A 58,624-nucleotide genomic window follows, 5' to 3' on the forward strand; every position below is an offset into this window, starting at 1 on the left:
TATATTTGATCTATAACTTTATAAAATAGATTAAAGTAACAAATCCTCTTAGTTCGAAATGCAGATACAGTTTCTTCCTGTAGAGGGGAGTAGCGTACTTTGGTGGTGTTCTCCCCTTCAAGTCTCCAAACAAAAACAGAAGAGCGGCAGTACTCCGAGGGGATGTCGGGAAATGTAGTTTAATCTTCACCTCTCTCTCATTTTCTTCTATTCTGAAGCATTATTTGCCGGCCTACAGTTACCGACATGACTTGCGCCTCTGTACTGGTGGAAACTTAGTTGCTGAATGACTGAAGTGAATTTTGTCATCTCCCGGACGCCGTGTATGTTTTAATCGAGGGTAACACTTTATTCTGTATCTGTAGGTAATGCCGTGGCTGTGTGGTAGCAGTGATCTTCCTTGGTGATACTGGCATCGAGGCTGACAGCAGGGACTTTACCCTCTGCTGCACCTCGCTAGTTTAGAGTTCACCTCGGTTAGCTCTGTTTTCGTAACGTGTTTCACTGAGTTCCTGTTGCCTAACCTGTGCCCTGTGCTGTTGAAATGCTAATAATCTGAGTTTTATAGCAGAAGTAGATAGTGTTACAAAAAAATAAATATTTAATGAGGAAAACGTCACATCCTGGGGAGCTCATTGCACCAGTGTTGCACCATCAGAAACCGTCATCTTTTTTTTTTAACGTTGATTCTCTACACTCACGCTTCTGTCTGTAGTAACAACTTCCGCTTTACTCAGTGTGTTACAGTTGGCCACACCATCATCATCTCTGACATCCCTGACCGTGACAGGAGGTCTAACTGTGCCAGGTAACACAGGTTAGTGAAAAGAGCAGAAGCAGCTGTTAGACTGATTTTAATGGCCTAACAAAGGCTTTTTAAATGTGAGGCTTTTGCTGCTTTTCTTGTCTTGTTTATTTGAAATCCTTTGAGTTTTCACAGTTTTGTATTGAAAGACTGATGAGGATTTGTGACTGCTGATTAACTGATGTTGTTCAAACAGAATGTCCAAATAATTTAGTTTAAAAGAGTTTTAAATGGATGTTTGTATGTTTTCATAGTCTCTTAAAACCATGCACTTGGAAGCTTTAATAGTTTTTAGATCAAATTCCAACTTTCTAATCGATCTCTTATGTAAGGGACACAGACTGTTTCGATCCTGTGCATATGCTTTATCTCACTCTCAGTGGCTCTGTGGTGACAGCTGGTGTCTTTTGTTCACAGCACAGCCATGAAGGGACTTTGGGGCGGAGCGGCTGCGTTAGGGTCGGTGTCCGTGGCGTTTGGCTCGATGCTGTGGTCACAGCAGAAGACTAAACCGGAAAAGGCTGCTACGGGTTCCAACCTTGCTGACACGAACGCTGATTCCCCTTACGAGCTAAAGCTGGTCCAGATCTTGTTCCGGCACGGCGCCCGAACGCCCCTAAAGTCAATACCTGATATTATGGAGGTAAAACTGTCTTCCGTTAAGAGCATGTTTTGTAGAAAATGATGTTTCACACATGAAAAAAACTGCAAATTCTTTTTTTCAACAAAGGCCCAGTGGGTGCCAACGCTTTTGGAGCCACCGCCGCACACCAGCATCGACTATGTAGTGACAGATCTTCAGGGTGGCCCCAGGCCCCCGGCTCCTATAGAAGACAGCTATCGGAAAAACATACTTAGTGTGAGTCATTGTCTTTTTTGTTTTTTTAAATAGGTGTGATGTGGCTGCTGGCTGTCATCTGGCTTAGTTGACTTTGACTCTCACTATGAAAATGATGGAATAAACCTAATAATGCTGCTTTGCTTTTAGTGGTATGACAAAGTTAATGTCTGAACACATTTCTTCTGGGCTTTCCATAGACCTTATGTGTGTAGCACACTTGTTACTCTCCTCAATTCATGTAGTTTTTCTCCATCTAGTGGCTTAAAGGTGCCACTACAGACATCACTGGCCTGAGCTCACTCACTCGCCGCTGAACTGTACGTAGAGCTTCCTATTGACATATCGTGTCCGGTCACAGTGTCCGTGGAGCTGTTACTTTCCTGTGCTGAGAGCTGCTTTGCTAAAGAGGTTTAACTTCACTGGATTTAGCTTAGAAAACTAAATCCCCCAATATGGACTCCGGCCATTCTTGTACCACATCCAGCCCGGATTCCTGCATGTGATCACAGGTGTGTGTCTGCCCGGCCACATCTGTGGGTATATAACCTGATCCTGTTTGTTGTGTTTGGCAGGGTGGCACATTCCCTGGTCAGCTGACCACACTGGGCATGCAGCAGCTGTATGAGTTGGGCAAAAGACTAAGGGGGAGATACATTGAAGAAAGCGATTTCCTTACCTCCACATTTAACCCAGCTGAGGTCTAGTAAGTGGTCCAAATCATAATGAGGAGCAAGGAGAAAAAAAACCCTCATATCTGTGCTCTGACATTTTGATAGATTGGGTTTATGAGTGCAAGTACAAAGGATATGAGTTTAAATGCTTTTACTATTTTAGAACTGGGTGCCTTCCATGACCTATTTTTTTCCTCCTTATTTCTAGCGTGCGCTCCACTAATATTGTGAGGACCATTGAGTCTGCCAAGTGCCTGGTTGCAGGGCTCTTCCAGCAAAAACAAAAAGGTAGAGCGGAGATGTGCAGTATGTTACTTATCCCATTTTTCTGTCTCATCTCATCTGTTTATTTAATTTTTCATTTATTTTGCAATTTCCTGTTCTACTTGCAGCAATTGTGCCTATTTTAACATCGGAGGCCGAATCTGAAATCCTGTATCCTAACTATCACGGATGCAAGATGCTTAAAATCCTTTGCGGGTATGAAGAGAGTGTGTTTTCCTAGCAATAGAGTCCCATCAAGCCTAAACCATCCTACTGGAGCCTTGAAATAATGTGCTGTGGAAACATTATGAGCAGAGTTGAGGCGCCTGTGACAGATTGTCACGGTGTATCTGTGTTTTGTGGCTGACACCGCGTGTGTTCTTTGCAGCCACCGCTGGGCAGAGTCGACCACTCTGCCAGACATCGCGGCAGACCTGCAGAGCATCCAGAGCGAGCTGGGGATTGCTGCTCACCAGAAAGTTGACTTCATCCTCATTAGGGATGACATGGTTGCCAGAGAGGTGACACTGCCACATTGTGATTTATGTGACTTTTTGCCAGCTCTTGCCACAAGCTATCAGAATTACATAGGATTTACTGTAAAGACGTGGCCAGGAAGCCGCAACCTCGCAAGCTGCTCCTTATGTAAGATGAAACTCAGCATCAGAGTTCATTAATCTTTTTGAGATCCAGCCTGATATTAACCCAGATATTAAGATTGACAGCATGTGTCCATGTGTCACAATAGAGGGTGAAATCACATTTAATGAGTAGGAAGCCGCAGTTTTTCTGGAGGGTTCTCACTAGTCAAAGTCAGCGGTGGTGTCGATGTCTATCTGTTGTCATTTAATTCTCACAGACAAATGAAATCAATGCATTTAGCTTCATGCTATTTAAACAGAAATTATACGGAGTTATTTGAAGACTTGCGACTTGTTCCTTTGCATTAACAGACACACGGCCTGCCCTGCCCTCAAGTGCTCGACACCTGGAGGGATAAAGTGGAGCAAAGAGCCGTGGATATGATGTGCCACATCTTCGAGCCCAGCAAGAGGTCAGATTAACCAAAGTCACCAGTCCCAGGGGCTTATCTAAAAGGCCAGATTGAGATTTACCACTTGTGCATTCAGCTTCACAGGCTGCCTTTCTCTTGCTGTCTGTGGCAGAGAGAGCTTGCAGCTGTCTGTGGGACCTCTCTTGCACATGTTGGTGGACAACATCGAGGAGAAACTACAGGGCACCTCATCAGAGCCAAGCAGGTTGGACGCGCATTATTTCACACATAACTGTGGTTGGTCTTCAAATGCTTCACTCTTGAAATGCTCTCTCGAACAGGAAGGTGTTTTTGTACTCCGCACATGACACCACTCTGATTCCTTGTCTCTTGGCTTTGGGGATTTTTGACATGAGATGGCCACCGTATGCCGCTGATCTCACTGTGGAGCTGCACCAGAACCGGAAAACTAATGAGGCCTTTGTTAAAGTGTCATATGTAGGCGAGGTAGGAGCTGAGAATGTGTCGCAGGATGAGCAAAAACAAAAAAAAAATTGCTTTTTTTTTTTCTTTCTATAACCTCAAGTTACTTTTTCTTTCTGCAGGATCAACTCATTGGGGGTTGTAGTGCAGTCTACTGCCCCTTGGAGGAGTTCAAACGGGTCCTCTCCACGTACTCGCTGAGCCCTGAAGACTACCACTCGCACTGCAACAGAACCGTAGGCCCGACCGAACCCTGAACCTTGAGCAAGCCTTCGCATCGGCACACCGCTGACAGCCAGCACGCATCATGCCTTTTTAACATCCTCAGTCCTCTCTCCATCCAGCCGGCATCAGTCATTATCATCTCACTGTCAGAGCACGCTGGAGTACAGCCACTTTTGTAGAGCTTTCGGGTTACACCGCTTGCTTTCAGGAGTCAACATCATCTTGTTACCATGGCAATCGCATTAAAGGTGCTATAAATGACATTTTGAAGCACTGAATGGTGCACTAGAGCACTGGCATCTTAAGACCAAAGCAATCACCCCCCCACCCCCTTTCTCGCTGCAATTCATTTACAAACAGAAAGGTTGTGCACACATGAGCCAACAAAAAGCATCCAGCCCCGACCATCACTCTATGCAAACACAGTAAAAGCCATTAAATGGCTGTGATATGCTGCATGCCCACCCACCATCAGCGGCACTTTTCCCATATTTTTTGTCCTGCATTCAGATTGGATGTGTGTTTTTAAAAATAAAATAAAAAACACAGATTTTGTTTGACATCTTAGATGGACTAACAATTGATGGGGTGCTTTTATTGCGCTTGGTAATGTCATAAACTGTAGTAACATTACCTTGACTTCCCCTGCCTCTTCTGTTTGTGCTCTTTGTGGGGGTGGGGCACCATGTGAATACTCTGAACTGCATTCTGTCTCTTTATAAATGCAGGGAGGACAAACATTTTCAAAGGGAGGGACTCATACACTAACGCACAGTGGCTACAAAAACAAAGACACTCATTTTACAACACGCAGGAGGCTTGCAGCTTCGTCCTCTGCTAAGATCATCATCACTCCACTACATCTGTATGAATAGCTTTTTGCTGCTATATGAAAAACCCGATATATAGAACCTTTAAAATTAAGTTAAACGATTAGTTCAATAACAGCTGAGTGCAAAGTGGAAGAGTGTGATAGATGCTTTATATTTGAATGCAAGTTAAGCTTACTGATTAAGGCTGAAGTTATTTTATACTTTCTAATTGTTAACCCCACAATTAGCTTCGTTTTTAAGAATAAACTGGTAACTCACCTGAACAGGAGTAAGGTTTACATTTGTTTGGGATTCTTTATGGTTGCAAGCATTTGCTGCACTGGGAAAATATGATTTTCTTTGCAGCATTCACATATGCTTTATGTTTTTTGCAACTAGGGGACATCTCAGTCAGTAAAATGTGGTTTGTGTTTTTAATTAACTTAGAAATGAGGCCTTTATGGCACATTGGAATGTATTACATCAGGCTTTAGTCTAGCATTGATATTTATTCATAGGATAAATTTGTTGTTTTTCCTCTTTTTGGGGTGGTGTTTGTTAACATCTCCAACAGCATTCTCAACCTTTCCTTTACACTTTTAAACAACTACTGCAGTTATGCATCACACTGATATATGGACAGGTTTGTATTATGTGGCCTGTGTCTGATTGCTGATTAAATTATTCCATCAAATCAGTTGCGCTCCCAACTGTATTCATCATATACGGTTCGATCATTCTTCAGGGAAGTATAGTTTAATGTACTGGATCAAGTGTTTAGAAAGGTGTGGAGTAGAGACTGTGTTAGAACACTTATTCTGCTACATGTTTTGAATGCAACATTTTGCCTCCTTGTGAGACCACAGTGCAATGCATGCTTGAATCACACGGACCCAAGCGTTGCGCTGTTCCAGAAACACACGTTGTACCTCATCTGTGGGAGGTTCCCATGACCTGCCACTCAAAATGTAAAGATTTATTTTGGTTTGGTGTGACATGAATACAGATTTTAATCAATATGGAGTCTTTTTTTTTCCTTCTCCCCCCTGTAAGCTCACATCTTGCGAGAGGCTCTGAACTATTCCCACAGGCTAAATGAAACTTTTAAAATACAGGTTAGAAAAACCTCAAGGCCTCTTCTGAAGCTAATGGAGAAGCATTTGAACGCATCAACAAGCTTGAATCTATTTTAGAAGTGTGGTGTCCTCTGAAAATAGTCTCACTTAGTACCTCCTGATAAAATGTCAGCATATCAACGCTGCTCCTTAATATGACTTGCACTTCTTGTAGCAGAATGTTGGTAAGCTGGTATGAGTATGTACAAGACAAAGACGCGTAACTAGTCCTTGTAAGTGAAATAGTAAAGACTCCTCTGTGGAAACATACACACGTGTGCACACACACACACTCCATAGACATGTATATAACAAAAGAATATCTTTTATTTGTAGTCCATCACCACAGCCCTGGTAGGCTATTCTGCACCAAAGCCAATGGAGAAACACATGACAAGCTTATACAATAGAGAAAAGAGAAGAAGTCAACTGGATGGTAAGCAGTACGTGTTTACATTTCTGTGTCTCACTCCGGACACCACACCTGCCTTACTAAAAAAAAAAAAAAATTATTTTATCTGTTTAAATTTTTTATACCAGATCTACCTAGCTCTAGTTCTATAATACCTGGCATACCTGCTGCGGCGTACAGCCACTCCTGTCCTATTCTGCTGACCATCGGGAGATTATTGCTGTGGGAATGATCATTACCCAGAGTCAACAAGAGAGTCAAAACAAAACAGGAACACAACAGGAACAAGAAGAACACAGCACATCTGGGTATTAGCAATAGTATTCACGCTGGCGAGCGTAGGAAGTCCTGAAAGTTTTGGAGCACAGAGTCAAATGTCATCTACAACTTGAAATGGACTGGAGATTATCATGGTGCTGCAAAGCTGCCAGGATCATCACACTTAAAATGTGTTTGCTCTCAATGGTAAAAATAGAGAAAGAAGACGCTTTCTGCAGATGGTCCATGTTTGTGCTTTTTTAATAATACTATTATCTTAATGAGGTCATAGTTTGGTTTGTTATACACTGGAGTTACAAAGAAAATTAAAATAGACTAAAATTTGAATAGCCCACCAATGGTAAACAGTACAGTATTTTTAGGGGGACGTTCCTCCCCCAATGAAAGCTTGGTAAGAGGAGTTGAGAGGTCACTGATAGAATGCCTATACATACAGACACATACATACATACCACACAAACGCACATTCGGTCAAGCACGCCAACGCACTCTCACGTATATACTGTACAGATACAGTCAAAACAATGGAGCGAGAGACAAGATGGATTTCCACTAAAGTCTTCACAAAGCACAAATTCTTCTTTCCTTTCTCTTGTTCCATACCACTTTCGCGACAAATTTGTTTTTTTGTTTTGTTTTTTTAATTTCAAAAAAGTAGACATATACTGTAGCATCTCCACGCTGACTTTTAGTTAGGTTTGATTCCTCTTTGATGTCGAAGTCATCTTTACAGTCAGATAATCAAAAAAACCCAAAAACAAACAAACAAAAAAAAAAACAACCCAAAAACCCCCCCACATGAACAGTTTTGCAAAACTGTGTGACCACAACAATCCCATACATTCTGAAGTTCATGAGTCAAAATTAAATGTTCTTGTGGCAAAAAGTACTCCAATGCGGCCCTATCACAGTCTCCGCCGGAATAGTTCACACAGGACATTACCAGGTGACTGGTTATCTCCACTCTGCTCATTTTCTGGGTACGCCATCTCGTTCATATTTTACCTCCTTTACTCGAGTCCATCAGTTTAATGAATACTCTCCAGAGTCCGATATCATTACTCCTTCCTTGTGTATTGTCCAAGAACATTCTAGATACAATGTTTCTGTTGGATTAGAACATTCCAGGGCCCGGACTGAAGCCCATGTCCATGTCACGAGGCCTCATCTGAGCCCCCATCATCATTGTCTGCTGCGGGGGGCCGCCCATGCCCTGCAGTGACATCATCATGTTAGGTGAGCCTCCAGGACCTGGGTGGGCCATTTGTCTCCCCTGGATCATCCCTCCTGGGCCCCCAGGGGACATCATCCGGTGCTGAGGGCCCATCATGCCTTGGCTCATGAATCCCGGTGGCCGCATTGAATTGTGGCCAGGGTTGCCCATTGGCATGTCTTGAGGGCCCATTCCCCCAGGACCAGGTCCCCCTGACATTCCCCCCATCCCCTGCATTGGCATCCCCATCCTTGGTGGGCCGTCGCCCATCATGCTCTGCATGGGAAAGCCAGAAGGGTGTGGCGGTTTCCCCCCGGGGTTGTCTCCTCCACCTCGAGGGTAGTAAGACAGAGTCTGACTGGGCTTCTCTGAAGGGATTATCCTGGACAGGTCAAACTCGGGAATACCAGAAGCTCCCGGCCGCATTACCTCATGAAGGTCTGCGTCACTGAATCCACCTTGCATGTTATTGAACTCTGGCCCACCAGGGGTATTGGGTTTGCACATAACCCCATCAGCCCCTCCCCCATGAGACATATTCCCCATCCGTCCTCCCATAGGTCCTCCCTCTCCCTGGAAACCCATAGGATGGCCAGGGAAGCCTTGGGGACCGGGACCATTGTGCGGAGAGAAAGGGCCTTGCTGGGAAGGTGACTGGGTTAGGGGGTATCCCTGGCCCCGGTGAGGGTAACCCATGCGTCCCTGTGGCATCATTTGAGGGTTGGCCATTCCAGGGTCTTGAGGATTTGGTGGTATCATCATACCATGAGGCATCATGCCTGGGCCCATATTTGGGGCATTGGGAGAGGGCATCTGTGGGGGCATGCCATGTGAGAGAGGCTGGGATCCCATTGGATTCATACCTAGAGGGCTGAGGGCAGGCATAGGTCCAGCATTTCCAGGTCCCATCATACGTGGATTGCCTTGGTGATTCATTGCCATACCTATAAGTCAAAAAGAAATTATTATATACAGAGTATAGCGACTGGTAAAGTAGCTCAAGTTCAGAGAACTGAAATTAAATATTATACAGAAGATATTTCACGTCTTACCATTATTGTTCCCTGACGGCAGGTTAGGGGAGCGAGCTGGCGGTGAGTCATCATCAGAGCTGGCAACAGTCTTTATGGCATCGTGGTAAAGTGGGGTGGAGCTGGGCATTGCAAACTTGGACATGCGTGACATCATGATGGAGAGCGGGTTCTGGGATAGTGTTGGTTCAGGAGGTATGGTGTAAGGGCTACCAGACGGGACATTGCCTGGGAGAGACATGGAGCCAGATGGAGCCCCTGATGAAGGAGGGGCTGAGGGAGGGCCGTTACCACCTAGACGACAACATATGAAGAAACAGAGGACATGACAAAGAAATAATAAAATACAACAGTCGATTTTTTTTGCTTCTTGTGGATTGTTTCACATTAAACTACCACAAGTGACATTCCTTGCAATTTGTGTGCAAATTAAGACTTAGTAAGATAATGTGGCTACTATATTATGTGGCCAGAAGAGGGAGCCACTGGACCATAACCCACCCAACCCCACCCCACAGATGTGTTAATCTGAAAGATCTGATGAACATGGAAGATAGACACATCAGATCCATATCATTTTCAGTTTTTAGGTTGATTCTGTTTCAACAAGTTGAGTCAAATATCTGAAATGTGATCACTGAGACAATAACTGTAACTAAAATTCAACCCAATAATCATTTAAAAAATAAAATCCCAATATTAACTGAATACAACTTCTCTTTTTTCATTGTTTTTATTTAGGAATTTTCTTTTTACAAGAAAAGGGTACAGATAACAACAGAAAAGGAAAAACAATGCATACCTTGCTCCATACTTGGCATCATATTTGGTGAGGTGATACTGAGCGGAGGCTTGCCACCCTGAGGGGGCACTCCAGGACTCTGCATGGGTGGTTTTGGTGAGGAAGCCCATCCTGGAGATGGGTTAGGGAGAGAAGGAGATCTCATATGAACAGGAGAAGCACCTGCTGATCCCATCATGGAGTGAGGAGACTTCATTGGTGCTGAAGTTGGAGGTGCTGGGGGGGCAGCAGGGCCTGTGGAACCGGTGAGCATGCCAGCCAGTTGGGACGGTGTTTGAGGGGACTTAAGATTAGCCGAGGGAGAGCCCATCATGGGGGACTGCACTTGCCTCAGAGGAGGAGACTTAAGTGGATTAACACTGGGAGAGTTCCCACCTCCTGCTTGGACATTCAGATCTGCTGGCTTGCGGCCCCTCTGGCCTTGTGCAGGACCCCCAGCAGAGGGAATATGATTAATACGGCCATTGCCTCCAGTTGGTGTAGATCTGTGCTCTGGACCAAATGCTTGGTCTGCATGTGGACCCCTCATTCCTCCAGCACCCCCAGGGAAGGATCTCCCAGGCCCCATAGGAAAGTCTCCTGGCTGCGTCTGCTCAGGGAATGACCGACCCTGCATGGGCCTGCCTTGTGGACCCATATTTTCCATTGGCCCTCCACCCCCTCTCATTCTCATCATCTCATCAGGGCTCATATTCATGGGGGGATCTCGTAGTTTTGAAGGATGCATATGAGGTCCTGGCCCCGGGCCAGGCCCCATGCCGAACTCAGGTCCCATTTCTCGGCCCCCTATTCCTGGCAGTCTAGAGGAAGGACTCATGGGACCATCACTGGGCATTCTGGGAAACATACCCATGCCATTACCTGGTTCCATTCCACTTCTTTGGTGTCCCATCATCCTCTGCATGTCCATCATCATCCCAGGAGGAAGACCCTTCTCTCCACCCATTCCTTGGTGAAACATTGCCTCTTGGACTGACTGAGGGTTTGGGAAACGCTCACCACGAGCTCCTGGACCAGCAAACATTGGCCCAGGTCCTCCAGGGAAACGCGCTTCTCCTATACGGGGAGGCAACTCATCAGGCCATCCCATTCCAGGCCTCGGGGGGCCCTCCATCTCGGGATTCATCATACCAGAGAAGCCAGGCATCCTCTGCATATGTGGGGGCATACCCCTGGGGCCAGGACCCATGCTCATGCGCTCTGGATAGTGATCCGGTGGCCCACCGGGTCCTCCCCACATTTCTCCTGGGCCCATCTGATAAGGAGGGGGGGGCCCTCGCATCATGCCACGTGGACCATGGGGGTGCATCATCATATCAGGACCAATTGGCCGGTGTTGCATTTCTTGTTTCTTCCTCTTCTCTTCGTAAAATTCCTGCTGTAGCTTCAGCCACGCCACCTGTTCTGGGGTCATCTGCTCTCCATCTCCACATCCACCTGGGCCTCCCATGTGTGGACCCATTTCATCCTGTGGAAATGGGGGCATGTCCCTGGGACCATGGGGTGGGCCAAAAGGTGGACCTTGTGGACGAGGTCCTACTGGTCCACCTGGTGGGCCTAAACTCTGAGACTGCGCTATCATAGCCTGTAAGGGGCCCTGCTCAGACCTCCGGGGTGGCGCATCAGGACCCCCATCATGGGGTCCACCATGAGATTGTTGAGCTCCAGCTGGCGGGGCATCACGGTCATCAGGGAAAAGCATGCGCTGAATATCTCGCAAGGTCTGCAGAGAGCGCTGCCGATGTTCTATCTGTTCTTGTGACAGACCCTCTGTGTTCACCTCCATGTTCAACAGCTCCTGGGTTAGCTGCTGGTGTTGCTGCTGCTGTTGGGGTGTCAGACCTGTTCCACCAGTTCCTCCACCCTGTCCACTTTCACCTGATGTTGGGGGATTGAGGCCAGCCTCTGGTTGGGTTGCAGGGACCTGGTCAACTGGGGCTGTAGTGTTACTGGGGCTGCTGCTGGGAATATTTTTGGATTCCATGCCTGTAGAGGATGAGCCTTCCTGCGGAAGAACACCAGATTGGCTCCCTTGATTTGAAGGCTGTGGTGGGGCTGGCTCTGACGTGCCAGGTAAGGACGGGTTGGATCCAGGCTGGTGGCTCTGATCTTGGGTGTGGGACGGAGGCTGCTGGGGAGGATTGGAGTCGTTTGCTGCATTGTTCTTTAACACAGAGAAAGAGAAACGGGATTGAGATGTAGCAGTGTCAACATAATCATGTTCATATATATATAAAATTTCATATGCCATGTATATATGTTAGTATTTATTTACTATGAAATGAGTATTTACCAAGAGGAGGTGAGCTATGTCCCTGTTGTTGGAGATGTTTGTAATGTGGAAGACAATGATGTTTTCTATACGGCCACTAATAACCTCTTCAGCTGCCCTGAGGACAAGGAGGCAGACGGTTAGATATCAGTCATCAGACACAATAGTGAGTGTGAGTGTGTGAGACAGTGAGCCACATGACTGAGTCTTAGATGCGACCATGAAGGTAATGCCAAGGTCAGCAGACTAAGAAAAGTATTACACATGCACACCTTCTATTGGGCATCCACATATTTGATCTCCAACTCCCAAAAGAGAGTGGTAATCTAAGCAAAGCATGTACTCCCACTGAAAAACACACGTGCTTGTGCAGATACACACAAAATATTTAGGCTATAATTGAAAAAGCTGGGTGAAGGACAGGCGAGGAAGCCAAGTGCCTTAGTCCCACATATACAAACAGCTTTAACAGTCACTGATGACAGAAGCACAAAGATACACTCAATGAAAATATCACTGTTAGCAATTCTATTTTAATCGTGTTGCTGCAGATGTAGGTTTTTATTATGTAAAAGAAAAAATGTTTTACTTTCTATAAACTCATTAATATTTAAAACTTGGCTAGATAAACCAACTGTGAACACCAACAATTAAACAGGAATATTCTATTTCTAAGCCAAAAAATATATGACAAATACGAAGTAATAGAAAAGGTAACTTCTGGCTTCCTTACTTGTTAGCTATCCCTGTGCTGAAGACATAAACAAATTTTGAGCCTTGTTTCTGGCCACTAGCAGGCTCTGTTGTGGAGACTTGGCCTCCCAGTGTATTGTGGGAGGGCGTTGAGGAGCGACTGAGTCCGGCATTGGAGGTAGAATGTGTGACAGTGTCCTGGGGATTCACATCGCTGGAGTTTGAGTCTGCAGGGAGAGAACAGGGTATCACCCACGACTTTAAGCACAGATTTATGGGAAATGTAGTTCTACTGAAAACCGCTGTCAAGTCAAGTTGATTAATGGAGGGAATATTATATATGCTTGAATGCACATGTTAACACACTTACTGAAGAATCCTCTGTTATCTTCGTCACTTTCTCCCCCAGAGTACCAGTCAGCTCCACTGTACGGCGCCCTCCTCTCCGTAACACATATCCTCTTCGCCCTGCTACTATCTGTACACACACACGCACACACAAAGCCATCAGTGGCCTTAGGTTTATCAATGTGACTGGCAATGAGGGACTGCAAAGTACATCTTTCAAGATGTCCAATTTGTATTCTCTTGGCAGAGTGTGTAGTATTAGCAAACAACACAGCAGATGATTTGATAATACTGTACTGGCTATGGTGATTCTTACCTGTTTCCTCACTGGTAGGCGTACCACTCTCTGGTTGTTCGGATGACTCTGCAGAGTTGTTCATGCTCCTTTTGGATTTCACCTTGGAGCTTGGGCCGGAGCTTAGGCTCTGGCCGTTTTTAAGCCCCACTCCACCTGCAACATTTTGAGCCCCTTTGGTCTTGGGGTCACAGGGTGAGGGCTGTGATTGGCTGCCCGTACTCCCTGGTTTGCCCTGATTGGGCATTTTAGAGTCACTCTGGGCGGCAGTGGAGGGAGACACGACAGGAGGTGATCGTACCATGGCCTCCGTCTTAGGTTTAGGGCTGAAAAACAATGAATAGATAAGGATACATTTACGCCATGAACTAAAACAGCTACTTTGCCTTGAAATCTGTGAAAAACATCAGATATTTTGGATACAACAAAAGGCCAGGGGCATTTTAGCAGGCTTATCTAATAATCATTTTCTGGAATCAAGAATGAACCAGGTAAATCACAGATAAATGCGGAGGCACCTTGCCATCCATAGGGTCTTTAATCCCACGACACCTAGTCATAACATGTGCCTTTTTCCCCTCCGATATGGTACCCAAGAGGGGTGGCAGAGAGAAAACCAAAGGAAAATGTGAACTTTGTGTTCTTTTAGTTCTCCCCCCCCCCCAAAAAAAAACAAAAAAAAAAAAAACAACTTGCAACTGCTAAACACAGCATCAGTTTGACAACCAACAGTTGGCATAGATGTCTGTGAACGCAAGATTAAGTTACCGGTATGGGGAATTCAGTGCACACAGATCTCATCTGCAAAGAGACAGGGCACCTACAAATGACTGCTGCTAACCGGCTCTGAGAGCAGTTCAGTTCAGGCAAGCAGGAAACATCCAACTGGCAGAGAACTTCCATACCACACCCTAATATCTTTCTTTCTTCCTCATACACACACACACACACACACACACACACACACACACACACACACACACACACACACACACGTACAAGTAGCATAACATATGCCAACATGTCCAAAAGGTTCAGCCACAGCTCTGCACACTGTACGTATGTAGAGAGACACACAGCCAGCAGAACAAGAAGGCAAAGCCATAAGTTTGGCAGTCCGTGCAGTCATTTCCAGAGGCTCCAGAACCATGAGTCAGCAGGGAAAACTTCCAAGCCCAGTGTACTCCCTGACCCTGGAAGAGCTCTGGATCACGCATCAAAACCTTAAACTAATAATTCACAAAAAATGATTTTACATTAGCATTACACCTGACCAACACCTAATTTCCACACCATACAGGTAAAGCAAATTGTTCAGGTTTGTACCACCTTCTTGACCTTGCCAACATGCAACTCTTATAGATTTATCAGGTATCGTGTAGACATACTTGCTTACAAGCCTCACTTCAAAATACCGCTACAATTAAAGACATCAAGAGAGTAAGTTCAATTCAGTAAAGAGAAATGAAAATACCAGAGTAGTAATAACCTTAAAAAGCATAAGGATAACATGTTAGCTTTATTTTATTTATTGTTTTTATTTTATTTTACTTTTTTGTTTTTTAATTTTAGATGTGCAAGTGAGATGACTTTATAAACGGCCGAGCCTTCCTCTTTAAGAAGAAAGCCCTGTAGGTAACGTGTGTGCCTCAGGGTCCTTGCAGGGACTGAGTGACTCCGTCTGTCGAGTGTGTAGGAAAAAGTAACATTACAATCATTAAGCCACAGCCACTGGTGAAGCGCAAGCAGACAGAGGTAATTAAGTTAAAGTAATCAGCCAAAAGAGTCTAGATAGGGCCTAGTTTCTGTGTTAACAGCTATCCAAACGCATTTTCTGCCTGCTGCTACAGAAAAGTAAATGATGTCCATGCAAAAAGATTACTTAAGAGTAATTTCTAACTATGGCTAGCTTTTCTAGCCAAACTAGAGAAGAGACACCATTTTAAACTAGGTCTTCCTACCAGGTTTAGGAGCTGGAATAGAAAAAGAAATAACTGTCCTGTCTCCCTGTGCTCCCGTTTTTCTCTTCACTTTGCCTTCATTCCCTCAAATAGTCGTGGCAGACAGTTGTGCCTCGTGTAGCCTGGTTCTACCAAAGGTTTCTTCCTGTTCAAAAGGAGTTTTTCTTTCCCACTGTCACAACATGCTTGCTCATACCGGATCATCTAATCGTTGGAGTTTTCTGAGTACTGTAGGGTCTTTAAATAAACCAGAAGTGAACTGAAATTGAACTGAACTCTGTGCCCACATGCATCAATTAGGAAAAGAGCTGCCCCATTCTTGATGGCTATAAGGGTTTAAACGACATGCTGATTGTAAGCAGCGTAAACAGATCTGACAGCAGGAATATGTTTATTTCTTACATTCAAATACTAGAACAACAGCTCTCTAGAAAGTACAGTACATATGAGCAAAAAGGCCGCCTTAATGTGGCCTCGGTCTTGCTGATTTTTAAAGTTAATATTTCTTATTTCAACTAAATCTAAGCTGGAAAAACAGGCAGAGCTTTTCAATTTGCCCCTTGTTCTTAACTGTTGTTAATGACCTTGGCTTTTTTTCTTCTTCTTTTTTTCCAATTACGTAAAAAAAAAAAAAAGAATTGCCGTGGACAGATGTTTCCTCAGTAAAGTTTGATTACATGTTATTGAAGCTAAATAACAAGCTTAAGTGGTTTAGTCATCATTAATAGTCCACCAAACTGTCTAGGAAGGTTGTCTTAACAAAAAAAAAGGAGAAAAAAAAAGGGTAGTAGTTTTTCAAACAACCCTTTAAAAAGTTTTATTTCCATGTACTTCCAAAGATTTTCATGCAGTTAAAAATGCTTTGCTGTCCATCATAAACAGTCTGGATTAAACATTATTTTAATCCATAGCTTTAATATATAGCCAGTATAACCTAGATTTCAGTTACACCCACAAAATAGCTGATCATTATTAGAAAGGAAGTATCGCAGGGCAATATCCACAGGTTGTCACATTGTATGAATCCACTCACCTTTGTGTGTTGGTGGACGGGGAGTTCTTTAGCCTATTGGAGTTCATTGATGGAGCTCCCAAGACTACAGAACAGGGTGGAGTGATGAGCTGGTGAGGACTGCCTGTGTGTGTGAGCGGCGCTTTTGCACGCACGTTCCTGGAGCCAGGAACAGGATTCCCAATGTTCGACAGGTTTCCCCGACCGTCCTTGGCCTCTTCTCTCTCCTTCTTTCCTCGTTCCCTCTTGCTGAAATGTGTCGCTGCTGTACCTGCCGCCGCTGGCCTCTCCTCTTGGACCTCCAACATTCTCTCTACGTCCTTGTCTGTGTGGGTGTGCGTGTATGTGTGTAAGTGTATGTGTGTGTGTGGGAAAAGTGTGGAAAAAAATAACAATAGTCCAGAAGGCTTCTCTTGTTCTTGTTCAGTGTGTATTTATGAAATTCCCCCAAGGGGGCTTTCAACGGCCCTTGGGCACACTGTTGAGAGAAAAGAAGGAGAAAAAGGACTGTTAACAAAACTGGAAAAGGTAGACGCCGTCTCAAGAGAGTTCAAAGTGACACTCTACCCAAAGTCTTCTTATTATCAATCTTTGTTATTTCCCCCCCTCTTTTAAAGTTGCTTTGGGCAAAACAGGGCTTAATAAAGTAATTCTGACATTATTCAGTAAGAAAATCGTAGGTCAAATTCATTACCTGACGACTTACACAGACTTCAGTCATTGTTAATTGTAACCTCAGCATGTTTGTTTTTCCCCCAGTGTCTGAAATGTCTGCTTATAGTGCTTTTTTTTTTTCGCCCTCAACACACTCAGTGCTTCACACACAGACTTTATATGGGCAGGCCGCCCAGGTATGTTAAGACCCGCCCAAATACATTTAGAGACTGGCTTTAGCTTTATTCCATATCCATCTGAGAGAATGATGCCATCCGCAACGAATGGACAATACCCTTTGCTTTCATTTTTAAAATTCAGACACTGCTGACCCGCTTGCCAGCAGATCAACAGCCTGGTCTCTACTATGACAGCTTTCAACATCATTCAGCTGCTTTCCAAGATTATTGCATCCTGCAAATGGACACATTACATGCGCCGTCTTATACTTAATTTATGGTAGAGACGTTGTGTCTGTTTGCATAGGTATTTGTCTGCAGAGAGGCTCTCCATAGGCAACCAACTCCAACGTCAAAAGTCCTCAAAAAAAAAAACAACAACAACAAAAGCACATAGCTCGACGTGGATGAGTGTATGCATAACCTGAACCCTGACGGCTTGAAGAGTGGGCCACAAACAGGAGCAGCATGAGAAGCTGCAGTGGACGCTTTTCTTTATTTTGAACACTTGGTTTCACTTAAGCAATTTGCAAGTTATAAACCTGCTTTTGTCCACAAGTGATGGACCAACAATAGCACAAGCAAGTAAAAGTAGCCTACAGATCAGTTGTTTGTGGCGTCGCCCCCTAGTGACAGTAAACAGCTACAACATGTATACAGCCATCCACAAAGCTGTCTGTCTGCAATACCACCGCAGAAGCGCCTTGGAGCCCTTAGACTGCAGCTGGTAATGATAATCTTCTTCAACTCTACAGATCTGCTGTGTCCTCAAGGTCTACCGACTGGGGGAGAACCGGTTCATGCATCTGTATCGAGTGCTTCAGAGCAGACAAAGTCTACCACATCCAGCTGCAGTCCAAAACGGTGAAGGATAAGAGACTCATTACAGAGACGGCGGATTATAATGCTCCGGTAATAATCACCAAGTACTTCACAATTGTATTTGCAGGAAAAAGTTACAAAATAAATAATCTAATAATTTGTTTAAGAAATTGTGCATACACTGTCTTTGGAAGCTCATGGGTGTTCCTACAAACACCCCTCACAAATACAGTCTAAATCTGTAGTGAACTCTGGAAGTACGTACATAATTTCAATCCTCATTGTTCAACATGTGTTAGTTAAAACAACTGACCAATTTAAACAGCTGACAGAACAAAGACTATAAAAAAACAGCAGACACAAAACATCAGTCTTCCCCTCCACTAACTCTATAGTTTGATTCAATTTATACATCATCAATATGCAAGATCAATCATCTCAAGGTGCTTGATAATATAAATGCTCCACTATAAGCTGATATGGAGTCTGGTTCAATAGTAACTGATAAAAACTAAGTCACAGCCCAAACGCTGCCACCACTGCTTAGTTTGTCCACCAGAGAGCACCAATATTTATCTGGAAAAAAGAAATCTGTTGATTTACATATAATGATTTTACAATTTAAAAAAAAAGGTTAGGTTAGTCATTGATACTTTCTTTATCTTTGGCACATGTGGTAGAGCTGTCGAGCTGGTACTGTGACTCACACCAATCACTGTCTTTTGTGTGTGTTGGTGAGTGAGAGCGAGAACTGCACGAGAATCCTGTTCAAGAGAGCAGCCCAGTCAGTGAGATTACATTGTCATCCTGAAAATATTTAGGAGCTCTTCCAAAACACTCAGCATTGTAACTGGCTCCAGAGTCCCCCTGGGGAGAGGGAGGTGGAATGGTGTTTGGGGGTTGTGTCGCCCCCTTTTCTACTTGTATGGGGGGATGGTGGCAGCACTGGGAAGCAGACAAATACACCGACTCCTGCTACAGCAGCAACACTCATCTCTCACTGGTCACAGAAGAAGAAGTGATTTACAGCAGTCAGGAGCACAGATTACTGCACACAGGCAGACGCTGGCTTCTCAACAGAAACAGAGGCGGCTTGTAGAACCAAATTAAACTGACTAGATTAACCTTTAAATGTAAAAAAAAATACTGTAGTGGAGACACTTCAGAGAAATGCTAGGCTCATTATTAAAAATGTAACGAAAGGCAACTTCTTTTACGCATTTTATATTGAAGCACGTGTAATTCTGCAGCTGTGATATACAGCATAAATCAGAAACAAGAGCTTCTGTTAACGCGACAGTCCCCATATAAAAGTTCAGTTAAACTTTGTGTCTGAATAATTACACACTACCAGCTGAACAGGCACGCAGAAAACAGGTTCTGCTGTTAACGTCTTGTTTCTATAATTGGAGCTTGTGCTAGAGCGGAGTCTAACGATGACACTATATCAGATGCTATCGGCTACTGTGTACCGGCCACAAAAACATGCTCAGGGTTCCCCTTCACTTTAACAATGTAAACTGAATTTAACGTCTGTCTCCAAGAGAAATCTAATTGGATGAACCTTCCTGCTCCTAAAAAATTTAAATGTACACTACAAAACCTAATGAGATATTAATAAAGGCTACTCCTAAAGTGGCATCTGATTGTGATTGTTGGTGTTTTTAAACAGGTAAAATGTTTAGGACACCAGTAACAACTAGGACTTTTAGAGGGTGTACCATTTCATTTGTACATTAAAAAGAGCAATGAACGTCAGAAAAAAAAAAAGCTGACTGACATTTAAAAACACCATTTACTTTGCACAAACTGGGCATGATTGCCAGCTAGGGAAATTTAGGCTCCTCTATTCCCTCTTCACAAGGTGCTGAGGGATGTATACTAAACTCTTTTCAACCATCACAAGCACTTTGCTTAAAGCTCAGTGAACCCTTTAGGAGAAGGTGTCCAGCGCAAGTTAAAAATGTTCGGACCTGGTGGGATCAGGCAGTAGTTGGCCTTGACTGACTCCTTCACTATGGAGCAATACAAAAGGAGGAGAGCCTTGAGAGAAGAGCAAGAAAAAATAAAATAAAATAAAATCACTTAAAATATATATATTTCGTTTGCATTAGTAGATATAGTTTATAATATATCAAAGAACCAGTCTTCTACTTCATTCAACTCCAACTTGCATGTAAAGCCTGGAGGGGCTTCATCTAAATCTAGACCCCAATAACAAGCATATGCGTGTGATGCAAGTCTGTGCGCGTACATGGAAGCAAACAGCAGGAACTGTCAATCATCTGTTCTTTCCAATCGCACGCTAACAAGACACTAATTGGAAAGCTTGCTGACATGATTGTCATAAGGAATACACGGACACACACACACACACACATCAGGTGTGTACGTTCCAGCATGTCTCACACACACACATTTAAACAAGAAAGCATCATAGAGGTAATCACAGAGAATTCACTTCCTCCACCTCCAGTAAAGATGCTGAACTGTCTATCACGGCAAACACGAGGAGATGCAGTTCATGCAAGTTAATGGGAAAACAGCATAATGACGCTCCAAAAATGAGCTTTTTGCCTGTGATATAAATATGAAGGGGGCAGAAAATAGTTCAATTCAATTAGATTTGGGCTTTCCGATGCGGGTGGCACTGGAGGACTATTTTATTTTCATGCTTATGTAACAGTCATTGTATGCTGCCTGCTTAGAGAGTAGACCCTTCCAATCTACGTCACCCAAATTCCTCTGAAGGGGAGTGGGAGGCTTTATAGCAATGCAGTATCTACTGGTATACTCCGCTGGTAAGGTGTGGGATCAGCGAGAAGAAAAGAACTATGTTGCTGTCAACATAGTCCACTGGCTGAAAATTTTAAACACAACAAAGATTTATTTAAAAAAAAGAAAAAAAACAACACACACACACACACACACACACACACGCCATCCCTCTTCCCTCATCTCAGCCCTGCTGGTGGCTGTAAAAGGGCCTGCTGATGTTTCAGCCTTATTTATGCAAATCCCATTTTGCAGTTCAGTCACAATGGAGTATTGCTCCCTCTTTCTCACTCTAGCTTCCCTACCCACTCTCCGTCTGTTCACCCTCCATCTCAAGAATTGCTTTTGCCCATTATTTGTTTAGGGGAAATATCAAAAAGCATTATTTCCACCTCTTCTCACAGTTTTCTGTAAGAATATACAAAACACATGGCCATCAGCAACCAACTGTACAATCTGAAAAAGCAGCAGCCAACTCAGAGCAGGAAAAATAAAACAAAATTTAAAAAAACAACGCTCTACATCTCATCACAATAGCTTATACACACACACTTCAATTTAGTGAAATGGTCACATGAATAAAAGCTTATATGCAACAAAATGATTTTTTTTTTTTAATCTGACAGAGTGGTGAAATAAGGATGTGCCTTATGCCAAAATATGCCCTTTTCTAATGAAAACACATTTTAAACCTTCCAAATGTTCAAATGATGTTTGATTTCTTCCCTTTGGAGTTAAATATGTAGTGAAAATCTGGATAACTTTGGTAAATGGTAAATGGCTTGTATTTGTATAGCGCTTTACTTAGTCCCTATGGACCCCAAAGCGTTTTACACTACATTCAGTCATTCACCCATTCACACACTGGTGATGGCAAGCTACATTATAGCCACAGCTGCCCTGGGGCGCACTGACAGAAGCGAGGCTGCCGGACACTGGCACCACTGGGCCATCTGACCACCACCAGTAGGCAACGGGTGAAGTGTCTTGCCCAAGGACACAACGACCAAGACTGTCAGAGCTGGGGCTCGAACCGACAACCTTCCGATTACAAGACGAGCTGGCAACTCTTGAGCCACGATCGCCCCTTTGTCAAAGTAAGCCACAGGTGGTGATTACAGGATAGCAGCACTGAATTTCTGTACTTTTACAAAATCTCTCTGAGTCAGTCCTTTAACTTTGTCAGTGTACTGTGTGTGTATAATGGGAACAAAGCATAACACAGTGGTGTCTGTGTCAGATACTGCTACTGTGTGTTTATCAACATGGGCTTGAAATGTTAGACTGGACTATAAAATTTATGATGGCTGCTCTCACTGACTATATTACTTTTTGCTTTAGTTATTTTTTTTATGGTTTTCCAATCTACATGCGCTGTACTATACCTTAAATTGCATCTTAGCTTCTTGAAGGACAGGTAAATCTTCTATATCTGTTTGCTCTATTTGTGATATGAATTGAGTTTAATAATAATAATAATGTGTAAGTGTTAGTCCCCATAGGGAAATAGTTCCTCTGCATTTAACCCATTCACCCAGTGAAGCAGTGGGCAGCCACCAATGCAGCGCCCAGGGAGCAGTGTGTAGGGACGGTACCTTGCTCAGGGTAGCCGTTCAGTGGAGTTGAACCCCCGACCTTCCGATCATGGGGTCACCACTCTACCTACTGAGCTATTCCTGCCCCTACATACTGCCACTACATACTCTAAGCATGAGTATGTAGTGAGTAGTAAGACAGCAGGGCCACAAAGTAAGAATAGTGGCTGTAATGTCACTTAAACAGAAATACTGAGTTACAGCAAGCAAAACTTGCCAATCTGTTGAACTCAAGGACAATGAGTTTTATTATTTATACATTAAACTTGTCATTTGCAATTCTACTTCATTATGAAGCTGCCACCGCTAAAATACTAGCATTTTAGTTTATGTAAAGTTTAATGCAAATCTAAAATGATGACGATGATGTTGATATGCAGCTTTAGCTCAGGTAATAAACAGCACAACCTGCACAAACATTACAGCTACTTTCTGTCTTGAAGAAGTGAGACAAAAAAAAAAACAGTAAGAAAAAAAATGAAAGTAAGATAAAGATATCTGTTGGACATTAACAATACCACAGTGTAGGAAACACCTGCATGCTCACCTGTTCAGGTGACTTCCTGAAAGGACTCTGCCAGCATGCCACACCCTGCGTTGTGCTCATTATTTACACTTAGCGAACACAGAATGCAAAGAATCCTGAATGTCACTAAAGATAGAGCTGTGACGCCACTAGACTAACATTTGACATTATGCATGCACTGTGAGAGGCTCAAGGACGCACGCACAAGTATGACCAGGCTTCCTTTCAACTGAAATCAAGTTGTTACAAGAAACTTAAAGTCTTCTGTATTTTCCAAATTGTTGACTGCTCCCAGAGTCCAATATTTACACACCTCCATCTTTCTCCTTTTTTCCTCAGCTCCCTCCATTACTTCCAATATTAGCTTTCCTACTGGTCCTGCATAACAGCTTTCCCAATTCAAACCATCCACAACACATTCTCCTCTGGTCTGCAGACCAGGCCCACCATCCCCTGGGAGGCGACATGTGTGTAATGTCACACTGTGTCATATCATATCGTGGTGACAGAAGCCTCACCGTATCCATCACAGTGATGGAAGTGGCAACGAAAACAGGAGGATGGGAAAGGGGTGTGATACGGTAGTCATTACACAAGCCATTGTCTTCACAGAGAGTGCGGGTGGGTGTCTGTCTCCCAGTCGAGTGCAAGTAGGCAAACACACACACACGCTGACTCACTAGTGGCACATCTGCTGGCGTAGCCTGGGAATGGTGCCATGTGTAGTGGCCAGCTCCAGCAGCAGGACTGGCACTCAGCACTCTGGCCTGCTCTGATCTCCGTCTCACACACTTCACCCCGCACTTCCATCTCTTTCCATCTGCCCTCTGTCTCTGCATCCCTGGCTAAGTGACTGTACCTTGCTCACACAAAACAAACACACACACACCTTTGTGCTCAATACGAGACAAAGACAACGGGATAACTGGCAAGAACGTGCCTGTACTTCTATGACAAGAAGTGCAAATTAAGGGGGTTGCTAGTATCAAAACCTGACAGTAAGATTTTTAAAAGGTATCAAGGTAAAAAGAATCCGACAATATTTCTCACTTATAAAATACAGCACATCTTGGACTTTATAGATGAAACATCAAAGACTGCACAACTTTTGGATCCCAGATAAGACTTGGAACAATAAATCACACTGAAAACATTTATACAAGAATAAAACTGGTTGTAAAACCCTTCGATGTCCATTTGGATCAAACCAATCAGGTCAAACTGTAGCTGAGATTTCTACTGAAGTATACTGTTAGCAGGAGAAAGCAGAAAGACGACCAGAGCTGGAAGTGAGCTTGTGAACATCGATGCCTGTGGGTCCAGTTCTTAACCATTATACCTAGAAGCTGGTCACCCTTCTATTAATTCTACTTCATGACTAGCACATCTTAGCATAGTAAGCCATACTAACTCATGACATACCATAATATGAGAGACCTTATTCTGGACCTAAGGAGTTTAATTCTGGGTTGGATGTCTGAATGATTACGTTCACCAATCTGTCCATTTTTTAAGAAGGTCGTAGCCTTGCAGTCAACCCATGCAGTCACAAGGACGACATGCAAACTCCACAATTAAAATGTACATGTATCCCAGTAGATTTGCTTTCAGCTGTGACATCAAAATACATTGTGTTACACTGCAGAGTACAAAGTGATTGAGGCAAAAGAAAACTCCAGCAAAGAAAAGAGGGAAGAAAAAAAATGTAACTGCCTCTCTTTAAGTCTGCTTGTTAGCTGATGGTGCATCATCCTGCCAATTAACTGCTGGTGGTCTCTCTTTGGGTCTGTTCAGGTCAACTGCATTTCAGATCTAGTCCAATTATCTTAAGGTCCATTTAAGACTGCGTATGAATTTTTTCAGATCCCCTCTGGATCCCTTTAGGATCAAAATTTTAAACCCATGAAGACCTCCAGTAGAACTGCTAATTAATGCAAGAGCACTCCTGGAATCAGCAGTCACTGCAGCAAATATGAGCAGTAAACAGTAAGACACATACGCATTTTTCCTCTCTAAATAATGATTTCTCTCATTTCTATCTCAGATATGAATTAACACAGGAACAGCACTCAGTTAGGACAAACTCTGCTGCCCTCTGTGCAGACCCCTTCTTTCCTCCCTTCCCCTGCTCTCTGGTCCGTGACTCCCCTTCCTTCATCCGCACAGTCGCTCCCACACTCGGGCCACATTCCAACCTTGCTCATGCTGGGAGGACGTCTCCCTGTGACTACAAGTATTGTGGGAAATCCCAACGGCCAGGCCTTTCAGCAGCCATGTAGACCACTGAGGTAAAGAGGAAAAGAAATTTGCGTTCCTCACCGGTCAACAAGCTTTTCTTGCAAGCAACTTGTTATTAGTTAAAACGTTTCATTAATCAAACTGCATCAAAATTTTTAAAAGAATATTAAGCAGGAAAGATGACAACACACTATGCAAAACTTCAAGACGTGCTTACGCAAAATATTTTCCATACATTCTTTTCTGTATTTTACAAACCACAGCGCCCACAAGAAACAGGCTTTGCAACCTTTCAAACCACGTAACAAAGCTCAGGCATCTTTACTGACCTGGTATTTCCTAAAGAGAGAAACTACACACAAGCACACGCGCACACACACAAAGAGTATATAATAGATGTTCTATCTTCGTTCTTTTATCGTACAACAAAATTAGCACTCTGGAGAGAATATGAGACAGATTGTGTCCCTGAATTACCCCAGTTTACACTGGTGTGTCATACCCATGGAATTTTAAACACACTGGCTAAGACCTGCCTAATTAAATATACAGTCACAGAGCAATATACACGCACATAACTATACTGGTGCACAGACAAATACCAACATGAGGCAGTACTTAGCTGTCCTAATAATGTCGGAGATCCACTGAGAACTCTGCTTCAAGTTTATGGCATGTGCTGTTCCCATGAGTCAGAGCATGCTCGTGTGCATTTCTGTCTGAGCTTCCTTTAGGTCCCTGCATATAACCATGGAATCGCAGCAATAAGTGATATGTAAAGCCATGCAAAAGCCACGCCCCTGGTGAACTAACTTAAAATGAAATCTTCACATTAATGGTGATGCTTCTTAATCCTGATATCAGATGCATGCTGAGCATCCTGCCTGGTTTCTTTTTATGCGATTTATTCACCAATAACCATTTAAGGCGATGTTTTTTAACTGCCAACATAACTCAAGAAAATACATTTTCAGAATGAAGCTTAGAGTTGTTTTGTTCCTCACATTCATGATCTAAAACTGATTAAGAAACAACACATTCAAGTCCTTTGCTCACAACCACAAGCAGGTGGCTCGAATTACTCGACAGCGGGTTAAAAAAAAAAATCAAATACAGATGCACTAAAAGAAGTGCATCTTCAGTAAAGGGCCCTAATACATGTCAAATCAGCATCTGTATTGGAAGGTCTCTTGAGATTCCCATCTGAAGCGATGAGCTTATAATACAATAAAACCAGTGTGTGTAATTTGTGCCACATCCAAGACACATGACATTTGTAATTATAGGCAGCAACGTGTGAAAAATCCCCTTTGTCTGCCTCCTATAACAAAGCGCTTACAGTTGCGGTCTAAATATAAAAATAAAAGATTACCTTTAAGTTAGCTGATTTAGATAATTAAGGCGCTAACATCTGATTTTGTCTGCTTGGAAACTACTGTTTATATGCAACAAAACAAAAGCTAATTTTTGCTACTGGTTATAAATGATCTGATTACAATATAAACAGTGGTGACTCCAAATTGAAATTACTCCATTGTGAATAGTCCATGAATCATCTATCTAAAGATCTTGGTCCATTCTAGTTAAAATCAAAGTCTGACTCTTAGTGGGTTAAGATGGTACGATATGCATCTTCTTGTGCCCAATTACGGCCCAATCTAGGTGACACAGGATGAAAATAGGCAGTTGATTTTTCTCACATAATACATACATTTAAAAAAAAAAAAAAAAAAAAAAAAAAAAAAAAACTAGCATGTTGACATTTTTCTGGGTGTTTCGTGGCACTTCTGTCTTTCCTGTGTGGTTCATCAATATCAGTACAGAGCGCTGTGCCAGCTGTTGAGTTTTCTCAAAAGTTCAGCTGTGAACAACTGCAGGCATGGCAAAGAAGATGAAGAATGATTTTACCACTTTAGTTTAGGTGGAACTGTGAAATGACCACTAGTCAACCAGTATCATACTGCTTCAACTGCCACAGTGTGTTTGGATTCTTTTCACAGAAAGCATAAAGTATCAGGAAAGACTGCAAGCATGATTGACTGGGTAGCACCATGTAGTCTGCCATGTTCCTCAGTCACGAAAAGGCAGGATATCATAACTCTATATTCATCTAAACTGACACAGTGACCATTGTGTGGTCTGAACCCTTGTTTATATGCATCACTGTTACCCTCACCCCAAGTGGTGGGACGCGGTACCTACTCAGCTCGACTCATTTTCTACTACAACTGTGTATCACCTAAATGTGCGTGGGGTTGTTTTAGCAACACATCCAAATGTCCTGTGATGTCCTTTGTATGTGGCACAAACAATACAACAATGAACGACGTCGAGCCGATAGCATACCCGCTCAGTCTATGGCTTTTACTCGGGCCGTGATTTTTGTGCCGCTACTTTCCTCGATGCTGGATTTCAAAAATGACAGTTTTAATTTTTGGGAAGGAGTCACTCTCATGACACCACTGACTGACCAATCGGTGGCACAGTCTGCTGACATTACATTTTCCGATCAACTCAGCTCACTTGGAACCCCAGCCAAGCAAGTACTAAAAGAGTACATGGTACCAGGTGCTATCACTAACAGAAAACCCGAAAAAACGAGTCAATTCGATTCAAATGCAGCCGTGTAAGTACTAGCAGAAGAGGGCCATTTCTTGCACCTCTTAATTTCTGTAACCTAATATACACACAGCCAGGTTATACACAAGTGTACAGCCGTGACAGCCCTTACTGACATTTCAATTATATAAATAAAGGAGCTCAGAGATTCCCAGATTATACAGAGGAAGATTCTCGAGTAGCTTGAAAAGATAAGACTTCCTGGAGGGGAAAACTGTGATTTATTTGCTTGATTCTTCTGGATTCTTCTCCTCTTATACCTGCGCTAATGCAGGGGGCTTTATTCTGAGCAAGCTTTTCAAATGCAGTGACCATAAGACTCAAGTCCAGTATAAACTACAATTTTTCCATCTTCTTAACCAAATGAGGCTGGTAGGGGGGCTGGAGCCTCTCCCAGCTGTCATATGGCGAGAAGCAGGTTACACCCTGGACAAATCGCCAGTTAATCACAAGGCTAACAAAGAGAGAGAAACAGACAAACATTTTCACTAATCTTCACTCAAACAGCCAATTTAGAGTCACCAGTTAACCTTACATGTGCGTGTTTGGACTTTGGAAGGAAGTTGGAGAGCCCAGGAAAAGCCTACACAAGCACAGGGAGAACATGCGAACTCCAAACCGCCCAGATGCCCGATGGGTTTGAACCCAGGACCTTCCTGGTATGAAGCAGCACAGCTACTGTCATTATATTAATGCTGCTATCCTGTATATATTGTACATACTATTGTTTGAGTACTTACGATTGTTTTTTTTGTACTTTTTATATTTTACATTTATATTTATTATTGAAACTTGCACCAAGGGAGTGGCACTCCAATTTCGTTGTACTCTGTACAATGACAATAAAGGCTATTCTATTCTATTCTATTCTAACCCCTGCACAACTCTGTGATTTTTCACTATAAATTATCTATTGACGTTACTGTTAGAAAACAGTCAAAACTAAGCATTAATGAAAAAGCATCATTCTTCAACTGAGAAGCTTACACTTTGGTAGAGTTGGTATTTTTGCTTAAAAATGGACTTAAATTAATGTTTGCTTTACATCAATATATCAACTTAGTTGCAAAACAATTTCCTGGCAAGCATTATGTAGATTAATCACTTCAGCCATATAAACAACATTTAACTCTATGAAGCTCTGTTTATTTCTCACAAACTAATTTAAAACAGTGCATTTTTTTTACAAAGCGCTGAAACTATCACTTATCAGAAGCTCAACTAAAGAGAATAAAGGGCTGGAGCACCAGAATCTTCCTCATATTTACAGTGATCGCTTAGTCAAAGAATACTTACCGATGAAGAGTTACCACAGCAGATGAATAAATTGAGATTTCAAATTAAAACTGAGCTCCCTGAATTGTGTTAAAGTTTAAACAAACACTGTTGGGCATCTTATCGGATCACCAAAGATAAAGAAATGAAACAATAAAAAACTCCCAGTTAGTCAACTTCATCACGATACAATGCTTTCTTCTTGTGGCCACCTTGTTATTCGTTAAAGCCATTTTTCACTCATGAAAACGCTGGACGTTATCCAGCGTTTTTACAGTGGGGATGTTGTCCAAAGTTGCACTTTCACAGATGTGGCACACAACAGGTTGTAGTCAGAGTCAAACGTCTCTCACTTCTTGAAATACTTTAAGTGTTTTTGATGAGAACGCCGCCTGAATGAAACATGCAGAAAGCAGGACACAGGATGACCACCTGCTAGCTGTGAATTTACCACACCGTTATCTCACAATCAAGACATCACTCTGACTTTGTACTGGGCCAGCTGGCAGATTACAGACTAAGTAATGTCGGCCCCACTGTGAGTAAGTGTGTGAAATCAGTCCTGGTCATATGGTAAGCTAGGCTAACCCAAAAAAAAGTGTCAGACTTGTAGCAGGAAAGGCCCTCTGCTTGGTGGCTCACAGTTGAGGTAAATGCAGTTCACAGAGCTCCCCCCCACCCCCCTCCCACAACCACCACCACCCAGGTTCCACCTGAAAGCAGCTCTGTTTGCGAGCGCCCTTTCCCTCGTTGTAGAAGAAGCAGCCTGTCTGTGCCATAACTGTCAATCACAGCGAAAAAAACATGAAAGCAGATTGATTGGTACGTTCTGACTCAGCCAGACACATCCCCGAGGATCTTGTATGGGCAACAATCCCACCACACATCCACACGAGTCCGTGACCTCCTACACTAAAACGATGTGAAACTGCAGCTATTAGAGAAACACATTTATACATTCAGCTGCAGCTGGTAGGAAAGCGGAAAAGACTTATTACTACGGGCTCCATGTTGTGAATTTACATATTTAGGCCTTAACCGTACCCCTTATATTTTATTATTATAGTAATTAATCTTAATATTTCTTATGATGGACCAACTGTGATCAACAGGACGCACACAACCGATGCGCTCGCTTTTGTACAACAGTTTGTAGCAGATTGAGAATTCAGAGATTTTGCAAATTTGAAGTGTGTAATTTTATCCACTGAAAGCACTGATGTCCATGTTTCTACAACAGGATAAAAGTTTTGTATTGTTTTAATACCATCACGTTATTATCCATCCATCAATCTATCTGTGTATCTTCACTCTGTTATTGTCTTCCATTTTATCCCATTTCACCTCCTATTGTTACTGGTTCTAACTGGCTTCTGCCGTGTAACCCAATTTGCAGCAGGAAGATCATCATTTTCCACTTTCTCTCTCTAAATGCCAATTCCGCTGCCTAAACTTCATCACCGATTTCATCAACTGGCTCAATCCGATACAAGCGAACGTTCCCCCCCCCCCCCAAATAGCACCTTCTGAACCCACTGATTGCGACTAATTGTTGATTTTAATTACACTGACTCTCGTAGAAGAACTGTGTTCACAATTTCATGCCGAGGATGAGAAACATTGTTGCTAGAGATTAAAAAAAGTTGCTGTAGGCATAGATACCTATCAAATGCATTAAGTCCATATTTATATCTACTGAAAGAGAGAGAGAGAAAATATATCAACTGTCCATTATAATTGCCAGAGGAGTGAACGGGCAATATCAGCAGCAAAATACAAATCAATAGCCAAAGAAGTCAAAAGTTTCTTTTAACCTTCATCCGCTTACACCTACTCTCAGAAACATCCTGCAGCGGCAAGCTTATTTTAGTGGTTTTGAGCAATCCTCTACAATCTGAGGAGTTAAAAATTGCTTTCTACATCCATTGAACTAAATAAAAATATATTCTATGAGTTCATAATTTTAGCCTATTATACCATCATATTTCTACAGTTCTGGTGGGAACGATGAATATAACTACGCACCACAGTACTTGACAATCCTGTTTTATAGGAGTTTGGTGATTTTGAAGTGTTTCAATTCCCTTTAAGGGCCACACTGCAGTATATCAAGTACTTAGATTACAGGTCTCTTGCATTGTAGTAATAATTTAACACTGCTAGACTTAAAAAAAAAAAAAAAAAAAGATACACAAAATCTTACAATGCTAAGTTAAGGGCAGAATAATGTTAGTAATACAAGTTAAACGTCAAACTTTATTTTCCCTTCTCCTTGTGGACATCCTACAACCATGAGAGCCATTCATGAAATTAACTGAATTTCTTAATGAACTGTGAATGAATGTCTTTAATGAACTGATCTTTCATTAGTACAAATAAAAAAAAGGTCCTACAGAGATGAAATAAACCTTTAAAGCAGTAGAAAAACACACTGAGTCGGGTAGTCTAATCCACTATACGACAAGGGAGGGGACCCCCCCTCCCCCTTTACCCGCCACACAGTCACAGAGACAAACTGCCTCTCCAACACATCCCTCCACGTCATACACAACACAAGGCTTGCGAGTTTTAATTAGAAAACCCACGAAGCAAACAAATGCACAGAAACATGAGAGTCCAATACTCAGAGGCAAAAATAAATCCTTTGCCGCTTTACATCAATATCCATTTCCCCGCGTCCTTCACCTCGCTGTGGTTTTTGGTTAACACACTTCAGATTAGATAGCAGATAAATAAACAGTGCGCACAGCGTTCTCAGGAAGAGCGCCCTGACCGTGTTGTGTCCTCAACATGTGCAGATCAGAGAGCGAGACCAAACACTGCGCTGATAGTCCAATGCACTGCGGCGGTGAGGTCCTTTTCCTCAAGCCGCTACCCCCTGAGCGTCAACAGCAGTCAAACAGGCTGCCTGCTCCGCAATTCAAGGCTCCATCATCAGAAAGCAGGCACCTCCAAAGATAAATGTCAAGAGATAGTGACCGGCGTTGCAAAGTGCCCGCGCCTGACTTGTTATGGTTACATCACAGCAGCGTTAAGCTATCAGTTTATGGCACCAGTGAGTTTTTGACAGCAATTATAGCGTGGAAAAAGCAGAGCTGAAAAACATGCGCCTCGTGCTTCTAGCTCTTCTTATTCCAACATATAATGAACACAAAGGCCTTACGGCTACAGATTGTCCAAAATCACCCCTTTGTTTTAGCTTTTTCAGCAACTCCTGTATAACAGAGTCCATGTCATCTACCAGACAGTAAGCAGAAAAATGTAGATTTCAGACACTTTCAAGCATGTGTGATTTTCCATTATTTCTGACAAGCATCGGGCCACTATCTACATTTTAACACAATGAGGATTTTTTTTAAGGACAATTCAGAAACTTAAAACAAACTGTTCACTGTAAATACAGTTAGCCATATCGTAAACAGGGAGTGACTTCAGACACTGGCTTTATAATCCTGCCATTACTTGTTTTACTTACTCCTAAGCAATGAAAACAACGAGGAAGCCCATTTACAAGCATTCTGTCACCCTAGAGAGGACAAGGGGAGTGTGTGTGTATAAGAAACTGTGTGATAAAGTGTGTAATAAAAGAAGAGAGAGCCAGAGTTGAGTTGGGTTACCTCAGAAGCCCCCCTGCCCTTTCAGCAGGGCCTCATATGGAGAACCAGGCCTTCAGGTCCCCTGGGCACTGATGTCTGCTCTCCACTCGACTTCTCCCAGTCAGCCACAGAGGCTGTGCAGGAACCTGGCCACCTCACGACAACCTACAGCCACAAGTCATTCACACCTGGAACAGAGGGAAGGGACTTTGCTCAACGGGCAAAACACAAACAAGCAAACGGCAAGAAAAAGCACTCAGTAGCCGGTGTTCACAAGTCCAACATGTAGCAAACACATAAACAGTGCAAAGCTGAGGTCATTAGGGGCTACAGTGACAGTGTAGGCTCGCGTTTTTTAACCCAGACACGTATTTATTCTTCAGTTATCGACCTGTGTGCACATAAGGGATTAGGAGAGCGTCTGTGATACTCTTTTAAGAGCTTCCTCACTTCTGTGCACCAAAAATGCACAGTGGAAAGACAAAAATGCATTTTTTTTGTAAATCCTTAACTACACAAAGTCCCAATGAAAAGAAGCAGTGATTCTACAAAAAACAAAAAGATGCATGTGAAACAGCTTCAAGACTATGCAATGATGCACATTAATGGCAGACAGCAGTGTTGCCTAGCAATTGAAGAGACCCAGCAAGGTCTGCAGTTCAGTTTCAGCAACTGGTATGTATGCTCCAAAACTGTCCTCAGACTCTGAACCTCCCCCTCCTCACTGCTAACTCAGAGGAACTAACAGCATCTGATCTGAGAAAGGACTGCTACAAAGTGCAAAAGCTGCAGACTTCTCTTGAGGAAAAAGGGGGAAAAAAAAAAAAACAAAGAAAAAACAAGGGAAAAACATTGCATTTAGCAACCTGACGAATGCTTTCAAAATGTTCAGTGAGGCAAAAGAAATCACTTGGTAAGGGAGAACAATATAAGACTTTATTCATCAGCAGTAAATTCCCAGGTGGTGACTGTGTTTTTACTCTGCTTTTATTTCCACACTGTCGGACCTGTGGATTTTTTTTATCCTCCCTGAAGTTAAACAAGATTAGTAAAATGTAAAAGAGTGATCACATTCGTTACCATGTCTAACTCTTTGTTTTCTTTTTCCAAAGGTAGCACAGCACAATGCCACAAGTTACCCACGAACAGGCCTACTCGAGGAAGTCGTCCTTAAAATATACACAAAGCTACACAAACCTAAAACTGCTAAATAAACGTAAAAGCACGCAGCAACTACAGGGATTAGACTCCCCCCTGAAATCTCAGCGCCTCACTGGACAACTCTTGGCGGACAAAGTAATTCCATGGCGCTTGAAACTCCAGGAACTTTTTTTTCTTTTTCCTAAAAGAAGTTGTTCCTGTTTCGCCAGAGAACTGGGGGGGAAGGGAGGACTTCAGCACTCGCATTCATGGAGCCTCGGCCAGCGCAAACAAAGTCTTCCCCGAAGAGGGAGGCAGTGGACGGCGGCTGAGAGCGAGAACAACGACGTCGCCCACAAGCACACAAAAACCCACGCATATATTCATCCCACGGCTTCGTTTGTTAATGAAAGTACTCAGGCCCGCCTTGGACAAACGTTCATTTTCAAGTTCTGCCCGCTCCGTTAACAATGTAACAATTAAATCGCTCGGCAGATGATAGGGCTGGCCGACACAATCAGCAGACGAGGCCTATAATCTCGTTTCGGATTTATAAATCATACCAAACACGTTTAAAATGAAGAAAATACAATACCAACGGTGTGGAGCTCCCGAAGAATGCAAAACATGCATGCTGCATTGTATCCTTTTTTCATTTTCACGAAGCACGGGCGGTCCTCCAGTATAATGGGGTAAAAACCAATATTTCTCCGCGGGTTTTACACCATGCCGAAAACATCGTGAATAATCCGCTTTTGTTGCGCTGGAAAAATCGGCATTTACGGTTCAAAGGGTGCTCACTGTCTGCCAGGCCAGACGCTACGTGGGTTTTGCTAGCCAGCCTTCGGGGACAGAGGCAGAGAAGAACGGATACCAAGTGAGATGTCCCCGGGAGGAGGACCCGCGTGTGCCCGTTGCCAGGAGGCGAGCCGTGGTAGCGATACTTTCCAGCTAGATGTGAAAAGGGGAACACTCACCTGGAATGCTAGCTTAATTTCCCCTTTTTCCTGAGCGACGAATTTACACCGCACAATTATCAAATCACAACATTTTCACGGTAACATTACAAAATAGGAATATGTCTCCCCCCCATTCGCCGGAGCTTTCCAGTGGTCCTACTCCATTACATCCCAGTCAAGATTTCCTGTCGTCGCTTCCCACCACCCCCCTGTTACTGCGAGATGGTTTAGTCGAATTCTAAGTAGCAATTCTAGGTCAGGTCTGTGTGCCAGTGAGAATGTTACTGTCGGACAGCCGAGAGAGACCACTGTCCATCTCCATGTGATATGGCAAACACTATAGAAGACATCTGAAAATAGAGAAGAAGGAAAAACACACTAAACTGTTTACGTGGGATTGTTTTGCCGAGTAAACTCCTATAAAAGTAGTTACCTCGAACTTCCCTATATGAAAGAGCGTAGGCGTAGTTACGGAAGAGGATTAGGGCCACTGGAAAAAAATAAACGGGCACGTCTTTTTTTTCTTTTCCACAATCCTGAGAAAAAAGTCAGAATTCTGACTTTAATCCCGCAAATCTGAGAAAAAAAAGTCTGAATTCTGATTCTGAGATTATTCTATTCTATTCTATTCTAAAATCAGAATTCGGAGGGGAAAAAAGTCGGAGTTCTGGAAAACACAAAAAAAGACGTGCCCGCTTTTTCCCCAGTGGCCCTAATTCTCTTCCATGCGCGGTAGATAAGCATCAAACTTTTGAAACTTTTTCACAGCACATTCTTTCTGTTTTCGTTTTATTCAAAGTTGATACACCCCTCCTACAAAAGACACATGGTGTCAGCAGCTGAAACGGTTAATCGAATCTATATAAAATCAATCAGCAGCTATTTTGTCTAGACATCTTTTTTTGGGGGGGGAGTGCAAGTTAACAAGAGCTTGTTGCTTCTGTCCTATGTGAACAGAAAAACTTAAGGCTTTAGGAATTTCGTAGCTTTGTGTTTCTGTCTCTGATATGCTTGAGGAGGATTGTCAAACATAAGGCCCGGGGGCCAGAATCGGCCGGGAAAGACTGCAATTTAGTCCAGTGGATGATTTTGGAAATTGTGGGGGAGGGCATGCGTTTTAGACTCTTAACTGTATTTTAATAGGTTTTACAGCTTTTGGTAATGATAAAGACTTTCCCCATCACCATTCATATTACACCAAAGTAATAAAGTAATTATTATGCAAATAAATGACCGAAACAGTTTTGCTTTTTCACTAGCTACTAAGTAAATTTGAGGTTTTTACAGTGGGCCCATAGTTAAAAAGAGAGCGAGAGAGAAGGGGGAGAGAGAAAGTCTGATGATTAACAAAACCTTTTCACTTTATAATTACAGAACCGTCTGGGCAATGAGCTGCCAGGACTATTTCTACAATTTTACATATTTATTTCTTATCATTTAAGCCCAAAGAGTTGTGCTAACAGATCTTTTTGTTTACCACAGCAGCACTTCTTTATCATATAAGAAAAACTGAGACATACTGTTAAAATTTCACCATTTTTCTAATTATATTACAATATCTGAGAGATCAAAGTGGACTGTAAGTGGAGCCAATTTCCCCAGACATCACTAGTCTAGATCATCTATTTACCTTGATGAAGTTTAGTATTACATTTGTTAAAAAATAAAAATAAAAAATCTTGTTTTATGAATGGGTGCATTTATATTAAACAGCTGTATTTATATTAAAAGGAGAAACTCAGGTTTTTTTTTTAAATTAACATAGTGAAGCCTTTTAGTTCACAAATACCAACAACATGGATCTTAAACTTCCAATTATGCATGCATCTTTTCTTTGACTGCATCCTGTTGGGGAAATGTATTTGAACATCCATACAATTTGCAGCAGAAGCTTTCTTTCATAACATTTAATCCCTAAACCCAAGCTAAAGTTGATAAACATCTAGGTTTATGTCATCATATAGAAGAGGACATATAATATCTTTTAATACCACAGTGTTAAACTCGGTGGTTTTAGAAAACTAATGGTCCAGCACTCCATTAGAGGCACTTGTCACATGGTTGGATAGTTTCACAGACCTTCCCCATCTATACCTTTCCAGCGCTGAAACATTTGGTGGGGGCAGTGTCTGATCATTTTTGTAAGTTTCCTAAAATGTGAAAGTTAGCAGGGTTTCAGTTTCATGTAAAGATACACCCATCCTGCCCTATTAACACACGCACATGAACATCCTGGTTCATGTGTGGATATACACATATACATACACATATACCTGTATAATTGTGCAGTATTAGTTTCAGGTTTACAGCGCTGTGCAAAAGTTTTGTATTGCCCCTCATTTATAGAGCTTTTACCCACCAAGGAGCCAGATTTTCTTGTAATTTTCAAATGTGGTCTTGAGCAATAGTTCTCCAGGCTTTCTAGAGGTCTTTTTTTTTGGGACATTGGCTTTCCTTCCGCACCCATTTTTAGAACCCAAATTGTATCTTTAGGCACTTTGTTACTAGAAGCCTGTTGCATAAAACAAGTACATACATTTGTACATAAGTTGTTCCCATTTCTTTAGCACAAAATAGGCATATTATTTTTGGCATCAAGAAGGTGATTCCCAGAGAGTTATTAGTTGAAAACTTGGCATATATCAGCATGGCATTCAGTGTGTCCTTAAAAAATCTGAGTAAACTGGAAAAATGGAAGACGACAGAAGAAGCAGCAGACATAGAAAATAATATCCAAGAAAAATTACAGCAGATGAACAGTATCTGAAAGTCATGTCCTTAAGAAACAGGAAAAATCCAGTACTGTCTCAGGACCTGAAAGATGCAGTCCCAGCCGAAGGGTGGCTGTTGAGAAGCCATTCTTAAGGAAAAGGATCAAGTATGCCAAATTACACAAGAACTGGACTGAAAACCAGTAGCATCAGGTCCTATGGAGTGATGACTCCAAATCTGAAAAATGTGTTTCTAATTGGGTTTCCTTACAGAAGAGGCCAGAAGAGATACAAGAAGTTGGTTACTGTATATGTGTATAGTGCATATATCTATTTACCAAAAGGCTTTGTGGGGGTGTTGATTTGTAAGTCTTAAAACACCTTTAATTTCTTTGTAGTCAATATTTAAAGTCACTATTTAGTTTGACAGCATTTAATCTTCAACACATAATCATTGTCAGTGTTTTTCTCTCCCGGTATGATTTTACTGCATTGACAGTATGCTTGGGATCATTGTCATGCTGAAAAATGAAGCCCCGGCCAATTAGTCTGTCCAGATGATATTGGGCGGTGGATCAAAATTTGATGGTGCTTTTTGATGGTAATTCCATTAATGCTGACAAATCCCCAACACCACTGGCTGAAATATCAGTGGTGTTGGGGATCCTTGTTTTACAGATGACTGTAGACACTTTCTCCTTATCTCCTCTGTACATGATGACGATGACTTGAGCCAAAAGTTAAAATTTTGGATTCATCACTCTATAAGACCTGTTGCTACAGTGTTTTACTCCAATTCTCGTGTAATTTGCTGTACCACAAGCTTTTCTACCTCGAGACTTTTGCGCAATGCTGTATGTAGAGATATTTGTCATATTTTGCCCATTACATTAAAATTATTTGAAGATTTTTACCACTGATGGTGCACTTCTGCAAATTTAGTATTTACTAAAAAAAAGACTAATCTAATCACTGTTCTTTTCTCAAACATATTACTACGTTTATCTCTTAACCTGGGGTTGTTCACTAGTTCTCATGATAAGCTAATGGCATTAAAAATAGAGAGATGCTACTTGATAGATAAAATTATGTTGAGCTAAAGTGTACACACACACACACAAAAGCTCTCACACACACACATACACATTCATCATAGAGTGACTATCACAAGCCTCAGAGGAAGAGTGAAACATTAAGGACAAGCGATGTGAGAGTGGTCCTTCTCAATATTTAATCAAGATACATTTCAAATCTAACCCAGATGTATAATCAAGACAACTGGGGATTGAATGAATTGGTGTTTAAGTGCACACATTATTAGCTAGCCTTATGGTGTGTGTGGTTGTGTGCGCAGCCACGTGCGTGTGCATTTGGTTTTCTCTCTTTGCTCAAACTGATTTAGATTCTCAAAGTGAAGATGTTCTTGCAAAGTGGAAGCTTTCCTCTTCAAAAGATGTTTTATGGGTGAGGGCTCAGTTTCTTGTGCATGACGGTATAAGCGTATCGTGTACATGTTAGAAGTGGGCGTGTACTCTGCTTTTAAAAATAAGTGGCGTGTCACTAAATTTGAGTTGACACCAGGGACTCCTTTGCTCAAAAGCCTCAAAATATCAAAATACCGGGATAGCAGCTCACTGTAACAGCAGACTTGCTGTCAGTGTTGGGGAGTAACGGAATACATGTACTGGCCTTACATATTTAAAATACAAAATATGAGTAACTGTATTTCATTAGAGCAACTGTTTAAATAGGTCATAATTAAATAAAGTTACTTAGTTGAAATAAATGGATTACACAGCAGTCATTTCCTGTTTCATATGTTAGGCTATCCCCCGCACTAATTTTGATAATTAAACGCATTGCCGGAAACCCAAACAAAACATGCAATAAGAGGCTGTAAATGTAAGCATCCTGTTAATGTTGGTGTACAGTAAATATATTGTCTATTCAGGGAGATTTGGGCTTAACAGCCAATTGGTAGAGAAAAAGAAACAAGAAGTTGCAGGATGTGATTGCTACCTTCATGCAGTTGTAAAAAGCTTGACAATGCATTAAGTAATCCAAAGTATTCAGAATATGTTGCTCACATTGAGTAACTTAACGGAATATGTTACAAACTACATTTTGGGGCATGTATTCTTTTTAAAAGTAACCTTCCCAACACTGAACTTACAGTGCTCAAAAAGATGTTTTGTGCACCATAACTAACCATTTTTTCTGTTGTTTACATTTTAAAAATGTAGAAAATCAGAATTTCCGAAAGCTCAAGCTGAAGCCTCAAAACCCAACAAAAATCAATCGCAGACAAGAGGAGAGAACATCAAATCCTTCCATTTTTGAAAACAGTTCATATGGACTATATCTTTGTGTGTATAAGAAGTAGTTGTTTGGTTTCTACGTTGGCTCTTTCTTTACTTCTTTCCCTGTAGGTACCATATGCCTCTCCACATTAAGCAAACATGGATGTGGAGTGCCAGCTAGATGGAAGCCTTTTACGGCTCTGAATACTGTGCAGAAACATTCTGTAAGAGGGACACAAAAATCACGGGATGAGAGCTGCATATTTGTGACTTTTGACAAGCAAGCCATGGCTACGTCGGACATGTTCATGCATGCTAGCACAGATCAGTGACACACCACAAAGCTGTGTCTCTTCCTGTCTCTCTGTCTCTCTCTCTCACACACAGACACACACACACATAAACACACACCTACACTGCCTCTCTCTGTGGTTCTGTGTGTGACTGTGTAAGCATGTGGGTGTGCAAGTGTGTATGATAAACCCCACTGGTGGAGTAACAGTAGACTGGCAGTATTCCCAGAATGGGTTGCATTAGACATGCACACTAGCAAAGCTCTTCAGGTCGATGTTCTGGCCCTCCAACACTGCAACTCTCTGGCATGACTAACCCAGACTGCTTTGGAAGCGGGAGAAGAAAATCCAGATCTCGTCCTGTGCTACCTTAATAGAAGAGGGGAAAAACTGAATCGCATTTATTCCACTGTGTGTGCACGGCTATCTGCCTGCATGCACAGGCGTGCATGCATCATCTGTGTGTGTTTAAGCAGGACACCAACATTGACTGTTCACTTATCATATTACCATCTGCATTATTTAAAGCTTCGATAAACGCTCTTATGCTGGGGAGACACACAGACAGAAAGGATGAAGTAGTCGGTCAGAGGTGCATTACACTTAATGGATGAAGACAGTAACTGTGACAAATTAACACAAAGAACATTAACAAATCTGTAAAATGGATCGACAGAGAGCAGTGGTTGTGGGAAGAACGGGAGGTTGGGGAATGGCTTTGCCTATCCGCGGGGCTCCTGTGTTGGCTGACAGCAGGAGAAACTGGTTGCATTTGGGTTGGTTCATTAACAGGTTTGGCTGTGAGGCCAAGGAAACTAAGGACTGGATGGCTTATCAAAATACTGAGACAGTGAGCTCACTCACACAGCAGTGAGGTCACTTACCAGAGTGTGGCAGCCTGACCAATCATCAGTCAGCCTATTATCGTGGTATGCAGTGTTGCTATGAGTAACAGAGACAAGCACTGCCTTAGGGATCCCTAATGATGGCTGATGTGCTGAGATGCTACCACTTGGTCTGTTCTCTTTTCCTCACTTCTGCCACCTGTCCATCTCCTCTCCACACACTCTTGCATTTCTCTCTGCTCTTTTCCCGCTTGAACTTGAGGACAGAATTTTTTTTCGAGTCGAACTTTCCATATTTCAGCTCGTTTTCTCCCTTCTGCCCTGCTGTCTGTCCCCCTCCTCCCTGTGTTTACTGTCCCCTGCAGCAGTGTTTTCCAACTCTTCCCCATGGCAGGTTAGTGTAAACAAGCTGGAGGACCGAAACAATGTTAATTAACTGATCATTAACGAGTCGAGGCAGACCCCGGAGATGTAAGCAGTTGCCCACCCACCTGCGTCTCACCATTTCACTAACTGGACTGTTAATGACTAATCAGAGGCGAGAGCGATTACATCGCCTCCTAACGAGAAAGATTTATGATTGCGCGAGTCTATTATGCTTACATGGCGGAGGCCTTTACTGTGACGACAAGGAAACAAACTCAGACTGTGCTGCAAGATCAGATCTTATACTTATGTAAAGTGCCGATTTCAAATCCCACATTTCAAATCTTTCAGGTGCTTGTTGTAAATACTTTGCTGACAGTTAGGTTCAGAAGCTGGGGGCTGGATCCAAATGGTGGCTGGATAAATCACTGCTGGGTGGAATTCAAAATATCACTGAGGGCTGGAGCTCATTTACAGTGATGTTGGTTAGAAGTTTAAAATGTCCTAAAGGGTAGAAACAAGTAGTGATCCAAAGGAAACCAGTTAAAGTTAAGCTAAGGTTAAACCCAGTATAGTTAATCAAGAAAGCAAGATTAAGACATGCTAGGCAATTCCACTCAAATATACACAAACAAGACGTAAAAGATTTCAGATGACGACTTAAATGTACCAAAAGTTACTAAAGATGCTGATCAAGTTCCAACGTTATAACCATGTTGATTTTGTAAGAAGTTCAGTGGAAACATATTTCATCTGTTTTCCTTGCACTTGTTTGTAGTAACTAAAGCATTATTAAGTGTAGGAAGGCAGGGCAGGTTTGGTTTAGCACAAAAGAGCAAAGTGACTGGAACCCTGAGACAAACACTGTTGTTAACATATAAAAGAAACTGGGAGTGCCTTTGATGCTTGAAGCTAACCACAGGTGTGACATTAAAAAAAAATTAGTGCTTCATTGACTCAGGGAATGCCGCCTGTGAACACAATCCAGGCAGGAACTGTCTTTGTCAGGACAAAGTAATTGTGTAATTGGAAAAGTAATTTGTTTTTGTGACATGGGACAACAAGAAAAGAGGTTACAAGCCAAGAAGTTCGCAAATACTGCGTAACAGTGCGTTGCATAATCAAATCATGTGTTAATCTGAACTTGAGATTCTCTCTTACAGGTTGAATTCATAAATAGTCTTAGATAAATACCACACCCTCAAAAGGTTGGAACACCACAAGTGTAGGTAAAATGTAAATAAAAAACAGAATTGGGTCATTTGAAAATCTCACAACATATCAGATGTTAAAACTAAGACAGTTTATTTTTTTATGAAAAATATTAGCTCATTTTGAATTTGATGACAGCAACGCATCTCACAAAAGTTGGGATGGGGAAGACAAACGGAAAACTAAACAGTAACACCCTTTTAGGTATAAAAAGGACAGTTTCTCAGAAGTAAAGACTGGCAGGGGTACACCAGTTAAGTACTGCCTCTACAAAGAGGCATATTGTGGAACAATATCTGAATGTTGTTACTGTAAGTAAAACTGTGAAGACTTTGAATATTTCATCATCTACGGTATGCGATACATCACAAGATTACAAGAATTTGGAGGAATCCCTGTGCACAAGCGCCAGGGTGCATAATCTATACTGTGTGCTGGTGATTTTCAGGCCCTTGAGTGGCACTGCATTCAAAACAGTAATGATTCTGTGATAGAAATCACTGCTTAGGCTTATTATCATGTCTGGAATCCCCTGTCTGTGAACATCATACAAAGAAGAAGCTGTATATAAATTCAGATTCAGAAACGCCACGTTCTTCTTTCGGCAAATTCTAATTTTCAAAGTGAAAGTTGAAAGTCTCTTTTGGAAAACATGGGCACAGAATTCTCTAGACTAAACAGAAGAGGGACAATTGAGCTTGTTTTTAGTGCTCAGTTCAAAAGCCTGCATATCCTGATGGTATGGTGGGGTATTGGTACCTATCCAATGTGTACCTATGCACATTTGGAAAGGCACCATTAGTCCTGAAAGATACATACAGGTTTTAGAGTAACACATGCTCCCATCCATGTGACATGGGAGGAAGGCCTTGCATATTTCAGCTCAGTGCTCACAGTTTTACAGACTTTAGATGCTGCACGTTGGTAAACATGGCCGTGTCCCAACTTCTCTGTGACATGATGCTGCCATCAAAGTTCAAATATTAAACTTGCCTTCTTCTTTTTTTCTTACTTCAAAAGGTAAATGGTTTCTAAGTCTAAACATTTGATACGTTTTCTTAGTCCTATTGTGAATAAAACTTAGTTCTGGGTTTTACATATGTTATATGTAAGCATGTACTTTGATATGTTTGTATCTATTTTGTATCTTAAAAAAAGAGGGGACATAAAATCAAATCAATTATGAACACCGTTTTTTTTTTTTTCTTAATTGGCTACGTAAATGTACTTAGTTATTTAATAGCACGGCTCAGGTCACAAGGGGGGATGGAGGGGTGGCAGATATGGATGGCATTAGTTGTGAATGCGTGCACCAGCTTCCAAACGCCACCCAAACAGACAAACGCCCTGACTCACTGAGCATATTCTCTTTCTCCCTCCTATCTTTGTGTATGAATGCTTACCGAGAGGAAACGATAGATGCAGACATTCCACAACCCATATTCCCCCTCACTCTATCTTGTTGCCATGGGAACCGAAGCAGACGGGAGACAGGTTCATATCGGCCTCCCTCAGGTCTCCAGTCACAGTCTCCTTCTCTCTCTCTCTCTCTCTCTCTTTCTCTCTCCATGTGCTGTCAGAGCCGGCTGCTCCTGTGTGGGCCACTGATACTCGCTGATTAAAGGAAGTTATAATTTGATTTTCTCAGCAGGCGTCGTTTAATAGAGCAGTTTAACTAAAGCTGTGCCATCCCCAGGGCTTATAAAGGAGAGGGAGAGAAAGAAAGAGGGAGATACATATATATAAAGAGAGCAAGGGGGTGAGAGGGGGAGAGAGAGACAGAGAGAGTCATGCTAATCCCAAACACTGAGCAATCACCCCACCACTACACTCTCCCACTCATTCTCTCGTTCTAATTCTGTTTGCCTATTTTGCCGTCTGTCTCCCTCTCTCTCCCTCAGTGCCTCTCTGTCTTCCTCTCTCTGTTTCTCTTGCTCTTCCTCTGCCTATTAATCTGTGCTTCCCTCTCCTCTCCTCTCTTCTCCTCTCCCTCCCTCATTCCTTCCTCCCTCCCTTTAGCGAATCAAACATGGGAGGGCTGGCTTCTCTATGTACAGGCTGCCTGTATTACTGGCCCATTGTGATAATAGCGTTTAATTATCCTCTCAGCTAAAATCAGCCCCATCACTCTGCTTCTCTTTCCTTACCCCCGCTTTCCTTCCCACCCCTCCACCCCCTTTCTTCACCACAACCACCCGTCTGTGGTGTGTCTAATACTCGCCCCCCCCTACTACCACCCCCCACCCCTTCTGTGCATCTCTCTCTACCCTGCCGCCACCACCGCTCCCCCGCCCTGTTCTCCAGCTATTTCAGACCCATTTAGCGGGATAAGCATCTTGAGACAGACAGAGGGGTTTTTGCTCTCTTTCAGAGAGAAGCGAGGAGAGGATATGGAGACTGGCATCTTGGTGCCCGCCTCAGAATACCAAACAGGGGCCCGGGCATCTTAATATGCAGTGTGGGACAGAGGCTGAGATCAAAGAGAGGCACAGACAGACAGAGAGATGGGTTGGGGGTAGGTGGGTGGTGGGGGATTCAGAGAGAGGAGGAGAGGGGCAGAGAGAGAGAGAGAGCGAGAGAGAGGTGAGAAAGGGAGGGAGTGAGTCCTCTCATTTCTCCTCATCTTAGCATCCTTTCCTTCACATCATCATTTCTGCTCTGCTCTCCTGCGTCACTCCCCTGACCCTAAGAAAAATCGACAGCTTAATTACCACAGTGTGCAAATCTGCGTGCGTGCCCATGCACTGATGTGTTTTTGTTCTGATGCGAGGATGCTGGGGAGCGTATGTGTACAAATCTTTCTCTGGATTCACTTTCACACATGCACACATTTATATATATATACATATGTGTGTGTGTGTGTGTGTGTGTGTGTGTGTGTGTGTGTGTGTGTGTGTGTGTGTGTGTGTGTGTGTGTTTGTTTGTATACGGTGGGGGGTTGGATGGCAGGTCTACCTCTGCCACCTACCCAGCCTCTCTATCTCCTCAGTCAATTAAGATCGTGAGTAGCTGTCCCTGAAGCGGTGTAGACAGGCTAAATGAAAAGGCAGTGGATGTGAAATATGAATCATTAGAATACTGCAAGGACAGGCTTGGTGGCGGGGGGGGATACCGTAAGGGAAAAGGGGAGGGTGGGAGGGTCTGGTGGAGAGATAAGGAGAAAAGGGAATGGAAAAGAAAGGGAGAGGAAGAATGAGAGAGCAGATAATAAAAGATTAACGTCACGCCTCTCAGAGTGGTGGAATTTCAAAACCCTCCAGATCAAATTATTTATCCCTGTCTATAAAGGCAGAGGAAGAAATGGGGGGAGAAAGATCGGGGGGGTAAAAAAAAAAGGAGGGGAACTGGTAGAGAGGAACAGAAGGGAAAAAAGAAGTGAGGAGAGGGAAGTGGAGTAGAATGGAAGAATGGCGCAAAGACCTCTCTCACCCTCTTTGATGATGGAGCTGACAGGGAAACAAATGCTCCGTGTATGTGTGTGTTTGTGTATTGGTTCTAAGACAGAAAAGAAAAGAGGGAGAGACAGAAAGAGAGAAAGAGAGAGAAAGTGCAGGCAGATGTCTGCATTCACTCTGTGGGAGGCTCAAGGCTGTTTGCCGAGGACAGAGAGACAAGAGAGTGAAAGAGAGGAAAAAAGAAAGGAAGATGGAGAGAGACAGAGAGGGTAGGATTAAATGAAACCTGTTTCCTTTTGATTCTTCACTAATTTGCGGCGAGATGAAGAGCACGGAGAACAAACCACCTACGCAGCACAGTGCCACACCAAAACTCACACACAGACACACGCAAACGCACATCCCTCGCCTAATTCTCAATGGAGTTCAGTCTGACACACAAACGCGCACAGTTACATTCATCTGTAATTCACCGCCTCGCGCCATTCTAACCAACGACATTGACATTTCTCTGCACGGACCGTGTAACCCCTGCTTGACTCCGTTTCTCCTCTATTTTTAATTTTCCACTCATCCCTCTGCTCTCAACTGCATTTTCCACTATCTATTTTTTTCTATTTCCTGAAGTGAAACCATTATAGCTCCGAGAATACCAGCAGACCGTGTTGCTCAGATACACATTGACTAAACACTCGGGCGCGCACACGTGCACGCGCAGGCGCAAAGTCCTTCCTCATTAGCCCTGATTCCCCCTGAGTGACATCTTTAACAAAAGGATGCAGCCTCTGCCGCCATGGCAACAGCCTCCTCCATCTCTATGCGGTGCTTCGGTCTGTTTACATGATGGGATCTCGCTCTTTTCTTTCCTCTCACTCCATCTCTCTATTTCTTTTCTATCTATCTGTCAGCCTCCTGCACTTTTTCACTCCTTTCCCTCTCTTTCTCCCCCCCTGCTTCCCACTCTATTTGTTTCTCTCTTGTTTTGCCTCCCCTCACCATTTCTCCTTCCTCGCATCTCCAGCTCCCCTCTTCTTCTCTCACTTGTCTTGCCTGCTGCCTTGCCGTTCTCTTTACCAGTTTCTGCTCCCCCCCCCCAACACACACATACACCCGCCACCCACTCCTCTCCCCAAACCCTTAAGGACATTCAGTAGAGACCACCTGCTTGCCAATCAGAAAGTGATATGTGGGTCTATGAGAGAGTGAGAGTAGGGGGGAAAAGAGAAAAAGAAAGAAAAGAGAGTGACATAGATGAGTGTGTGGATGTGATTATAAGTGTGTGTGTGTGTGTGTGTGTGTGTGTGTGTGTGTGTGTGTGTGTGTGTGTGTGTGTGTGTGTGTGAAACAGAGTGTGAGGGGGCTTCCAGGAGACTCTGATATCTAGGCCATGGGAGTCCAAGGCAGCCAGTGTGTCTGGTGTCACAGCAAATCAACTGTCAGCTGTACACCACCTGCCCACCCACACATGCGCGCATGCACACACACACATATACATCCAAAGTCTGAGGAGACTAAGAATAGAACACCCAGAGAGTGTTGCCACTTTTTCCTCCCCTCCTCTCTCTCTCTGCTCTCCTCCTGCCACCATCAGAGGTGTTTTGCAAGTGGCCTCCAACACGATAGGAATCTTTTCTGTCTTACACCTTCTCCCCAGAGCTCAGACCGGCCCTTCTCTCCCACGGTGAAACGAATCACTTCCACTGCTTTCACTTCCTCTCGTTGTCTGTAGGTACACGGTAGCCGTTAAGATCTCCTTTTTAAAAAAATTAATAGAATAAGAAAAAACAGGCAGACAGACGTCATGCACGGCCCACTAGTATCTTCTGCTTTCATAGACCGAGAAGGAGGGAGGGGGAAAGTGGTGAAAACACAGGAGAGATGCTTCTGAGGCGGGATTCGATCCGAGGCCAGCGGGGGTGAATGCGGTTTCACAGGCCTCGACCGCTAAAGCTTCTCCTGGGAGGATTTCTGGGGGCCCATATCCACGTTAATGTGCGCAACCTGCAGATATTAGGATAGATGGAGCGCAGTTGTCTCTGCTGCCTTTTAGCATACTATTTGCATATCAGCACAAGGAGTGGCTAGGACCTCTGTACCAATGAAGAACATGCAATACATAAAACGGTGTTTGTGTGTAGGCACGTATACAGAGAGAAGTGTGGGTGCTTGCTTAAATGTGGTGTGAGTGTGTTTATGTTGAGTGTGTGTATATGTGTGTGGTATGCTGCTCTCAGTCCCTCTGTTTCTCTGCTGTCTGTGGCCTCCTCTTCCCCATGAATACTAATGTGCTTCAAACCCCAGAGATCAACCCTCCTCCCTTTCCCTTCGCTCCCTCCCTCTATCCCTCCCTCCTCTCCCAGTCTCCCTCCCTCCCTCTCTCCATCCCTGCCTTCCTTGGCCACAGTCTTCATTCATTTCTCCACCCCCTTTACCTTTCAACTTTCCCTCTCTTTCATCTATCCTTTTACCCCCCATCTTTTACTCCTCCATAAATGCCCTTACCTGCTTCCTCTTTCCCTGCCTTATTTCCTCATCCCTCCCCTTCTATCCCCCCACCCTTTATATTTACATCTCACACCTTTTTCTTTTCATCATTTCCTCTCCTCAAATCCAAGTGTTTTCTGTCCCCCTTTTTGCCACATATTCACATGGCAAAGTGCTTCTTCTTTTAACATCGCCACCTTCCTTCTCTTACTTTTTTCTCCCCCCACCCCCCTCGTCTCTGCTCCTCTTCTCCTTTCCTGTTCCCTCCTTTCAACACACCTACTTTCGTGCCTTAGTTTCCTCACCCTCATCTTTCCTCCCGACCTCTCCTTCTCTTTCTTTTTCTCTCCTTTTCCCCTCAACCCATGCTTCCTTCTGCCTTGTCCCCTCCTTTACAGTACACCTCCTCAAGAGGACATGTAAATGAGGTCAGCACAGCCGAGTGTATTCATCACATCACTCAGGTGTTTGCGTGGGTGTTTTGCTGGTGCATACGTGCACAAATTAAACATGTAAGCCACTGATTTTGTGTGTGTGTGTGTGTGTTCATTAAGAATTGCATGCGCTCCCATCTAAATAAAAAATTTCCTGTCTTAAGCTGCAGTGAACCAAGTGCTCCAATTACATAAACGCCTTCACCCCAATACATTTTGACATCATGAAAATTATTCACGGCCTAATTCATTTAAAATTGCATCCAGTTTCTTGGCCTCTTCCTTTTTTTCCCTTTTTTTAAACCATGGGCCCTGGAAACAGATGATGAGTGGGGGTGAAGGGATGAGAGGAGCTTTCAGTTCCTTGTGTAACACGGAGGACACAGCTCTGTAGCTTTCTGCTGCTGACTGGACGTTGTCAAACTTTACTGCTTTTCTACACACACACACACACACACACACACACACACACACACACACACACACATACAGATAGAAAGAAGGAGTATGGAAGCAAAAGTGGTGTGCCTACCAACAGCAGACCATGCAATCAGGAGAATGTGAGAAAGCCCAGGAGCAAGGAAAAGTGGGAGAAGAGATAAGGAGGAAAGTACGGGAAGAAAGCAGAGAAAGCCGTTCAAATTTTTTGGGTTCATCATTAAGACTGGAGTCAGTTCCCGGTTTTAGGATAGCCCATTCCTGTTTTGGTCAGCAAATAGCAGAAACGTGTGTGCTTGTGTGTATTCTTCTTCTTCTTTTTGTATGTGTGTGTGTTTGTTTGTTCAGCAGCGGCAGTGGGAATAATGAAGCCAGAGATGAGGAATCCTGCAGGAATTCGTCTCAGTCTGCATTCCTCCTGATGGGAAGCTGAGAGAGCAGTCAGCAGCAGAAAGCAACAGGCTACTGGAGGTTGACCCCCAGTGCATGCACATACACACGCCAACATAATCTTAAGACAATAACATCCTCTACTGGGGAGAAAACACATAACACACTGAAAGAGGCACAGGGACAATTGTGCATGCACAAACCCACCCACAGACGATGTTCGAAACACACAAAAACATAAACAGCACAAACAGGATTCAAGCAGATTGTTAGTAAACAGATTAAACTGGAGAAGCTATCCACGGTGACATGCACACACACACACACACACACACACACACACACACACACACACACACACACATATATGCAACCGCACATAATGTCGGTGTGCCTATATGAACACACACACACAAATCACATTGCATGACCACTTCAGGTTTCATCATCTTTTCCTTTTTTTTTTTTTCTTTCTTTCTCTTGAGAGCCGGCGATGGGGGGAGCATTCCCTCTCTTTTGTTGCTGCTGGGGAGAGAGAGCACATATCCATACAGAACGCTCTCTCTCCAGCCCCATTCACACCCACACAACTCCCTCCCTCCTTTCTCCAAGCACACGCACATATACACACACACACACATCCAAAAAGATACAACATCAAAGAGCCGACACTGCCGAAGGATTACTTCAGCCACACACTGGCTCCTCAATCCGGGTCTGTTCCTCTGTCCCCCCCTCCAGCCTGCCAGCACTTGGTACAGTCCAAGCATTCCATGCCAAGTAGCTTTCACACATGGAGGGGAAGCTTGTCTCAAGCAATTGCTGACAAGCTACAAACAAGACAGCCTCCCTTTTCCCCCTCTCTCCTTCGCCTTTTTTTCCTCCCCCCTCTCTCGCGCCCCAACAACTCACGTCTGCTTCGCGCCCCAACCATCCTTACTCCTCACCCCTCTTGCCCTCTCGGTCCCCCCTCCTTTTCTTTCCCCCCCTCTCTCCTCCTCTAGCTTCTTCTCTTTCCCTCTCTTTCTCTCCCACCTACCCACCTCACTCCCCCCTCTCTCTCTGAGAATGTGGGGGCCCCACTAGCATAAATTGTCAGCTGTTCCTGGGCGTACTCTCCATGGCTCCCTAAACTCACATAAGCCCGCATATGCAGTCGGCGGTGAAGCAAGGGTAACCTAAGTAAGCTCTGTTGGTTATGAGTCTGAAAAAGTACACCCAAGCCCCCGAATAATGCTGCAGTGTGAGGCCACTCAGGAGTTTTATACTATAATAAGCTGCACCGGGAACCGAGGCTAATGGAAGTGCGGGGTCAACGTACTTTTATTCAGCGTCTTTGCTTAATTAACTCCCAAATGCAAAGTGTTGAGTCTCACTCAAAACCACAATTTTTAACCTTATTTGCAGTTTTCGCGGGAATCGCTGTAATGCTCTCCTATTGTGTGTGTGTGTGTGTGAATAATTAGTTATTGGAAAATTAAGGTAATTGCTATATTTATGAAGTCTTTTCACGAAATAATTACACCGTGCTTATTTTCCCTCTACACTGGGCGATGTCTGAAGGTTTTCAGAGCTCTGCTGGAACCATTTTGCATTGTAGTCTTATTGTTACTGAGCATGCATTGTTATCCACTAGTGTAGGCTGCCATCTAGTGTCGGGTTTGAGTACTGTTTTTTAATGAAGCGCCCAAGTTTCTACTTAAAAAATATTATTATTATTATTTCCCATGGCATTTATGTGAAATATTCCAGCAAATATCCTGTTGATTCACGCAAATGTGTTTTGTGAGTAAAAGACAAGTCTAAAACGTGATGCTTATGCAGAGTGCTTTGTCTGGTTTGATCAGTTGTAATTATTACAGTGAAAATTTCTCTTTCCCCCCTTACATCGTGTCAGCTGCAGGGCAGTTCAAGTTTCAGTGGTTTGCTCAGGAACACCTGTGCAAATGCTTCAAAATGTGCCCTCTGCTGTACTCAAGCTAGGTTGGGAATTGAGAAATGTGAAAAACAATCAGCCTTAATATTTAGGAGAAGGAAGCCCGTAGTGGCAGAGAAGTACAGTGGGGCAAAAAAGTATTTAGTCAGCCACCGATTGTGCAAGTTCCCCCACTTAAAATGATGACAGAGGTCAGTAATTTGCACCAGAGGTACACTTCAACTGTGAGAGACAGAATGTGAAAAAAAAATCCATGAATCCACATGGTAGGATTTGTAAAGAATTTATTCGTAAATCAGGGTGGAAAATAAGTATTTGGTCACCTCAAACAAGGAAAATCTCTGGCTCTCACAGACCTGTAACGTCTTCTCACACAGTCTCGGTCGTTGTGTCCTTGGGCAAGACACTTCACCCGTTGCCTACTGGTGGTGGTCAGAGGGCCCGGTGGCGCCAGTGTCCGGCAGCCTCGCCTCTGTCAGTGCGCCCCAGGGTGGCTGTGGCTACAATGTAGCTTGCCATCACCAGTGTGTGAATGTGTGTGTGAATGGGTGGATGACTGGATATGTAAAGCGCTTTGGGGTCCTTAGGGACTAGAAAAGCGCTATATAAATACAGGCCATTTACCATTTCTGTAAGAAGCTTTTCTGTCCCCCACTCATTACCTGTATGAATGGCACCTGTTTGAACTCATCATCTGTATAAAAGACACCTGTCCACAGCCTCAAACAGTCAGACTCCAAACTCCGCCATGGCCAAGACCAAAGAGCTTTCGAAGGACACCAGGAAAAGTATTGTAGACCTGCACCAGACTGGGAAGAGTGAATCTACAATAGGCAAGCAGCTTGGTGTGAAAAAATCAACTGTGGGAGCAATCATCAGAAAATGGAAGACATACAAGACCACTGATAATCTCCCTCGATCTGGGGCTCCACGCAAGATCTCATCCCGTGGGGTCAAAATGATCATGAGAACGGTGAGCAAAGATCCCAGAACCACACGGGGGGACCTGGTGAATGACCTGCAGAGAGCTGGGACCAAAGTAACAAAGGTCACCATCAGTAACACACTACAACGGCAGGGAATCAAATCCTGCAGTGCCAGACGTGTTCCGCTGCTGAAGCCAGTGCATGTCCAGGCCCGTCTGAAGTTTGCCAGAGAGCACATGGATGATACAGCAGAGGATTGGGAGAATGTCATGTGGTCAGATGAAACCAAAGTAGAACTTTTTGGTATAAACTCAACTCGTCGTGTTTGGAGGAAGAAGAATACTGAGTTGCATCCCAAGAACACCATACCTACTGTGAAGCATGGGGGTGGAAACATCATGCTATGGGGCTGTTTTTCTGCCAAGGGGACAGGACGACTGATCCGTGTTAAGGACAGAATGAATGGGGCCATGTATCGTGAGATTTTGAGCCAAAACCTCCTTCCATCAGTGAGAACTTTGAAGATGAAACGAGGCTGGGTCTTCCAACATGACAATGATCCAAAACACACCGCCCGGGCAACAAAGGAGTGGCTCCGTAAGAAGCATTTGAAAGTCCTGGAGTGGCCTAGCCAGTCTCCAGACCTCAACCCCATAGAAAATCTGTGGCGGGAGTTGAAAGTCCGTGTTGCTCGGCGACAGCCCCAAAACATCACTGCTCTCGAGAAGATCTGCATGGAGGAATGGGCCAAAATACCAGCTACTGTGTGTGCAAACCTGGTAAAGACCTATAGTAAACGTTTGACCTCTGTTATTGCCAACAAAGGTTATGTTACAAAGTATTGAGTTGTATTTTTGTTATTGACCAAATACTTATTTTCCACCCTGATTTACGAATAAATTCTTTACAAATCCTACCACGTGGATTCATGGATTTTTTTTTTTTTTTTTTTTTCACATTCTGTCTCTCACAGTTGAAGTGTACCTCTGGTGCAAATTACTGACCTCTGTCATCATTTTAGGTGGGGGAACTTGCACAATCGGTGGCTGACTAAATACTTTTTTGCCCCACTGTATGTGAGGGTGGTGCAGGACATGTATGAGGACAGCAAGACAGCAGTGAAGTGATAGATGGGTTCAAGGTGGAGTTGGAATTAGACCATGGATCGGCTCTAAGCCTTTTCTTGTTTGCGGGATGCTGAGTTGTAGATGTTCAGATTTACATCATGGATGAGCGGGACTGCTTGGTTTGAGCAATTTGGAGACAAAGTTAGAGAGACAGGGCTTTGGTATGGTAAACATGCTGGACAAAAGGATCCTGAATATGGAGGTGCCAGGCAGGAGGAAAAGAGGAAAGCCACAGAGAAGATTGTGGTTGTAACCATGTCTGTAGACTGTGTTTCAAATGGATGTTGCTAATGAGAATATTCAAATTCTAACAGCTTTACACATTTTCTTGTTTTAGCAGCATAGATGATCTACGTTGGAGCTTGGTGGAGTACAAGCATGTGTGAATCCGCATCTACAAGAGCCTAAACTGGCAGACCAACATAGGAGGTTGTATGCCAAAAAAAGACGGACAAGTTCGGAGATTATTCAGTGTACTTTATGTACGCTGCTGGGGGAGAAGCATCCGAACTGGTGATAGCAGTAGACTGTGTGAAATGATTAGGAAGGCTGGGTCTATAACTGGGCCCAGCTTGGGCATGTTTGAAACTGTGGTGGAGAGGTCACTGAGCAAACTGTTATCCATCCATCCATCTATAATGAATGGCCACCCTCTGCAACATTACGCACAAGAACATCATTTCAGCTGCTTTAACAAATCAATTTTTCAAAATTTCTTTTGAAAAATTTCCAGAGGAAAAAATCCTATAGAGTCAAATTACTTATAATTTGTAGTATAGTAGTGGAAAAGTACAGACTAATGTAATATATATCACATAATCAAGATCAGTTATCGATGCATATATGCATTCTGAAAACTGTGCAATGTCAGATCTTCTGATTGAAACACTGAGGAGGCTCAAAATAACATTTTTTAAAACCCAAATAATTATGAACATTTTAAGAGAGAGACAGGAAAGCTGGGCCTGGATTTTTCCCCTTTTTAAAAAGTGACACCTACTGTTACACATGGAGACTTATTTATAGCCAAGTCAAAATTTAAAATGAGTGACTCAAACTTCTAAGTGGAACTTTTGTACTTAAATTGAAATGTGGACTTCTGGAGAGCAATCTTTTATCTTTCTCGGTGGTGGAAACAATCCATCCATCCATCTTCATCCGCTTTGTCCGAGGCCGGGTCGCGGGGGCAGCAGCCTAAGCAGCTGCCGGGTGGAAAAAAGCTTCCTTAATTATAATTACCAAATATTTACCAAAAGGACTGAAACTAAAATGACAAATTCCAATTAGTACCTTGTAGTTCGAGTGCCTCTGCCAACCAGTTAGGTTGCAGGTTAGATGAAGCTCTGTCCAGAGTCATATGCGGTGAAGAAATATAACCGGTGAGCATAAAAAGTAATAAATTCATTATACAACTAATGTGAAATATGGTCACAATCTCTCCTTGTTTTTGAGTTATTGTGGAACAATGGCAAATGAAATTCCCTCGAGAGATATGAGGAACTATGTCCCTTATGCAAAAATACAGACAAGCACAAAGCTACACCATTTTCTAGATGCTAACTAAATCTTCAACAAAAAAAGTCCCCTTGAATTTTAAGGTCAAGTTTCCTGCTTAGATTTTGGCATGAAACTGTACCAGGTATACAGTTTTGAATCTTTTGTCACCATTTGCACTTACAAAAGCGTATTATATCAGATATATATATATATACTTAAATTGGAATAAAAGGATACAAAAGGCAAAAATTTATTCAGTCTTTACAGATAGCAAGACAGCTCATTTATTTCTAAAATCAATCTGTGAAACATAGACATCTCTGTATGTGCACACATTGCATTTACTCAGTAGAATTTGAAGTAGAACAAGATGAGCATCTTAGCTTGGATTTAAGTGGAGGAAACAATCAATAAAACATCTGTAATGACAGTTGTGTTGATTACTAGTTCAGAAATTCACATTAAAAACGAGACACTTTCCCTTTTCTTTTTTTTTTTTCTTTTTTTTTTAAAGTGGCAGCCTTAGAAAAGATGAAGGGACGGGTGTGTGTGTGGGGTGGGGTGGGGGAGGAGACTACAAATGGCCTGGAAATACACATGCAGCGGTTTCACCACACCCAGCACCCCCCACCCTCGGGTCAAACCACAGGCTCCGGGACTAGGTGAAGATTAGCAGATCAATACAAAAGGAGGGAAAGACTAGTGAAGTCATTTAAAAGTTTTCACACCAAAAGACAAAAGACCCACTGAAACACCTCAAGGAAAGGCTCACTCCTAAATCCCACCTCCACCTTCAAGTATTCCCTTCAGCACTTGCACCACTTCAAGTATTCCCGCTCTGAACTCCAAACCATCGATTTCAGTACTACTTCTTAGGTTTACAACATAAGCTATGATATAAGTGCACTCCAAATGTAATCTATACATAGAAAAATAAAGATGACATTAAGTAGAAGTAATAGTTATAACAATCACTTTATATTTCAATATTGTACACAAAAGTGATGTTAAATCACTTTATAACGTGGCATCACATTCCCCGCCCCCTGAGTGTAATGTTCAAGTTTAAACTTCTGTATGTACGGAAAAGCAAACAGGAACAGCAACCTTGGTTTGGTTATTTAAATAACATTAGCAATCATTGGCAACGGCAATGATTAGAAGCTCGAGTAATTATGCCTTTCCACAGGCCGTTGTGCTTGTGTGTGGTGGATGCATTATGTACACGCTGCAGATCGATCATGTGACTCTGGCCTGTTCCCTGGCGTTGAGACACAGACAGCCATCATCCTGGAAAATAAACACGAGTGTTAAGAAACAGACGAGACACTGAAGAAAAATCAATGCAGGTATTGAGCAGATGATCATACTGAACTGTAAGGATATTGATAGCCCCCCCCTCCGCGAGCAGTGTGAAGAGCAAAGGACAACTAAACATTCATCTTCCCCACTCATCAATCACATCAGGCAGCACTATGAAAGATGACTGACTGATGTGTAGCTCAGTTTTCTAAGGCGTCGCTTCCACTCACCTTAGTCTCAGTGCATGAGCAGGTCCTCCAGCTTCCTCATGAACCAGCAGCAATGCAACTCCGGCATTTATACAACTTGGGGTCATGGGTGCGGATGTGATTCCGTACATTCCTTAGTCGAAAGAACGTCTTACTGCAGAGCTGCAGCAGAGGGGAACAGAAAGTGTTAATAACAAAGAAATAACTGGAAAAGAGCTGCGATGCTGCAATTTAACAAAACTCCCAAGTGCCTCAATGCCACCCAAAAAGCAGGAAAGACTTTGTTAGACAAGAACTACACCTATGGCAACTGAGTCATTGTGGCCACTGCCTTTTTGATACGTTTATGTGCGCATTGCTGGTGACTAGATAACACTTCCACCAAATTTGAGAAAGAAATAGCTCTGAGCTACAAAAAGAATGATCCAACTTCAAAGTGCCTTTATTCCGCAGCCGTTCACTGGTAACAATCGAAACATGCGCTGTTATAAAGAGGAGAATTGTAAGTTTCACGTGTTTGTAGGATTACAGCAGCGGCTACAGTTTCTCCAGACATGCTTTCAGAAGTATGGGATGAGTTAGACTCGCCTCAACTTGACTCAGTTTCAATTACAATCAAGTACCATCGTTAAATCAACCCAGTCAAAAGTCCTGTGATGTCATTTGTACGCAACACGAACACCACAACAAAAGAGGACTTCGAGGCAATGGTATAGCTGCTGCTCGGTCTGTGGGTTTTTGTCAGACTCTGGGACCACAGTGTTGTTCTTTGAGCAGCTCTCTCCCTCGTTGCTGTGTTTGAAAAATGGTGGTTTTGATTTTTGCAAAGAGATGCTATCATGACTCATTGAGTAACGGCACTGGCCAGCCATGGCATGCTCTCTGTTGATGTCACATTTTGGATAGCCTCGAATCACTTGGAACCCCTGAGGAGTATGTACTAAAAAAAAAAAAAAAAAAAAGGGAAGGTACTGTGACCCAATGGAAAACCCTGAAAGCTGTGTTGAGCTGTGCCGAACAGACCTGAGTAGGTACTAGTGTAAAGGCCTAACTGAGCACTTGTGAACATGTCCATTACTTTGATTCTTTTTGACTCACCTTATAGTTCAAGAAAACGCTGTTCAAACCAAAAACTGTAGAAAACTGTTGACCAACCATTTAATTTCTCATCATGGGCATATTTGGTGCTAAAATTACTGTCAGCCTATATAAAATCATCCATTTTTCTTTTCGTTTGCAATTAAAACTAAAATGAGGTCAAGTAAACTAATATGAAGCCCTGTTTCATCCAGACAGAATGGTTTCATGTTTGTTGTAAGGTTTTTAAGAACAACACTTCTGGTCTCTCAAACTTCGCTACATCTTCTGACCAAAGTCGCCACCAGTGCAAGTTTAAAAATAAAGGCTGTGCTTGGCCTATTAGAAAGAAAGCTAGAATTAACAGACCTTGTGTTTTTGTCTAAATGCCACATGAAAAAAAGTATCACCTCAATGCTTTCTAACACCCTGAGCAGAGCAGCAGGAGAAAAAGATCTTAGACACAAGGTAGTACTGTCCCAAAGATGCAGTGAAAGGTCACTAAAGCCCCTTTTCTGTTAGTACCAACTCGGATCGACTTGGCATGGTTCGCCACGGTTTTCGGTGTTTTCCCATTGGGTTATAGTACCCGGTACTTTTTCTTTTAGTATCTGCTCATCTGCGGTTCTAAGTGAGCCGAGCAGGTACTAAAACATGATGTTGTCAGAAAAACTAATATTTGAATTCCTTGGTGCTTACCAGACATGGCCAGTGCTTGCCCTCGATGTGCCTAAGGCGATGCATAATTAGGGCATCACAATCCTTGTAGGAGGCTG

At 43.0% G+C, this 58,624-nt stretch overlaps 3 protein-coding genes across 11 annotated transcripts in view; 1 reads left to right on the plus strand and 2 right to left on the minus strand.

The window, feature by feature from the left end:
- Positions 1-243: 243 nt before the first annotated feature.
- On the plus strand, positions 244-6,121 carry acp6 (acid phosphatase 6, lysophosphatidic). Of its 7 annotated transcripts, none has more exons than XM_086267676.1 (12): positions 244-323; positions 748-817; positions 1,223-1,448; positions 1,536-1,664; positions 2,219-2,349; positions 2,526-2,605; positions 2,710-2,797; positions 2,970-3,102; positions 3,535-3,635; positions 3,712-3,840; positions 3,917-4,082; positions 4,181-6,120. In XM_086267676.1, exons 3-12 carry the CDS (start codon positions 1,230-1,232, stop codon positions 4,313-4,315), a joined length of 1,311 nt encoding a protein of 436 aa, XP_086123802.1. In that variant the 5' UTR covers positions 244-323; positions 748-817; positions 1,223-1,229; the 3' UTR covers positions 4,316-6,120. The 7 variants fall into 7 exon arrangements, with proteins under 7 accessions (XP_086123802.1, XP_086123803.1, XP_086123806.1 ...); XM_086267677.1 differs by having other exon boundaries at positions 252-340; XM_086267680.1 differs by having other exon boundaries at positions 256-340; positions 748-808.
- Positions 6,122-6,519: 398 nt separating this feature from the next.
- bcl9 (BCL9 transcription coactivator) lies at positions 6,520-35,096 on the minus strand. 2 transcript variants are annotated; one of them, XM_086267672.1, is made up of 10 exons: positions 34,925-35,096; positions 32,829-32,995; positions 16,550-17,006; positions 13,577-13,881; positions 13,283-13,390; positions 12,953-13,139; positions 12,241-12,337; positions 9,948-12,111; positions 9,167-9,439; positions 6,520-9,058 (listed from the first exon to the last, which is right to left on the minus strand). In XM_086267672.1, the coding sequence occupies exons 3-10, from the start codon at positions 16,834-16,836 to the stop codon at positions 8,016-8,018; spliced, it is 4,464 nt and encodes a 1,487-aa protein (XP_086123798.1). In that variant the 5' UTR covers positions 16,837-17,006; positions 32,829-32,995; positions 34,925-35,096; the 3' UTR covers positions 6,520-8,015. The 2 variants fall into 2 exon arrangements, with proteins under 2 accessions (XP_086123798.1, XP_086123799.1); XM_086267673.1 differs by lacking the exon at positions 34,925-35,096 and adding an exon at positions 34,543-34,901.
- Positions 35,097-55,486: 20,390 nt separating this feature from the next.
- Positions 55,487-58,624, minus strand: part of LOC147311475 (uncharacterized) — an 11,885-nt gene continuing 8,747 nt past the window's right edge. For both annotated transcript variants that reach the window (XM_086266667.1, XM_086266666.1), the window contains 3 exons: positions 58,548-58,624; positions 56,793-56,933; positions 55,487-56,550 (listed from right to left, as the gene is read on the minus strand). The exon at positions 58,548-58,624 is cut by the window's right edge and continues 142 nt beyond it. In XM_086266667.1, the coding sequence (XP_086122793.1) occupies positions 56,829-56,933; positions 58,548-58,624 (182 nt within the window). In that variant the 3' untranslated portion in view covers positions 55,487-56,550; positions 56,793-56,828. The remainder of the gene's footprint in view (positions 56,551-56,792; positions 56,934-58,547) is intronic.

The sequence above is a fragment of the Aulonocara sp. 'chitande type north' Nkhata Bay genome, linkage group LG16 (genome assembly GCF_057382095.1).
Source record: "Aulonocara sp. 'chitande type north' Nkhata Bay isolate Kocher_YH1m ecotype deep benthic linkage group LG16, A_spYH_male_GT1.1, whole genome shotgun sequence".
Classification (NCBI taxonomy): domain Eukaryota; kingdom Metazoa; phylum Chordata; class Actinopteri; order Cichliformes; family Cichlidae; genus Aulonocara; species Aulonocara sp. 'chitande type north' Nkhata Bay.

Coding starts and splice junctions, on each gene's coding strand:
- acp6 (XM_086267674.1), top strand. CDS start 287: ATGACTGAAGTGAATTTTGTCATCTCCCGGACGCCGT. Junction 1,449..1,535: donor CAATACCTGATATTATGGAG/GTAAAACTGTCT, acceptor TTTTCAACAAAG/GCCCAGTGGGTGCCAACGCT. Junction 3,841..3,916: donor ACCTCATCAGAGCCAAGCAG/GTTGGACGCGCA, acceptor TCTCTCGAACAG/GAAGGTGTTTTTGTACTCCG.
- bcl9 (XM_086267672.1), bottom strand. CDS start 16,836: ATGTTGGAGGTCCAAGAGGAGAGGCCAGCGGCGGCAGGTACAGCAGCG. Junction 13,882..16,549: donor CCGTCCACCAACACACAAAG/GTGAGTGGATTC, acceptor ATTGTTTTTCAG/CCCTAAACCTAAGACGGAGG. Junction 12,338..12,952: donor AGCACAGGGATAGCTAACAA/GTAAGGAAGCCA, acceptor CCTTGTCCTCAG/GGCAGCTGAAGAGGTTATTA.